At 37.3% G+C, this 72,089-nt stretch overlaps 1 non-coding gene across 1 annotated transcript; it reads right to left on the reverse strand.

The window, feature by feature from the left end:
• Positions 1-44,275: 44,275 nt before the first annotated feature.
• Positions 44,276-44,382, reverse strand: LOC141624452 (small nucleolar RNA R71). The gene has a single exon (XR_012534258.1). It is a non-coding gene; the product is annotated as a small nucleolar RNA R71 (small nucleolar RNA).
• Positions 44,383-72,089: the final 27,707 nt, after the last annotated feature.

A 72,089-nucleotide genomic window follows, 5' to 3' on the forward strand; every position in this document is an offset into this window, starting at 1 on the left:
GTCGTGGGTATTTGTAGTGGGTAATTGAACCCCTAATTGGCCGACTCTTGACCTGGGCATGGTAGGGTTGTGATGGGGGGGAGGTAGTCGACCATGTTTTGGGTGGTTGCGTTGCGGAAGGTGGTGGTTTTTGCGGGTGGTGGCCGGAAAACGCGAAAACAGGGGATTTGACGCGGCTGTTTTTAAACGCGCACTATAGCCGTGTTTCTGACCGTGAGTGGGCATGGAGGGTACGATTAGAACCATCATAGACCGAGGGTGACAATAGTGGTGGCCGTTGGGTGTGGGAGTGGCTGTAGTGGTCGTGGTGATGGTGTAAGATGGTGAGTGAGGGAATGGTGTTGGTTGTGACGGTTTGAAGAGGGTTGTTAAGGCAGGGTGTTTGTGGGCTGTTGGTGGTGGGTTGGCTGGTGGTTTTGGTCGTGGGTGCTCGTCGTGGTGTGGGCTAGGAGGTGGCAGAACTAGGTGGTGGTCGTGGTGGCTTGTGGTGGCGTTTTTGGGCATGTTTATGGGGGGGTGTTGAACACGGTTTCGACGGGTTGTATGTGGTTTCTGTCGTGGGTTTTTCACGGGGATACTTGGGTGTTTGTGGAGTTTTGTTTATGGGTATTAGTTATGGGTTGACTTATTTGTTTGTGACGGGTTTTGACTTGGGTGACTCGGGTTTATTTTGTAAGCGGGTTTTTAATATCGTAACCTTTAATAATTAATAATAATAATAAGTAATCAATTTGAATAATGAATATAATTTATAATTAAAAATGAAAAGTAATAATAAATAATTGAATTGAATTATAATATTTTGATTAGGTGACGGTTGTGAAGAATTATAGTCGGATCGGATTGCTTTAACTATTTGGATTGCTTAAGCTGCTTAATTGGAGTGCTTGCTTGCCAGGTAGGGATAATCCTACTCAACTCGACTTTTAATTATCTATACTTGGTATGGTTAATTACTTACGTTAAAGTGGAATTGTTCATATGTTGAAATGGGAGAATTATATTGTCTTGTGTTGGTTGTATTTAATAATATTGACAAGGTGGATGGAATTGGAATTGTTTATATTGATAATGTTGACAGGGATGAATTATGTTGGTTGTGATTGTGACTAATGTGTAAAGCTGTGCGACAGTCAGTGTACGTTGTTGAGGGAGTTTGTACACTGGGAGATAGTAATATGTACATTGTGAGGGAGGGGTACTATTACATATTGTGGTACGTTGTTAAGGGAGGGGTACCAAAGTAATGTGAGCACGTTGTTAAGGGAGTTGTGCTAAGTAAAGGAAAGGAGCACGTTGTCAGGGGGTTGTGCAATGAAAGTGAATTGAATTGGATTGATAATTGTATGTTCTTGTTGTTTAGTTTTATTCCTACTCAACCTTGCGGTTGACTGTGTATTCGTGAACACCTGCGGTGAACCGTTTTATGGAGAGCAGATTTGAAAGGTACCAAAGATTAGCTGACTTGGGAGCATTCAGATGAGAGCCAAACTTGGAACCTTAGAAGAAGTCTAGATCACATATATAGTTATATCACTTTATTTATTTCCGCTGCGAGTTGTAAATATTTATACTAAGTTTTAGTTGGATAATTTGTAATAAACTATAATCATTAAAGTTTTAATTTAAAGTACTTTGGTATTGTTGTACTTTGTTATTCACTACCTCGGGAAACCGAGATGGTAACAGTCCTATTTATTTGGGGAATGTCTAGCTAAAGGCTCCTGAATAAATGGGGGTGTTACACTAATTCTCAATTATTATATGTGGGAGGTCTTGTCAATTTATTATCTATCACGTTTTAAGTGAACTAAAGCGGTGAACTACGGTAATTATAATTGACACGGTCGATGACTCGATATGATATGCATGTGTTGTTATGGCGATTTGGCAATGCATGCAACATATTAAAGAAATGCAAAGCAATAAATAAAATTCCTAGTATGGCCTTCCTAAAATAGAAAATCAAATAATCTATTACATATTCGAAAACCAATTCCTTTGGTCCCTTGAATCTTCAAGTGGCACGCCTCCCAAGACACCGTCTTTGTCAGATCACCTTTCCGAATGGCACCGTCTTTGAAGATGCTCCATAATTACAAATAATAATAAAAATACAAAGCAATTCCTGTTATAAATTTTAAAATGGAAAATCTAATGAAATAAAAATAAAAGTGATACGAGATCACATTAAATTACAACCGAATCAATATTCCCTTTCATTACGGGTAATATCGATTAAAACTAAGGCCATACTAAGATAAAATTACATAATTCAAAATTATATAAATAAAAGACATTCAACAATTGAAATATGCAGCATTATAATATGTACCTATCATGCCAAATGATGTGCCAAATCGCCCTATTTAACTTATGTTGTACATATAATTCGGTTTTATGGAAATGCGTGATAATAACCTTTTAAAATCACTAATTAACACTTAAATCACATCTAAGCTCAAGTTAATTATCCTAACACTTTTTAGGGCTCACAAATTAGTCATCACTCAATTTTTGACAATAATTCAACTTGATTTAATTTTATGCTCATTTTTTACCTTAAAATCATTATTTATATGAAATAAATCCAAATTAAATTATAAAAATTTCAATAAATGAATTTTAAATTTTTGACCATTCTGGAATAATTCCACGATACCCATAATGTCAAAAAACCGTGGTTAAAATTTTCGAATTATTTTTGAGAAAATATAGTTGCATTTTATCAGTTTTATCTCATAAAATACTTAAAGTTTCCAAAAATTACTCCAATAATTTTTACAACCTTAAATATGATTAGTGGGATATTAATGCAACTTAAAATAATTTTCACAAGCCATGCAATACGATTTAGCTAATTTTGCTAAAATAATCACTATTTATGTCATTTTTATTCTAAAAATCCATAAATCATGCTAAAAGAGATCTTTTAATCTAAAAATTTATATACTCTCTGTAAATTATGCATGTGACATCATATTAAAAGATCGTTGCTTAATTCGAGATTTAACTAATTTTAACCATTTTACCCCTTTTAATCCATTTGTATCTCATAAAAATCATAAATCATGCAATATTAATCAAATTAACTCGACTCTTTACACACATCTTTTAAAATATGCATGTGAGGTCATATAAAATTTCCAAGGTCAGAAACTTAGTTTAACTATTTTTAGCATTTTAATTCCCATTTTAGTCATAAAAATGTAATAAAATCACTAAAAATCATTAAAATGAGCAATAAATTTCCATAAATCATAAAAATGACCTAAAAATATTTTAGGACCAGCATATATAACATGCATGGTGATTTCGTGGCTTATACTTATAAATCACAAATTTTTAGTTTTATATGTTAACCTTTTAACTCGGAAAAACAATAACCGATTATGCATGCAACATCCTTATGCTCTGATACCATTTGTTAGGTTCATATACCTATTATTATACTCCTCTAATAGTGAACTAATTAACTTGTTAATTATTTGTTCTTTAGATCTAGTGCATGCATAACAAAATGTAAGATTTATAAGAAAAACAATGTTCCTTAAATTGCTAGTTGATATGAAATATGGGCACAAGTAAGGTCACCTTCCTTCACTTGTTCTTGAGCTAAATATGATGGATGATCCTCCTAAGACTCCAAGTATAGAAGCCACTCCAATAAATTGCACCCAAGATTAATCCCAAAAATTCCTACTAATATTAACTAGATATATAGTAGAAATGTGACCCTAATAATACTAATGTTTCTTGTATTACTACCTCTAGTAATAGATGATGAGTATTAGTATTTTTAGAGAGTTTTTATGATTTTTCATGTGAGGAAAGTTAAGGCAAAATAAGCAAAAACTAGTACTGCAAAATTAGCAACAAGTGCTCATATAAAGAGCACCAAAAACCGGTGGCTCCATGCCAAAAGGGGGAATCTTTCCCATTTGTTTTTACTTGTTTGTTTATCATGGGTAGAGTGTAGGAAGCATGTTTGTAAGATGTGCCATAGAAGTGTCTCAATCATACTATATTCTAACAAATGAACAAGACAAAAAAGCATCTATTGTTCCCTTCATATGACCGAAATATTGGACCCATTTTGGTCCATTTTTGCCTTTTGTCATTTGTCCCACAAATGCTTATAAGTTATAAGTTTAACTATCTTACATATTTAATTATTAATGTAATCATTTAACACTTAAATATTACAATTAATAATATAATATACACTCCACTTTTTGAGTAGTATACTACCATTATATCAACATATAATGGGTCCCATAATTATTAGTTAGTTAAAATTACAACTTCTTGTAAATTTAAATAACTAATTACCTCTACCTCAAAACTTATATTAATACCTCAACTAATTTAGTAAATTAACACTTAATTACTAAATTTAAATCTTATTTAATCACATTACAATAAGACGCAAAATTGCACTCCCATAATTAAGGAATTAATTAATTCGTATCGCATACAATTAATTAAATATCTATTTGGGCCTCATCCTATAGGTGTGACCTAAAGGGATCAACTGACCATCACCGTCACACAACAGTAATGTCAAACTCTAGTTAGGCAATCATTACCGATTAATGACGGTCAGTCGACTATATAAAGAATCATCCCTCACGTATTCTTAGTATGAGATTTAATAATGATATTTAAATCATGTGATCGCACTATTGTTGAGGACACATTTCATAACAATAACTCGTTGTGCGAACCATTTGTCGTTGTTCATTAGTCCTTGTGACTCGTTGTGTGAACCATTTGTCCTTGTTCTTTAGTCGTTGTGACTCGTTGAGTGATCCATTTGTCCGTGTCATTGTGACTTGTTGTGCTAAACAGTTGTCCTGGCAGATTGATCTTGGTCAAATCTGTTTTAGCTACCTTACATAACTATTGGGCACAAATCTTTGTGCTTCCTGCAGGAGTGATGGATAGGATTCAAGCCTTGTGTAGGAACTTCTTGTGGGAAGGCTCTGACAGTTATTCTAAGGCTCCTCTAGTCTCTTGGAAGATTGTCTGTTCTTCCACTCTTGCTGGTGGGCTGGGCATCATTGATAGCAGAATCTGGAACGTAGCAGCTGTGGGTAAGCTAGTGTGGTGGATAGCTTCTAAGAAGGACCTCCTTTGGATTAAGTGGATTGACAAAGTCTATTTGAAAGGCCGGGACTGGTTTGAATACCAACCTAATCCTAATAGTTCCTGGGCCTGGAGGCAAATTTGTATGGTAAAGGAGAAAATGGCAGCTGGTTATAGTAATGGCAAATGGCAGGTTAATGATGGTCATTACAATATTGCGGATGGTTACAATTGGCTCAGGCAGGATCATACTCCCAATGTGGCCTGGTATAATATTGTTTGGAGTAGGCTCAATACTCCAAACCATATGTTTAATGCTTGGCTCATTAGACATGGGAGATTACTTACCTTGGATAGGCTATATAAGATGGGAATCACTTCTCAAAGAACTTGTTTTTTATGTGGCTATCAGGATGAGACCCATGATCACTTATTCAGCAGCTGCACTTTCACCTGTCACTGTTATGCAAGATTCCAAAACTGGCTTGGCTTACCAAGTAATGGAGTTGTCTTGGCTGAGAGGATGTTGAAGATTAGGAGCTGTTCTGGTTTTCTGAGGAAATTGTTATGCTCCCTGGTGGTTGCTTTACACTACCATGTTTGGCATGCTCGGAATTTATGTCGTGTGGAGCAGAAAGTTTTACATCCCAAAGCTATCATACAAGCAGTTAGGGAGGACGGGAGAATGGCTATAATTAAATATAATTACTGTCAGATGTCGTTGAGTGATAGAGAATGGTGTCGAGAGAAAGGCTTAATGTAATATCTTAGTTTTGCTTGTCTTTTCCTGCCTATGTAACTTCAAATGGTGTGTTGTATTTGGTGATTTTTCCCTTTGGGAAATGATTAATATTACTTACATTTCCACCAAAAAAAACTAGTCCTTGTGACTCGTTGTGTTAAACTTTTGTCCTTGTCATTGTGACTCGTTGTTTGAATCGTTTGTCCTTATGACTTATTGTGTAATCCATTTATCCTTGTTCATTAGTCCTTCTGACTCGTTGTGTGATCCATTTGTCCTTGTTCATTAGTCCTTATGACTCACTGTGGGAACCATTTGTCTTTGTTCATTAGTCCTTATGACTCACTGTGGGAACCATTTGTCCTTGTTCATTAGTCCTTATGACTCACTGTGACACATTTATGGTCTTAAGTAAGCATCTAGAAGTTGGAATCATCGATTCGATCATGTGATAAAAGAGAATGGTTTCACTCGAAGTGTTGAGGAACCATATTTATACATGAAATTCAGCGGGAGCAATGTTGTGTTCCTAATCTTGTTTGTCGATGACATACTACTCATTGGAAATGACATTCCAATGTTGTCTTCTGTTAAGAAGTGGTTAGGTAACCATTTCCAAATGAAGGATTTAGGTGAGGCACAATGCATATTAGGTATCCGGATCTATAGAGATAGATCCAAGAGGATATTGGCACTAAGTCAAGAATCTTATGTTGATAAGATTGTTCGACGTTTCAGCATGGACAAATAAAAAAGAGGATTGGTACCTATGGTAACTGGGACAATATTGAGCAAGTCTCAATCGCCCTCCGAACCCCATGATGTTGAACGCGTGAAGTTGATCCCTTATGCTTCCGCTGTTGGATCAATCATTTACGCCATGATATGCACACGTCCTAATGTCTCGTATGCCTTGAGCATGACGAGTAGCTATCAAGGAAATCCAGGTGAGAGTCACTGGATAGCCGTCAAGAACATCCTTAAGTACTTGAGAAGAACTAAGGATTCTATCTTAGTGTTTGAAGGAGACACCGAGCTCCGTGTTAATGGTTACACAGACTCAATTTTGCAAACGGATAGAGATGACATGAAATCACAAGATGGTTTCGTTTTCATGCTCAATGGTGGTGTCGTTAGTGGAGAAGCTTCAAGGAAGGCGTGGATCGCGATTCAACAACGAAGGTGAGTACATTGCAAAGATCGGAAGCGCCAAGGAAGCTGTGTGGATCAGGCAATTCACGGAAGGTCTAGAGTAGTACCTACCGCCAATGATCCCATCACTCTCTATTGTGATAATAGTGGGACGATCTTCCAAGCTAAAGAGCCAAAGTCTAGTAATAAATCTAGACATGTACTTAGAAAATATCATGTAATTAGAGATTTCATTGAAAGAAAGGAAATTGCGATATGTAAGGTTGGGACGGATGATAACATAGCTGATCCGCTCACCAAGCCTTTATCGCAGGCTAAGCATGATGGACATGTTGCGTCCATGGGAGTCAAACGCATGCCAGTTTTATGTTAGATTTTGATATGAAATAAAAGGGTTGTTTTATTTGATCATATGCATAATCACATTTGTCTTTTGTTTATTCCATTACTTTGTCATATTCAAATGGGTTGTGGAGACAAGATTGAACCCCATTAAAGTGAACTAAATTGACATAGTAATCGCCCATAGTCACTTGTATGAGGTGACGTCTCGAAGTGACTAGATTGTGATGCGATTGATGGCAAGTTAAAGTGCCATAAAGTCATATGAGAATGACTAGTCGATCACATAGGCAGACTGTTAGGAACACTTTGTCGGGCTAATGACTGCTTATAGAGTTCTGGCAAATTTATATAGTCTGGACGTGGCGAGAGCTACTACAGTATTCTAATGAGTCAATTCTTTTGACTAAAGACTGTTCGCCTAAGGTGGCACAGTTTCAGATTAACTTTGATTTATGTTACTACGACCTTTGTAAATGGGGTCAAATGGGCATATTTTGGGCTATGATGGATGTGTCTAGTGGAAGGGAATAAGTGCGATAGGAATTGTCCACCCCTTGTCAGGGTTATAACAATATCTAAAGGCCACTCGAGGAGAAATGAACTGGAAATGCGTGGCCACGCTCGGAAGGTATCTATGGTAGATAATTCCAGTCAATCAGTTATTCTCCATATCGAGGAAACCACTCTCGATATGATCACTTGCAAGTACGACCTGAAAGACACCTTACATTGAGTGGGAGATAGTAATAGGATAAGAGAATTGGTGACGCACACTTGTCGAGGACAAGTGGGAGATTGTTGGAATATGTGTCCTCCGACAATAATGCGATCACAATTGTTGATCATGATGATCACATGTTTAAATCTCATTTTAAGAATACATGTGGGATGTAATATTTTACAGTCAACTGGTCCACACATATCGGTAATGATTGGCTGACTAGAGTTTGACATTACTGTCGTGCGATGGTGGTGATCAGTTTATCCCCTTAGGTTATACCTATAGGGAAATACTCTTAATTGATTATTTAATTAATCGTATGCCGATACGAGTTAATTAAATTGCTTAAAATTGACGGATGATCTTGTGAGTAAAATTAACGTGTCTTAGGTAATTCGATTATATTAGATACGGTCTAAGTAATTGAATTGTTTTATTGCTTGGATAAAAAATATTGTTTACGAAACAAATTGAAATTGAAATTGAAATTGAATGAATAATTTATTATAAATACAAGACGTTGTAATTTATAATTTGATAAACCGTTTTGGTACAATTAATTACGAATTACTAGTCAATATTGTATATGACATATTTTATGAATATGTTGATTTTTAATATGTTAAAAATACATTACAATTTCACATGTCAAGTAACATGTCACATATGTCACAATTGACAAATGACAAAATAAACTGGACTACCCATTTTATCTTATATGTACCGAAATAAGGGAAGGGTTAGGATTAATATTGTGTTTTTATTTTAAATAGGGACATGATTATTAACCCTAAGGACTAGCCTTGCATGCCTATCTTCATGGGTAGAAAAACAAGCCTATGAATAGGGCACCCTTCCCCCCACCCACCGGTTTTTCGCACTAAGAGGAACAAATGGGTTCCTCTATTATTCATTCATACAATTCTAATTTTCTAGTGTAAGAAAATACTCTCCTCACATGTGATACATTTTAGAGAAATAAAAACTCAACTATATCTCTCCTCTTGGACGAAATTTTCAAGTGGAAAATACACAAAATTTTGTGTCAATTTTAAGTATAACTTATATTTTACTACCTCATATTTATATAAGTTATTAAGAGATTTCTTTGGGTATTCACTTTCTGGAGAGGTTCTACTTTGGACCTTTTGTTCATCCATTTTAAGGAAAGCTCAAGAACAAGTAAGAAGGAGATCTTACTTGTGCCCTTTAATCCGAAATCCCAAAGTAAGAAAGACGATTTCTTCTCTTGTCTATTTTAGTTTGCATGCATAAGATCTAGTTTTAATTTTATGACTAAATTAAAATGTCACATATATGAATATGCATATTATGAGATTAATAATTCCTAACAAGCGGTATCAGAGCATTAGGTTGTTTGCATGCAAATCGGTTTATAGTTTTTCCGAGTTATATGATTAACATACAAAACTAATTAAATTGGTTTTATGAAGAAAAACCTTAAAATATATTTGCATGTTAAAAGTTTCTGGTCCTAAGTGATTTTTAGGATGTTTTGGTTTATTTATGGATTTTATTTTTCATTTTATATAATAATGGCATTAAAATGTGATTCTTATGATAAAAATGTCATTTTTGGACTAAAAATAGCTTAACTTCGATTTTTTCAGTGATTTTTGGATATGTTTTCACATATATTATCTACTGATGGCCTGTAAATTTTCATGATAAAATGAGTTGTTTTGCTCGAAATATGGATTTTTCAAGTTAAAATCTAATTTAAATGGGTAAATAGGTTAATATGAGTTATATTTCGAATATGGTCATGGAAATTTTGTATGTTGTCACATGTAATTTTACAAGATGTGTGTAAAATATTTGGCTATAATGAAGTCTTTATGCATGATTTATGAATTTTTGATGAAACATCACATAAATAGTGACTTTAATTAGTAAAAATGCTAAAACATACTTCATGACTAAGGAAAAACGTCACATGTTGCATTTTATCATATATTTCAGATATAAAAGTTAAAAGTTGATGAATATAATTTTTCTCATTATTTTAGGATCATAATTGTTAAATCCGATAAACCGCAACATTGTTTTTCTCGATAAATTTTCAAAATTTTTAACCTAAGTTTTGAACATTATGTCATGGTATTTTTCTAGAATGTTCATGAGTTTAAATTTCTAATTTTGAAATTATTTGAAATTTTTATGATTTAATTTGAAGTTTATGGCATAATTTTGTATTTTAGGTCCATTTATGAACAATATTATGAAATCTAGGTTAATTATTGTCAAAATGTTAGTGGAGACTAATTTTGGGTCCTAAGTTGGTTAGGGTAATTAACTTGTACATAAATATGAATTTATGTAATTATTGTGATTTTTAAAAGGTTAAATCACGCAAATCCGTAAAAACCGATTAATATACGATATTGGCTCTTTAAAGGCGATCTAGCATAAAATTTGGCATGTTCATACATATTATAATGCTACATTTTATTTATGATTGTCATATTTTAATTTTATGTAATTTTTGAATTATGTAATTTTACTTAGTATGACCTTAGTTTTAATTGATATTACCCGAAATGAAGGGAATATCGTTTCGTTTGTAATTATTGTGATCTCGTATCACCGTTTTGTAATTTAATAGATTTATTTTATTTTAATTACAAATGTATAATAGGAAATTATGTAATTCATTTTGTAATTTATTCATTCCGGAGTTCCTTGATGACGGTGCCACTCGAGAACGCGATCCATCAAAGAAAGTGTTGGCTTGATGATCCGGACGATGTCGTCACTCATCCAATCAAACACATTTATAATACTCAACATACAACTAGTTAGCGGTAAGTCGAGGTCGATCCATGGGACGGTGTGCTTTGGGTTCTAAGTCTATCTATCTCAATTTATGCTAGTGTCACAATTGATGGGGTTTGTAGTTGTGTCTAGACTAATGCAAACAATTAGGTAAAACAAGCAATAAAAGGAAGGATGTAAATAATTGATAAAAAATGCTAGGATATCATGGGGGCATAGGGGATTCATGGTGTTGATCATACAAACATGTTCACAATGTTGCAAGCAATTAATGTTGTGGAGGAACCGAGTTGGGTTATGTCTTACGGTTCATAGCAAGAGTTGGGTCCCGGAGCCGAATCGGTTAGATTGTACAACACCTACAAGTCGACTTACTTTCCTCCTATTCAACTTCTATGCATGGTCTAACAAGACTCGAGTTGGTTTATATCTTACAAGTCAAGTTAAGTAGATAAGAGATGGTAAAAATGCAAGGATTCATAGGCTTAGCATTTCATCAAACATAACATGTGCATAAAGTTGACATCACAACAAGCAAGCAATTTAATCATGTGAACATATTAGATTAAGCATGAATCAATCCCATGTTGGTTTCCCTTAATTACCCACTAATCCTAGCTAAGTAACTACTCACTCATCATCATGGGAAACATGTCATTAATGGTGTCAATCATCACAACAAGTATAAACATGATAATAGAATGAAGAAATGAACAATAAAGATTAAAGAGTAAAGTAATTATACCAAAGTTGAGATGATCCAAATAATAAAGCAAAGAATAATAGAAGAAACTTGATTGATTGATGGAAGGTTGTCAATCTCCCAATAATAACCCAATAATCTTCAATTACCCAAAAGTAACAAACTTGAATAATAAACTTGAACAATAATTAAGGAGATATTAATGTGAGATTTGTGGAAAGATTAAAGAGTAATCTATTGTAATCTACTCCTAATCTAACCTAAGAGAAGGATTTTCTAGCTAAGAGAGCTTGTTTATCTCTCAAAAACTCCCCCCTTTTGCTTATTACAAATGGGGTATTTATAGTGGAAATTAGGTGGATGCATTAGGGTTAACTAAGGGCTAAACTAGTAATTACACTTTTTAGATTGAGTAGGGAGGAGCCGGTATTTTTCGAAGGAAGGGCTTCTTTCTTTGTAGCTTGGAGAAGACGAAATTGTGCTGTGAAGAAATCCGTGCGTATTGTGGTCGGGACGGGCGGATTCTGGGAGAAGAAGACGAGCGGATTCGATGGAATCCGGGCGGATTCTGGTGGGGCAATCCGAGCGGATTCATAGCAAGACGCTCGGATTGTGTAGTGAGGAGATGGGCGGATTGGGGACAATCCGCTCGGATTGTTCTTCAGCAGTGATTCTCCTTCTTATATTCCCTTTTGCTCATTCCCATTTTATTCTTGCGGGATTGGTCTTTAGTCTTTGCTCCCTCTTCATACTAGTCCATCTAGTATCGTCAAGTAGCTTCCAAATATGCACGAAAGACGGGAATTTCCGCCTTATTATCTCCTTTTCTACAAAACATATGAAATGCGATAGAAAAGCAAATAGGAAGGTTTTGACGGATAAAATGGCTATAGAATGTTATAATAGTATGCAAAATAGGCTCAATTAGGGGACTAAATGTGCGCAAATAATGTTCACATCAAATATTCCCAAACCGAACCTTTACTCGTCCCGAGTAAAGAGGTGACTAAAACTAGACCTTTATTTAAACTATCCTACTAATATAACCGATATGAGGCAATTAGCGGGTCTCACTCCGCCCCTTCAACTCACAACAAGACAACCATGAGGTAGGATGCCTTCTTGCAAGGCAAGGTGGGTCTTGCCAAAATGGCGACACATCCAATCGTTAAGCACACAAAATCAAGTAATGGATGCATCTACAAAAGAATAGCAACTTTCCTCATCTAAGTGGCGGAAATTATCTACAAGGGAAGCAATTCAATGGTACACAATCCTTCATAGATGCAATTTGTTTAAACTACTAAGCCTAGAAGGATACCAATAAATCACCTCCAAAATGTGTCAAGCTAGGGTACCTTTGTCCTCAATCGTTAAATGCTTTTGTCAAGAGTAGACTCCCTATGGTGTTAGAAACACTGGAGGATCGCGGAATTCCCCCTCTTGCCTAGACAAGAAGAAGGGTCGTCCCCTCTCTACCAAGCACAAAAATGGATACGATGGATAAAGGGATCAATAGATATTTGAGTTTCACTTTGGGAGTTTGCTTTTGCTTTTGTTTTTCCCTCCAATTTCTTGTGGCATTTGACATTTGAGAACACTTTCTTTTTGCCATTTCTTTTTGATTTTTGGCATTTCAACACTTGACAACTTTCAACTTTTTGCATTTTCTTTTCAACATTTTCAAAGTCACCCCATATGTAGTGAGGGTGCCTTATATGTGAAGCTTTTAGGAGTCTATTTTTGCTCCTCTTTTCATTTGATGCAATTTTGCAAACTTTCTTTCACTTTTCATTTCATTGAACTCAAATTGATTTCTTTTTGTGCCCATTCCCTTTTGTTGACAAAATGTATGGTAGAACATGGATGAATGATGGTTGCATGGTTTCAAGGGTCACCTTGGAATAAACGGTAGCCAAGGAGTTATCACACCACAAGGTACTCTTGACTAGGCCTTAATCCATGGGTCAAAGGATACTAGCATGACACATCCTAGGGTGTTTTACAAGTATCCTAACAAGCAAAGTCTTAAGAACAAAAAGCATCTACTAGGGCCTATATACACTTGTCAAGCTTCCCAAGTAGACGGTTTCGCAAAATTTTTCTAACATGCAAACTACATGCCATGATGCAACTAACATATATACATCCAAATGCAAATGATTCTACCAACTAATATGCCATATAAACTAAATGCAAGTCCTAAGTTCACATTGTTATACCGCATCAATCAAAATAAAGCCACATAGTCATTAACATAAAGAGGAAAAAGGAGATTGGAAAGATCATACCATGCGGTCTTCAATATCCTCATGTCTCGGATGTGGCGTAGTCAATCAATGTGAACAAGGATAGACAAACATAATATATACAAGACTATACTACAAAGGAAATGAACTTGTTTTTGGATTTTTCAATTCTTCAGATTTTTATGGTTTTTGTTTTTATGAAATTAAAAGACATATTTTTGTGATTTTTCGAATTTTTTCAATTTTTATGCATTTTTGGAATATAAATTCCCATCCCCCACTTTATTTTGGACATTGTCCTCAATGTACATGTAGGAGTAGGAATGAAAAAGAAATACATGTTTTTGAATTTTTTTGATTTTTTTTTTTTTCTTTTGAAATAAAGTACAAATGCAATGATATGGTATGAATGAATGCATGCCCTAACTAAATGCAATTCTATATGACATATATAACAAATGAATGCAATCTAAACTATACTATATGATGCATGATTTCTAGTAAATTATGGTCACCTATGATCAAACCTCCCCAAACCGATTTAAACACTATTTCTAGTGTAGAAATGAATAGGTTTGGCCATTAGTGACAATGCATGAATTCTAATCTATATGCAACTATCTACATGAATCATGTGAGATATATTACAATGCAAACTATACTACATGAACTAACTAATGCAAATGCAATATGAAATATATAATACAAATGCATGCAAAAGCTACACTAAATGCAATGTATATACAAAAGAGAGAGAGGTAGAGATGGGCATCATACAAATGGAAGTGGTGAAGTAGGCCTCTTTCACTCGTCATCCTCATTTTGATCATAGCCATAACCATGAGAGCTTCCGGCTTGATCATATCCGGGTGCTTGGCCCCAATATCCTCCTTGGTCAAATCCTCCTCCTTGACCCGAGTACCCTCCACCTTTGCTAGAATGCCCTTCGTCTCCTCGACCCCAAGCTTGGTCCCCATAATTTGGGAACAAGAGCTCCGGTTGTGCCCAAGAGGGCAAAGGGCCATTAGGGTCAACATACCCTTGTTGAGCCATGTTATAGTATTGGGGGTAGAGGGCCAAGTAGTTGTCTTCCCTTCCTTTATGCACCCCAAGGTCCACTCTATTCATGAGTGCCATCAAATCATTAATACCCGGGGTGTTGGGGATTTCCGGTTGGAATTCGGTATAAGGAGTAGGGTATGGCGGGATGGGTACGTAGGAAGGTGGGCGAATAGGTATTCCCGGCCCTCCACGAGGTGGTTGACGGTGTGGCTCTTCCCTTTGAGGGGGATTATCAAGAATTTGGATTTCAAGGAGGTAGCTTGGTGGAGGAGAGTATGGACTCAATCTTGGGTCAATGCCCGGTATCTTCCATCCCTCAAGGATCATCGAAGTGCATCCCTTGGTGTGCCACTCCACACTCCCATCTCGAGTGTAGTTACACCATCGGTGACTGTGGAAGATGGTGTGCTCATCAATCAAAGTCCTCCCCTCAAGAGGAATATAGGTTCCTCGGGCATTGAACCCGGGACAAAGGTGTTGAGCCAAAATGGTAATTAGACCTCCCATCACGAAGGTTTTTAGTTGGGTGGTCCCTTGAGCAAAATCATGGAACCTAGTACGTATCTCAAGTGGCGTGTTGAAGTTATAACGCCTCACCGCTCGAACATTCAAATAAGACTCAAGAAAAGTTAAGTCGATGAGAGTACACCGATCTTGCTCGTACCTCCCATTGATGCAACCGGCTACAAAGCGTTCGGTTAATCGAATCACCGGATGTTGGATAGCAAATGTATAGCAACGCTTTATATGGGTAAAGTCCCTCCCGGAGATAGCCTTCCAAAGGAAGTCCACACTAAAATTATCGGGCTTTTCGGTATAGTCGGTGGGTACTTCAAGACCGAAAACATAGGCAAATTCCTCAAGAGAAAGAACATGGTCTAGGTTGCATAACATAAACTCCATGCCTACATTGTTGTGGGTATCCGCCACAATGCGAAGGCTACTCAAGAATTCAAGGGTGAGACTAAGGTAAGTCTCTTCATGGGCATGGAAAAAGTTCCCAATGCCAAGGCCATTAAATAACATCTCGGTAGGGTACCTTATCTTAAGGATTTCCAACACCCTAGTATCAACAAATTGAGTAGGTTCGTACTTCTTACCTAGAAGCTCGACGAATTTTTCGCGGTGGTCGTCGGATAGGAAGATCACTTCTTGGAAGTTGTTGAGTTGTTCAATGCCTCCCCTCATTAAGGGTCGGGTGTTCCTTGGTAGTACTACCTCTCGTGGTGTTGAAGAGGTTGATCCCTTGCGCTTCTTCCCGAATGATTCAACCAATTTCTTGGCCTTTCCCTTGGTGTTTGTCAATGGTGCCATTTGGGTGTTGGTGATGGGGGTGTTTTTGAGGCTTGGAGGATGATTTTGAGGGTTTAGATGAGTGTTTTAGGGTTTGGTAAGGTGAGGAAATGAGGGAGAAGGGGGGTGATTATATAGAAGAAGTAGGGAATCCGAACGGATAAGATTGGATCGAACCCGTTTTATCCGAGGGAACAGTACAATCCGAGCGGTTTCAGTCGAGACGGGCGGATTTTGGGGAAAGAAGACGGGCGTCTTTGGTAGAATCCGCACGGATTCTAGAACAGAGAAATTCTTTCGCCGAGAAGCAGGGAAAAGACGGGCGGATTTTGTTCGGGACGCACGGCTTGATCTGGACGGGCGGATTCTCGATAATCCGCACGGAATTTGACACAGTTCAAAATCTTGCTTCTGGACGACATACGGGACGGCGTCCCGTGGAGAAGACGAACGGATTGTCTGGGACGGGCGGATTTGTTCTAATCCGGGCGTCTTTCCGCTTCTTTCCTTCTTCTTCTTTCTTTTTCACGAAACAACATACCCCTTTTCACTGATTTTCTCTTTTTCCTTATCTTTTTCTGAAATTTGCTCATGAAACATGTAAGATGACTCTCTCTCTCTCTTCTCTCTCATGCAAGAAATTAAATGCAAATGTAAATGTACAATATTATACAAAGAAAAAGGGTTCAAGAAATATCTTACAAATGGTGGTTTTGAGGTAGGACTCCACCAAACTAGTTCAATTTGTAGAGACTCTTATCCATAGAGCTCAAAGCTCTTAATAAAAGATCAAAAGCTTGTGAACAAGCTCCAAACAAGCACAAGTTGTGGGGTAATATCCGTATAAAACCCTTAAATTATAGGACAATAACGCAAATTTAATACGTGATTTATGGTCATAAACGAAAAACAATGAAAAACGATAAAGCACAAGAATCCAGACTGAGATTTCGAGTCATCTCGATCCGTTTGGAAGCTAGCATCTGCGTAACCGGTTGCGCATAGCTTTTGAGGGCCTCCATAAGTCAATGCCCAATCTTTAGTCCTCCGTAGGTACTTAAGAATGTTCTTGACAGCCAGCCAATGTGATTCACCTGGATGCTGTTGGAATCGACTTGTCATACTCAATGCATATGCCACGTCCGAACGTGTGCATATCATGGCATACATGATTGATCCTATAGCCGAGGCATAAGGAATCCGTGTCATGCGCTCTTTCTCTTCCGATGTCTCTGGTGCCTGAGACTTGCTCAAGTGCACCCCTGGAGCTATAGGAAGAAACCCCTTTTTGGAGTTAGTCATGCTGAATCTCCGTAGGATTTTGTCTATGTAAGACTCCTGACTGAGAGATAACATCCGTCGTGATCTATCTCGATAGATACGGATGCCCACAATTCTTTGTGCCTCACCCAGATCTTTCATCTGGAAATGGTTTTTCAACCATACTTTCACCGAAGTTAAGAGAGGTATGTCATTCCCAATCAGAAGTATGTCATCGACATACAATATTAGGAAGACAATCTTGCTCCCACTCGACTTGATATAAAGACATGGTTCCTCAACCGATCGAGTAAATCCATTTTCTTTAATCACTTGGTCGAAGCGATGATTCCAACTCCGAGATGCTTGCTTAAGTCCATAAATGGAACGCTTAAGCTTGCATACTTTCTTAGGATGTTCAGGATCGATGAAACCTTCGGGCTGTACCATGTACAACTCTTCCTCCAAAAAACCGTTTAAGAAGGCGGTTTTCACATCCATCTGCCAAATTTCATAGTCATGAAAAGCGGCAATCGCTAAGATAATCCGAATGGAACGCAGCATGACTACGGGTGCAAAAATTTCATCGTAGTGAAAACCTGGCACTTGGGTGAAACCTTTAGCAACTAGTCGTGCTTTATAGATATCTTGTTGACCTTCCACAGAATGCTTTATCTTGTAAAGCCATTTGCATTGAAGGGGACGAACCTTAGCAGGTAAGTCAACAAGATCCCATACGTTGTTCTCATACATGGAGTCCATCTCGGATTGCATGGCCTCAAGCCATAGCTTTGAGTCAGAACTAGTCATGGCACCTTTATAGGTTGCGGGTTCACTACTCGTTAAGAGTAGAATGTCATCTATGTCATGTTCCTCGACCATACCAATGTATCTGTCCGGAGGAATAGAGACTCTTCCCGACATCCTAGGTTCCTCAGGAATATTCACCGCAGCCGGGAATGAAGGAATTGGTTCGTCCAATGGTTTCTCGGTATTTGGTTCTGGAACCTCCGACAGGTCGAAGGTTCTATCACTCTTTGCATTCTCGAGAAATTCCATCTCTAAGAATGTCGCACTAGCCGCAACAAAAACACGTTGTTCGGTTGGCGAATAGAAGTAATGACCAAGTGTTCCTTTAGGATAACCTATAAAGTATGTCTTGACCGATCGCGGGCCGAGCTTATCCTCGTGTCTTCACTTGACATAAGCCTCGCAGCCCCAAACCCGTATAAAGGACAAGTTAGGGACCGTTCCCTTCCATAGTTCATATGGAGTCTTGTCAACAGCTTTAGACGGACTTGGTTAAGTATTAGAGCAGCGACGTAAGAGCATAACCCCATAATGAGTCAGGCAATACGGTGTGACTCATCATGGATCGAACCATATCAAGTAGAGTTCGATTTCTCCGTTCGGACACACCATTCAATTGAGGTGTTCCAGGTGGAGTTAACTGTAAGGCAATCCCACAGTCTTTGAGGTGTTGATCAAACTCGTGAGAAAGATACTCGCCACCACGATCTGAACGTAGTGTTTTAATCTTTCTACCCAATAGGTTCTGTACCCTATTCTGGTATTCTTTGAATTTGTCAAAGGATTCACTTTTATGCTTCATTAAGTAGACATAGCCATATCTACTTAAATCATCCGTGAAAGTGATGAAATACCTATAGCCTTCTCGTGCGGTGATTGACATAGGTCCACATACATCCGTATGTATGAGTCCTAATAGGTCAGCAGCGCGCATTCCAACATCTTTGAAGGAAATCCGAGTCATCTTACCGATGAGACATGATTCACACGTGCCAAATGATTGAAATTCAAAGGCCGAGATAGCTCCATTTTTTATGAGCTGTTTTACGCGTTTCTCATTAATGTGTCCCATACGGCAGTGCCATAGGTATGTTTGATCTTTGTCACCAGCCTTTAACCTTTTATTCATTACGTGTAATATTTCGGTGATCTGATCTAAAACATAAATTCCGTTCATGGAGACTGCCTTGCCATAAATCATATCGTGTAATGAGAAAATGCAAGAATTATTCTCTATTACAAATGAAAAACCAAGTTTGTCAAGTGCGTAAACCGAAATAATGTTTTTAGAAAGACTGGTACATAATAGCGATTATATAAAAATAACTCAAATCCGCTAGGAAGCTGGATCACATATGTTCCCCTCGAGACGGCAGCCACTCGTGCTCCATTCCCGACACGCAGGTCCACCTCACCCTTTACGAGGGGTTCGATGTTTCGGAGCCCCTGCACATGATTACACAGATGAGAACCACAACCAGTATCAAGAACCCAAGTTCCGTAACTTGCGTGGTTAATCTCAATCATATGAATAAAAGTAGAAGAGGATGAAGACATACCAACAGGTTTAACACGACCTGCCTTTAAGTCCTCATGATAAAAAGGACATGTACGCCTCAATGCCCATCTTGTGGCAATGATGGCATTCCATGTTTTCATTCTTGCTCTTTGTCGCGCCTGATGAGTTGCTCGACTCACCAGGCCCACTCTTACCCGAACCCGACTTCTTAAACTTCGCCTTACCTACTCGCTAGGTCTCGCTTTAGCTTTGCCCTTACCCTTGCCCTTGTTTGACACAACGAGAACATCCCGTTTCATACTCCCACTGAACTTCATGTCCTTCTCGGTGCATGTACGAGAAGGGAGTGCAATTCATGGGGACTTTTCTTCAAATCATTCATATAGTAATTCGCTCTAAAGAGCGCAAAACCATCGTGGAGTGAATGAAGCATGCGATCAATCACAATGTTCTCGCTGATATTAAAATCAAGCGTCTCCGCTTCTTCGACATTCTCAATCATTCGAGAATGTGTGGGCTAACTAGTTGGCCCTTTTCTCGGAGTCTCGCATCAAAGAAGCGAGTGGTATGCTCATAGGTCACGATTCTCGGTGCTTTCGAGAATTCCTTAGTGAGCGTGGTGAAAATCTTGTTTGCACCATGGACTATGAAGCGTTTCTGCAAATTGGGTTCCATTGCAAAAATGAGTACGTTTTTAATCGCACCCGCTTCCATACAGAAATCGTTAAACTTGGCGATCTCATTAGCTCTAGCCGTGGGACCTGGGTTTGGCGGGATGGGCTCTATTAGATATTTGAGCGTTCCGTAATGCCGCCTCCCAGTCCGCGAAGTTTGATCTATCATTCTTCAGTCGAGTAGACTGATTCATCTGATTCATGAAGATCCGAAGCCAGGACTCACGGTCCAATGTGGCACTTGGCATTGGGTCGTTAGTAGGACCAGCCATTTCGTTATTAGCAGTTTAAAAGTTCGTGTTCTACACTGAAAAAGAAAGAAAAAACAAAAACGAAATAAGCAACTCATCGATGTGATTTAAGTCTATTTAAAAATTCATTTTAACGTGTAGACTTTCGCACTTGCATAATTGATCTCCCTCAAGAATGATACAAGTGATCCCAAGACTCAATATCTGTAAATTGATAAGCCAACTGTTTAGCTAATTCTTCCGTAAGAACTCTTGGTCGATAGATTTCCGTAAATCCTATCTATAGTCCACCATAATCACAGGATCGTACGAGTGACCATAGTGTTGAGATAAAATAGGTCAATCGGTTCCAACTTACCCGACGTAGAAGGGGTCATATTATGCCTACCGACGAAGAAGGGATTCATTGGAGTTTGACCTATAAAGACTATTCTCAATTTTTGGTTATACGAGGAAGATCCCATCAACTTAGTTTAAATTCATTTTAAGTGAACGAATAACTAGCATTACGTGAATGAATTAACTTAGGTGATGGCTTAAAATGATCGTGTGACATTAGAATGTCATAGAAAACTAACGCGTGACCTCTATATGAGTCAGTTTTCATGCAATTATTAGATGGTTTGGTTTTTAGGCGAATATGATGCAATCTATCGTTACGATAAAATAAATGAAAGAATGCAAAACGTAAATAAAAAATCCTAGTGTGGCCTATCCTAGTAAAAAGAACAAAAATACAACTTTGGAATCCACCGTTGGACCCAAGAAGCTTGTCTTGATGTTCCATCTTTGTCCATGTAGCGGGAGTGAGCATCCGATCTCCATCTTTGGTCTTCTCAAAATTACAATTAAAATTTACAAAATATAAACCTATTTACATTCTAAATAAAACTGTAATTACAAGTGAAAAATCCAAAACGGAGATACGAGATCTCAAAATACAACCAAGACCGTGGTCCATCATTACGGTAACACGTTCTACTAAGGCCACACTAAGTTACAACTGTTTGTAAAAATAAATAAATACGTAATAAAAGCATTCAAAATATTCAAAATAACGATAAATAAAATGCATCAACTAAAACAAATTTATTCGTGACATAATTCCGTAATTATGTTAAATTTATCCAAACCACCAAAGATAATTAAAATTATGTGATAAAACCGCTTCATCAACTTAATTTTAATTCATGATAATCCGTTATTTTAAATCGTTTTAAAATAACTAAATGGTACGTGAGTGAACCGTTTCACTATCAAGCGAATGCACAAAATACGTATTGTGCACATGAATTGGCCGAAAAAAAAAAAAAAAAACTGTTTTTTTTTTTTCTTTTCTTCACGGTCTGACCGTGAACAGTACACAAAATTTTTTTTTTTTTTCCTTCAGCTATTGCCGAGAGCAAGAAAAAGCCAAAAAAAAATTTCAAGCGGCTCAATCCGAGAGCCTCAACAAAACAAACAAAATCGATTTGTTAAAAACCAATTGTAAATTGAACATAATCCGTATTAAAGCAAAATTACAATTGACATGATCTTCACATATTGTTATAATTATCGTTTAAAACAACAATATGCAAAGAACAAATCGAAAACAAAACAGAAGATCGTCACAAGGCACGCTTTCCAATGCACAAAAAAAAAATTCAGCCATGTAAAAAAAATTAAACCAGCCGAGACAAAAAAAATTGATGCCTCACGTTTTTTTTTATGCAAAAATTATCGATTCAATTTCGTTTGATGAAAAACACATAGAAAAATTTACGTGGCCTCGCTCTGATACCACTTGTGGGGTAATATCCGTATAAAACCCTTAAATTATAGGACTATAACGCAAATTTAATACGTGATTTATGGTCATAAACGAAAAACAATGAAAAACGATAAAGCACAAGAATTAACCTTCGGTCCTAGTGCAATTCGGCAATGAGAGATCAAAGTAGATCTCCTCCTAATTGTTGCACCCAAGATCGTCTGAGAATATGCCCTTGTGCTAGAAATGTGTTCTCTAATTGCCTTGCAATATTGAGAGAACTTGATGTGAGTTTTCTTTAGATGTGAGATCTGAATTTTGAGAGAGAATTTTTCTCAAAACCCTAATTTTGTTTTGCAAATGAATTAGGTTACAAAAGGAGAGAAGGCTCTCCTTTTGTTCTCTAGCATTCGGCCAAACCGAGCTCATCATGGGGAAGTGGGCTTCCACTTCCTCTTAATTTTAACTCGTGGTCCGGTTCGTAAAATGCTAAATGTATATGAGACGGTTTTATTAAAAATCGTCATCGGTTATCGGCTATTAATATATCGTCTAGTAACAAGGATTAGCCGACATATTAATACATGTCCGACAAAGACAATATTGTATAATTAATTCAATATACATTAATTAAATATAACCGTTTATATTTAATTTACGAATAAACTGTTTAATTCGCCTTAGCCCATTTTATTTAATCCGTATTAGATAAAATATCTCAACATCGCATTTTGACTAATTACTAGTCAAATAACTCGGACTAACTGCTTAGTCAATTATTGGCATCAACATGACTGTATTTTCATACCGTCACATCTCTCAAACGTATCCTATAGGTGTGACTTTTAGGGACTAGTTAATCGCCGCCATCTGTATGACAATAACGTCAAACTTATCTAGCAAGCCAACCGTTATTGATAAACGTGGACCAACTGATTATAATACAAAAGTATACCCTTTGATCCTTTTAGAGATTTATAAGTCCTTGCACTAACTGTAAAGGACACCAGCCCCAACACAAGTATGGGTTGCTCAATTTGAATATGAAATTTGGCCAAGGAAGCTTGTAGAATGTTCTTTTTCTTGGCTTCTCCTTAGTGTTAGAGCTTTCCCGATGCTTCAAATATATACACCCATGATTCTTGTTAAGACTAAGCATGAAGTGTGGTTCATTTTCATCCGTGGACTTCCACTTACCAACTTCTTCTTCAATTTTGACTTACTCAACCTCATGTCTTCCTCATCGAATACAACACTCTCATAGTCACAAGAGCTCAAGGGACTTGGCTCCTCCCACTTTTCATCTTCCATGTCAAATGTCACTACTTCAAACTCGCATTTATGCTCAATATCCAAAGAACGGTGGTGAGTGTTTGCTTGGAATTCTTTTAATTGGGCAATTTGAATCCTCAACTCCTCTCTTTGGATAACAATGTCTTTAAGAACATTATCTTCTTTTCGGCTCTCTTATAGCATTTGGTTGAAGAAGTTTTGTTGGTCTCCCATCATTTGGAGAATCATGTTTTGAATGGGTTCATCTTTTTGTTGTGTGTGGGTGTGAAAGTGGTTGTATTGTGGCAATTGAAGTTCATTGTGAAATGGGTATCGGGTGGGTGGTTGTTGTTGATATTGGGAGTGGTGATTTTGGTGGGAAAAATTGGGGTAGTGGTTAGGATTTTCGTTGTACAAATAATAAGGTAGGTTTGTGTTGACTTGCTCCTCAAACTCCCCATACCCATAGTCATACTCAAAAGATCCACCACATACTCTATATGTCAAGTCTTGCATCATCATGGTCAAGATAAAGATACAACTACAAACATGGGAACTAAACAAAAAAGGTAAGAACAATCCTCGAGGAACAAGTTCCTCAAGGTGAAAGCAAAATCAAAATAGACACACAAGTAAGAACTTAATCACATAGCACCATCCCCGAAGAACGGCGCGCCATTTTGATCCGGACGATGTCGTCACTCATCCAATCAAACACATTTATAATACTCAACATACAACTAGTTAGCGGTAAGTCGAGGTCGATCCATGGGACGGTGTGCTTTGGGTTCTAAGTCTATCTATCTCAATTTATGCTAGTGTCACAATTGATGGGGTTTGTAGTTGTGTCTAGACTAATGCAAACAATAAGGTAAAACAAGCAATAAAAGGAAAGATGTAAATAATTGATAAAAAATGCTAGGATATCATGGGGGCATAGGGGATTCATGGTGTTGATCATACAAACATGTTCACAATGTTGCAAGCAATTAATGTTGTGGAGGAACCGAGTTGGGTTATGTCTTACGGTTCATAGGAAGAGTTGGGTCCCGGAGCCGAATCGGTTAGATTGTACAACACCTACAAGTCGACTTACTTTCCTCCTATTCAACTTCTATGCATGGTCTAACAAGACTCGAGTTGGTTTATGTCTTACAAGTCAAGTTAAGTAGATAAGAGATGGTAAAAATGCAAGGATTCATAGGCTTAGCATTTCATCAAACATAACATGTGCATAAAGTTGACATCACAACAAGCAAGCAATTTAATCATGTGAACATATTAGATTAAGCATGAATCAATCCCATGTTGGTTTCCCTTAGTTACCCACTAATCCTAGCTAAGTAACTACTCACTCATCATCATGGGAAACATGTCATTAATGGTGTCAATCATCACAACAAGTATAAACATGATAATAGAATGAAGAAATGAACAATAAAGATTAAAGAGTAAAGTAATTATACCAAAGTTGAGATGATCCAAATAATAAAGCAAAGAATAATAGAAGAAACTTGATTGATTGATGGAAGGTTGTCAATCTCCCAATAATAACCCAATAATCTTCAATTACCCAAAAGTAACAAACTTGAATAATAAACTTGAACAATAATTAAGGAGATATTAATGTGAGATTTGTGGAAAGATTAAAGAGTAATCTATTGTAATCTACTCCTAATCTAATCTAAGAGAAGGATTTTCTAGCTAAGAGAGCTTGTTTATCTCTCAAAAACTCCCCCCTTTTGCTTATTACAAATGGGGTATTTATAGTGGAAATTAGGTGGATGCATTAGGGTTAACTAAGGACTAAACTAGTAATTACACTTTTTAGATTGAGTAGGGAGGAGCCGGTATTTTTCGAAGGAAGGGCTTCTTTCTTTGTAGCTTGGAGAAGACGAAATTGTGCTGTGAAGAAATCCGTGCGTATTGTGGTCGGGACGGGCGGATTCTGGGAGAAGAAGACGAGCGGATTCGATGGAATCCGGGCGGATTCTGGTGGGGCAATCCGAGCGGATTCATAGCAAGACGCTCGGATTGTGGAGTGAGGAGACGGGCGGATTGGGGACAATCCGCTCGGATTGTTCTTCACAGATGATTCTCCTTCTTATATTCCCTTTTGCTCATTCCCATTTTATTCTTGCGGGATTGGTCTTTAGTCTTTGCTCCCTCTTCATACTAGTCCATCTAGTATCGTCAAGTAGCTTCCAAATATGCACGAAAGACGGGAATTTCCGCCTTATTATCTCCTTTTCTACAAAACATATGAAATGCGATAGAAAAGCAAATAGGAAGGTTTTGACGGATAAAATGGCCATAGAATGTTATAATAGTATGCAAAATAGGCTCAATTAGGGGACTAAATGTGCGCAAATAATGTTCACATCACTTGAAATGCGTGCCAAGACCGAAGTTCAAGGGACCAAAGGAGTTGGTTTCCGAATTTGTAATAGTTTATTAGATTTACTATTTTAGGAAGGCCATACTAGGATTTTATTTATGCTTTGCATTTTATTTATATGTTGCATCCATCGCTAAATCGCCATAACTAAAACATGCATTATCATTTTATCGAGTTTATCGACTGTGTCAATTACAATTATCGTAGTTCACCGCTTTAGTTCACTTAAAACGTGATAGATAATAAATTGACATGACCTCTCGCTTAAATAAACAATTGAGACTTAGCCTTACCAAAAAGTAGAAACCATGAAAACCTATTTCGTGAGGGAGTGCGCTCGGCCCTACCGGGGTACAAACGTTGTTACATAGGGGAAGTGGGTGATAAATGTCTATCCACCGAATTCATGTTGATAAGGGATGAATCGGCCCTACCGTGCCCAAGTTGATGTGGATTTGGATCATGGACACATTTATTCGAAATTTGGATTGACCTCAACGGAAGTATTCGTGACCGTAGTCGCATGTGTTTCGGGCTAAAGATAAATATTAATGTAATTTTATCGACCAAGAGTTCTAAAAGTATAACCGATTAAAGAGTTAATCCACCGAGTTATATTGATAAGGGATGAATCGGCCCTACCGTGCCCAAGTTAATCTGAATTTGGATCTTGGAATCATTTATAATAATTGGGTAGAGGTCACTATATAAATGATCATATCTTGTTTAAATTTCATTTACAAGTATGACTAAAAAGACAAATGTTAATATTTCCTTTTCCTCCATACTTGTAGTTCATTACAATGAATCCATCAAACGCTACTACACCAATAACTATTGAGTCTTGCCACAATGTTTTTGACGACGTTTGCTTTAACAATGATTTCGACACTACTAGAGAACTTTCTTTTGGGATAGGTTCGGATGGAAACATAAACTTCATCACTTCTTCTAGACCACCTACTACTACAAGATCTCTTATGAGCCGGTCTCAGGAAGACCGCCTCATAAAATCTATAGGATCTTTATCTTTGGAAGAGAAAGATGCCAAAACTAGTGGGAGCTCAAGCAATCAAGTTCTTGCTTCCAAGGGCAAAAGGTTCAAGAAGAAGGGAAAGAAAGGGAAAAACTTCAAGCAAGTTGAAGATGAGTGCCATTATTGCTATGGCATGGGACATTGGCTTAGGAATTGTCCCATATCTTTGCGAAATATAAGGGAAGGAATCATCGTTCCAAAAGGTAAAATTCCTAAGGAAATTTATGTTATTGATGTAAATTATACTTCCACTACGACATGGGTACTGGATACCGGTTGTGGTTCTCACCTTTGTAATCATTTACAGGGGTTAAGAGACGTGAAGAGGCTTAGCAAAGGAGATGTGGATCTACGCCTTGGAAATTGAGCTCGAGTAGCGGCCGAATCCAAGGAAACTTATGTATTAGCTTTGCCTAATGGATTTGAGTTGTATTTACATAATTGTTTTTATGTGCCTACACTTTCTAAAAACATTATTTCAATCGCTATGTTGGACATGGACGGTTTTTGTTTTGTCATTTAAAATAATCGTTGTACTATTTCAAGAAATGACTTGGCCATAGGCCAAACTCCTTCCATTAATGGAATTTACATTTTAGAAACCTCGAATCCGACTAATGACATCTACAACATTCAATCAAAGAAACTCAAATCAAGTGATCCAAATGAATCGTTCATTTGGCATTGTCGATTAGGTCACATAAACGAGAATCGCATCAAAAGATTAATTTCGATTAATGTGATTACACCATTTGATTATCAATCATATGGAACATGCGAATATTGCCTTCTTGGCAAGATGACTCGTAATCCTTTTAGCGGTAAAGGAACACGAGCTAGTGAACTATTGGGACTCATACATACCGATGTGTGTGGACCAATGAGTATCATAGCTCGAGGAAATTATAAGTACTTCATAACCTTCACCGATGACTTGAGTAGACATGGGTATGTCTATTTAATGAAACATAAGAGTGAAGCTTTTTAGAAATTCAAGGAATTTCAAAATGAAGTAGAGAACCAATTGAACAAAAAGATAAAAGCACTACGATCCGATCGTGGTGGAGAATATCTTAGCCTTGAATTCGATTCACACTTGAAAGGTTGTGGTATCATATCACAACTTTCTCCACCCGGAACACCACAACTCAATGGTGTTGCCGAAAGGATAAATCGAACCCTACTTGATATGGTTCGATCAATGATGAGTCAAACCGAGCTACCAAACTCATTTTGGGGATTTTCGATTCAAACCGCAATTAGATCTTTGAATAATAGTCCCACAAAGACAATCGAACAGACTCCATATGAGATGTGGACGGGAAGGGTTCCCAATATATCCTATATGAAGATTTGGGGATGTGATTCTTACGTCAAGGCAAAGACCGACAACAAGCTTGCCCCAAGATCCGAAAAATGCATCTTTGTAGGTTACCCCTCGACCTCTCGAGGATACTACTTCAACAAACCTCAAGAAAACAAAGTGTTTGTGTCTTGCGAGGCTGTCTTCTTAGAAAGAGAATTTATTTCTAATAGACATAGTGGGAGAAATTTTGAACTTGATGAAGTTCAAGAGCCACAAACCGAGTTAGAGACGCCAGAAGATGTTCCTTCGTCGTCTAGGACGGTTGTCCCACCTCCACTTAGAAGAACGGGCCGAGTTATTCGCCATCTCGATCGATATGTAACACCCCGTATTTTATTAAGTTGGATAAAATTCTTTTAATTGCTATTTTGAATTTAATTACATCATTTAACGATTTATATATATATGCTTAGCTAATTAATTAATTTCATCATAATTCGATACGTTAATTTTAATAATCATTAATGAGTTTATTGAAGTTAGTTCGAGTTTATTTATTTAATAATTTCCGTTTCTTTACGAGTCCTTATGAAAGTTGTTTTAAGTGAACCCGAGATGGATTTTGGGAACAAAACCGTCCAATTAGCTATTTTGAGCTTATTTCACTAAATTAGCAATTTTTATTAATATCCGTTAGTTTTGTAAAAATCGCTAATAATTCCGATTCAAGCTGATATTGTATTATTTACGTTAACTAGCTGAGTTTATTTTATTTTCACTCATTAAATTTATTTATTATTGATTCCGTTTTATTACTGAAACTTTTACTAAAACCGATTTTATTAACTCGAGACGGTTTTAAAAACGAGCGAAATTACTTAACGATGAAGAAACGTACGTATAATTAGTAGCTAGCAAGCTAGTCATGTCTCATTATTATCATTCCTCACATCTTCTTCCTTTATTCTATTTCCTTCTTCTTTGTTCTTCTTTTTCATTCGTTTAAATTTTTGTCTATAAGTCGTCCTGATGCTCCGTTTCTCATCCGTTTTCAATGATTTTTGTTCCATAGCGCTCCTCTCGTCGTTCTCGTCATTCCGATGTAAGTAACATTCATTTTCGTTATGTATTTCTTCAAACCCAATTTATACTTTCAGCTTTATTTATTATAAGACGGTTGTAGATGCTAAGATAGACGGTCTTGTATAAGATTTGTTAGTCATGAAGGACTAGTTCGATCGGAAAAAGGTAACGATGACGGGTTACTCGATATTACTTGTAAAATATGTTTATTTCGAATCTTTGGTTAGTCTGTTTTATAATTGAGACGGTGTATTATTATATATAGGGATCCTTATGGATGTTAATTAGTCGATGGTATAGTTGAGACGGTGTATACCGATATGTGGAGATGATTGAAACGGTGTATACTTGACCTGTAGGGATCATTTGGGATGCTAGCTAGTAAGTGGTATATTTAAGACGGTGTATCTTTGAAATGACGATGGAGTTTCGATTTGGAACCGCGATGACAGGGGTTTTGTGAGCCCTGTTTTGGGGCGTTTTAGTATAGGGTTTGGGACTGTTTTGACGCGACTGAGCAGGCGGTTATATACTGATGGAGGACTGTTTTATGGGTTGCTTATGGGTTGATAAAAGTGGGTGCAGTAAAGTATATTTCGTTATTTAATTATATTTCCGTCTCATATTTTATATAAAGATAATTCGTTAATATCGTCCTTTCACATAATTATTTTAGGTGCCTCATATGTGGTTGAAGATGAAGAGTAATTTTGGGTTTTAGAAGCTTTCTCAAGTTATTACTTGTCTCTTTGCTAGCGTAAGGTAACTATTCCGAGTTACTCGACGAATTAATGTCACATTAGTAGTTGATGTTGTGTTTGTTGTTTGATAAGTGTTTACGTGATTGATAATGTTTTACTTTCGTTTTTCACATGATAGAAATTGGAAATAGCATGAGAATAATATTGCGATAAAATTTGTGATTTGGGCCAAAGTAGGCCAAGACTCTGAGCTGGGCCAGATTGACCGAACGAGTTTGGTCAAACTAGGTTTAAACCGGTCAGCCTCGATTTGACCGATGACCCGTCGCGGGACTCGGGTCGAGGGTTTGTCTTTGAGGTGAGATTGGTTGTTATTGGAAGTTTTATGTTATGCCTTGATATTTGTAATTATCATTTCATATGTTGGTTGTTGGATGCTTTGGATGCCTTATGCTTGAGTGTTCTTGCCTTGTTGCCATTTTAGCTTGTTCTCATGAATTATGAGATTAACGGTTAGCTGGAATTTGGATTATTATTGATATTGGAGATATTGTTGGATTGTCAGCTGAATATGCTCTTGCGTAGTCTTTCATATACTAGGGTGTGTATGATCATATGAGTGTGCAAGTTTGGACTCTTTGCCTCTCTTATGGTTAATTGAGTGTCCTACTTGTCTTGTGTGGTGTGGGCTAAAGTATTCAAGCTGGGACCTAGATTGGTTTTGTTTAGGTCCTAGGTGAGTATTTCGGCCTTCATCATAGATAGGCCATTATAGTCTTTGACGAGTATATGTTTGCGGCTTAATAGCCTTTGTGTTCCTGGCTTGGTGGGTTTATATCCAAGCTGGGGCATGACCTTTCTGCCTATTTTGTGAGGAGATGGTCAGCTTAAGTACTAGCCAACCCTTTGGTGGACTCCTTAAGGTACTCATGTGGTTTTATCATGAGTCTTGGGTGCGGTGGTTTTACCCGCATTTCTCTAGGTCTGCGCAGTCTAGGATTAGGGTTGAGTCGTATTTTGGCCATGTTTTAAATGTAACCTCTGAGCCAAAATACTAGCTTCCCTACCTCGTGGTATAGACTCGAGTTACAAAGTGACAATTGACTGTACTAGTAACTTATGCCTGTCTCTAGATATATTGTCCTTTCTTGTTTGATGATTCTATGAATCATAGAAGGTGAGATGCAAGCCGGCTATGGTTGATAGAGTTTGGATTCCTGGATGTTATGTGATTCACATGATAGTGTAGTATGAGTCGGTCTAGTATTCGCATGCTAAGACTATGTGTTGTTATATTGTTGTTCACATGATAAGCACGATTGTCTAGCATCTATATGCTAAGGCTATGTGTTATTCATATTCATATTCTTATGTTTACATGTTATATTAATTATGACATTTCGTGGCTGGGAGAACTCGGAGTTACTCCCCACTGACTGTGGCTTTCGTATTTGTATAAAATGCGAATGACAGGTAGGTGATGCATATATGGGGTACATGGACGAGCTAGCGAGCAAAGTAACCTTGGGACCTAGATTGGTTTTATTTTATTGTGACCCTTATACACTTTTTATGTCACATACATTTTAGGGACATATGTCTCCCTTCTCATCCTAAGCCTAAAGGGGCACATAACAGTTTCTACCCGGGTTCATTTTATTAGACACATCCTATATTCATTATTAGGTTCATTGGTTAGGCCTGAGGATCGTTTTGCTCTGATACCACTTTGTAACACCCCCATTTATTCAGGAGCCTTTAGCTAGGCATCCCAAGCAAATGAGAGCGTTACCATCTCGGTTTCCCGAGGCAGTAGATAAGAAAGTCCAACTCACCAAAGTACTTTAAATAAAAACTTTAATGATTACATACGTTTTACAATTTTAATCAACTAAACTTAATATAAAATAAATACAACTCGCAGCGGAAATGAATAAAGTGATATAACTATATATGTGATCTATACTTCATCTAAGGTTCCAAGTTTGGCTCTCATCTCAATGCTCCCAAGTCAGCTAATCTTTGGTACCTGTCAAATCTGCTCCCCATAAAACGGTTCACCGCAGGTGTTCACGAATACACAGTCAACCGCGAGGTTGAGTAGGAATAAAACTAAACGACAAGAACATACAATTATCAATCCATTTCAATTTCATTGCACAACCCCCTGACAACGTGCTCCTTTCCTTTACTTAGCACAACTCCCTTAACAACGTGCTCACATTACTTTGGTACCCCTCCCTTAACAACGTACCGCAATATGTAATAGTACCCCTCCCTCACAACGTACATATTACTATCTCCCAGTGTACAAACTCCCTCAACAACGTACACTGACTGTCGCACAGCTTTACACATGAGTCACAATCACAACCAACATAATTCATCTTATCAACATTATCAATATAAACAATTCCAATTCAATCCACCTTGTCAATATTATTAAATACAACCAACATAAGACAATATAATTCTCCCATTTCAACATATGAATAATTCCACTTTAACGTAAGTAACTCACCATACCAAACATAGATAATTAAAAGTCGAGTTGAGTAGGATTATCCGTACCGGGCAAGAAAGTACTCCAATTACGCAATCCAATAATTAAAGCGAACAAATCCGATTATAAACACTTCACAATTTCCGTGACCTATATAATAATAAGAATTACCACAATTATAATTTCTAACTTTATTTATTTATTTATTCTTCTTATTATATTAATTATTCAAACCAACTCATTTATTTAATTATTACGATATTAAAGACCCGTTTATAAACTAACCCGAGTCACCCGACAAATTATTTAATTAAAACCTGTCGCAACAACATCCAACACCCAAAACCCGCGTCCAAAATAAAAGTATAACTTTACTAACACCTAATCAAGCACAGTATAACTCGTGTCTCACACACCACCTAAAACCCGTATCAAACGCCTTCCCACGGCCACCACAATCACCACCCGTCCTGCCTACCTCCTACCCACACCACCGTCCTCCCAAACACACACTCACCACCCATCAAACCACCACCACCACCAACAACAACAACCTATAAACCCACGCCCTAAACCACCCGACACCAACAACACCCTTCTGACACACCTACAAAACCCGTCCTAAAACACCACCTAACGCCACCTATGCTGCCGCCTACAACCACCACCCAACTCACCCATCCACCCTCGACAAAAGTCACCAAACACCATCCCAACCCAGACCTCCTACAACCACCAAAACCCCCCTCAAAAACCACCTGCCCAAACACGGGTTAATCCCCTGTTTTCGCCACCACCGCCACAAACCGCCACCTGCCACCATTCCGACACCACCAGCTTGGCCGACCACCTTCCCCCATCACAACACCTCTATACCCTGGTCAAGGCAAGGTCAATTAGGGGTTCATTACTCATTCTAATCCCCCAAAACCAACCCGCATAACCCTCCTGACCAGCCACCTTTAGCCGCCCCAAACACCACCCTATCACGGTCAATTACGGTCAACAATGGTCAGGTCAGAAACTTTGCAGTCCAATGTCGCTATAGGTCCAATTCCCGAGTCCTATGTCGGTCTATAGAAGTCATACTATCGATCTAAAGATGCTTGCGTGAAAAGAATATAAACCGATTTAAGATGGATAATTACCTCGAGTTGATTAATTAGTTTATGTTAATTCCTTCTTCTTCTGTCTCCTAAAGCTTCTTCTTTTAATTTATGATTTATTTCTCAGATTTAAGGTGGTATTTATAGTGTAAGATTAAGAGAATACGAGGTCGATTAGGAAACTATCTTAATTTACCTATTCTAATTAGTATAGAAATTACTATAATTATAATTATAATTATCATTATATTATTATTATTATTATTATTATTATTATTATTATTATTATTATTATTATTATTATTATTATTATTATTATTATTATTATTATTATTATTATTATTATTATTATTATTATTATTATTATTATTATTATTATTATTATTATTATTATTATTATTATTATTATTATTATTATTATTATTATTATTATTATTATTATTATTATTATTATTATTATTATTATTATTATTATTATTATTATTATTATTATTATTATTATTATTATTATTATTATTATTATTACATATATTACTATTACCATAAGTAGGATTCCCTTATTTTATAATTACTAATTTAGTATTGCCTTAACTTATTATTAGTACCAATATAATTATTATTATGTTTATATATTTATTATTTCCATATTATATTATAAATTCCCGATATAAATCCCGATCACACTCCTACCATATTTATTAAATTTCAGTCCACTACTTAATGGCACGTGGTCCAATACTCGATTACTAGCTAAGCCCAATTCCCGACTTGCTTTACTTAATTTATTATTCAACCAACGTTTTATTTGTAATTATTATTAGAAATGCTTTTAACTAATTATTAAATTACGTAAATTATTAATAACAAAATACGGGGTATTACAGGGATAATATGTGGTTGGATAAAGAAATCAAACGCTATTCGATATGGTTTGGACTTCAATCAAGTTACTTTGAGTTACTTGATCCTTTTGGGGATTTTATCATTTTGTCTAAACTATTTTTCCACTAAATCTAAAACGAATCATATGAGATATGAAATGGTAGGGAACCATGTTTGTAAGTTTTCAAAAGAAACAAATGCTCAGTTTTCCTAACTATAATCACGAGTACAACGGGTTTGTGGCTCGTGAAGCTGTCTTTCTAGAATACAAGTTTATTTCTAGAAGACAGAGTGGGAGAAATTAATCAAGAGCCACAAAGAATGTTATGTCGCGAGAAACTGGTCTTTCTTGGCTACATTAGACATTTTGTGTAAGATGTTGTTTCTTCAAAACCTAGGAGGTTAAAGTCATCACTTGTTGAAGATGATGAATTCGTGTTACTTTTAGAAATTAAAGAGCTTACAACTTACAAAGAAATTGTTTGATTCAAGTTGATTACTTCTGGAAAGTAATGAACATATGACTTACATGAGAGTGTTTAAGTCACAACTCAATACAAGGCTTAGAACCATGAAAATCCGAAATAAAAGGCTTGATTAGTGACAAAGGGTTTTTATGAGATTTCAAAGCTTGATTGGTAGCAAAGGGTTTTGCACTAGTTGATGAGAGATTTCAAAGCTTGATTGGTAGCAAAGGGTTTTGCACTAGTTGAGAAGCTTAAGTCTAAGGGTTGTATTTCATTATGATGAGATATATAGAAAGTGAATCCAAAAAACCACTTCTTCAAAGAAGAAATGTATTCGATACATGTTATGAGTTTTTGTAATCCTAAGATAATGTGCAACTTAAGAGATGGTCTTGAGTAGGACATCAATGAGTTGGAATCAATGATTTGATCAGGGTATAAAAATTTTCCCGATAAGTCGAGAAGTTGTGTTTATACATGAAGTTTAGCGGGAGTTACGGAAATTTTAGTAGTGTTATATGTGGATGACATATTGATCATTGCGAATGATTTAAAACTTTGGAGAAATATAGTACATCTTTAATATCCGGATTTATGGAGATAAATCTACATGATATTAATGTCAGATAAGGAGTCTTATGTTGATAAGATTCATGACTAGTTCAATCGAAATGAACATATTTGATTTATCCCATTTGCTTCCGCTGCCGAATCAATTAAATAGGAAATGATGTATAACACTTCATATACTTTGAGTATGATGAATTGTTTCAAATCGAATTTAAGTAATAGTTACCAAGTAAGCTATGAATATTACCCTTAAGTGCTTTCAAAAGCATTAAGGATGTAAAGCAAAGTGTTTTTGATGCAATTTTGTGTAAGGGTGTTACACAAATGACAATTGACAATTGAGATTGCGCATGTTTCCGACAAAACCATAATCAAAACACATTAGGATGGTTAAGATACCATTGTGGCTATGTTATTTAAGAAATAAATTTTCTAGAATCGTTGTAACACCCCCTCATACCAAGGTACCTTACCAGGACTACCCAAGCATGAAAAACTGTTACCATCTCGGTTGCCAGAGGTTAGTATATATCAAAAGCGTCCGTCCTAAACACATTTATTAGAAGTACTGTAAAGTATTAATGTTTACAACAATCCAAATCCAAACCAAAACCAATAAAGTGAATACAACTGAGGACAACTACAAAATCATAGCTAAGACTCGTGACTGTGATACTACAACTGGGGATGACGACTTCCCCATGACCGCCCAAACTCACCAAATGCAATACCTGTCAAGTCTGCTCACCATCCCCGAATGGATCACCGCAGGTTTTACAAAACAACAACAACGGGGTCAGTACCATTCAATCAATGTAAGACAAAGAAACAATGTAACCGACTGATCATCTTCCATAGTAACCGACTACACACCGAAGTGTGTAGCCCTGCAAGATTACCCATCGCAACAGGTAATCCACTCCGCCAGTGGGTGACCACAACCCATCCCCACCAAGTCCAGCTCATCAACGAGCGACTAACAATCCATGTCCCTTAATGTGCACATCCCCTCCCGTGACGGGTTCCACGGAGGGCGAACTAGGGTGTGAAGCCACTCCCGTAAGTGACTCCACCACAATCACACAACACCACAAAGATCACAAATTTGTCACAACACCACAACCGTCACAACACAACCACATCACCACCGTCATCACAACACCCATACTCCGATGATCAGCAGATAACAACAATTACAACACAAGCATAGTCTTAAATCAATTAACAGTAACTGAGTAGGGAAACCCTACCTTTTCGCAATCCGCTTACGCTGAAATCAACCATACAAATGCATAACAATTACCACATCGTCACCTACAACAACAATCATATAGTTCCAATCACTAACTGCAAAACCCCATTTCCCCCAATTCATGAATAAAGACAAACCCTATAATTAATCATCAACAACATAGGGATAAAGACTTATCGGCGAAAGAAACAAAGGATGAATGCACTTGTTATGATCACACACACACACAAGGAGAGATTTGGAGAGGATTAGAGCGTCGTTTGAGTGATTAGGTTTTATGAAATGTAATAGGAAACTGTTTTGCGTTTATAAATAACTCTAATCCTTTCTAAATCAATCGCGGAAAATATAACCCGTCAGACCGGATACTCGGTCGAGTAAAATGTATACTCGGCCGAGTATCCTCTACTCGGTCAAGTATTCACCATACTCGGCCGAGTATTCCTCGGTAGAACCCAAACAAACTACACTCTTGGAACTACTCGGCCGAGTAGGCTCTACTCGGCCGAGTACTTAGCTTATAAAATCCGTAGTATTACAATCGTTCTAGGCAATAAAGAACAATGAGAAATATTTTCAACGGAAATTGAGTACACTTGCAATCATGGGATGTGCAAGAGGGATGAGTCCCGCACACTGTGAAAACAATGGGAGCTATTTTAAGTCAAGAAAGCCTATGTCTAGATTGGATCTAGACACGTACTCAGAAAGTTTTGTAACGCAAATGTATACATTACGAAAGGAAAACAAGTATGTAGCAAGGTTGAGCAGGGAGTTGCTAAAACCTACTTACAATGCCTACTCATAGGCTTAACATGATGAGTCATGTCATTTCAATTGGATTGAGATGAACAACTACATACAAGATCAAATTAGATTATAGAATATGAAATAATAATCAGGAATTGACTATTCATATGTGATAATCGCATTTGTCGTTCGAGTTTTACTTTAAAACTCTTTTATTATACTTTGTTACATCCAAACGGGTTGTATGACGATATTGAACCCCGTTAAAGTGAACCCGGATTAACATAGTATTCGCCCATAGTCACTTGTATGAGGTGACGTCTCGAAGTGACTAGAGTGTGATGCGATTGATGGCAAGTTCAGTGCCATACAGTCATGTCAGATGACTAGTCGATCGCATAGGCAGACTGTTAGGAACACTTTGTCGGGCAGTGACTGCTTATAGAGTTCTGGCAAATTAGCCTGGTCGTGGCGAGAGCTACTATAGTATTCTAATGAGTCGATTCTTTTGACTAAAGACTGTTCGCCTATGGTGGCACAGTTTCAGATTAACTTTGATTTATGTTACTACGACCTTCGTAAATGGGGTCAAATGGGCATATTTTGGGTTATGATGGCTGTGGCTAATCGAAGGGAATAAGTGCGATAAGAATTGTCCACCCCTTGCCAGGGTTATAACAATATCGCAGGGCCACTCGAGGAGTAATGAACTGGAAATTCGTGGCCACGCTTGGAAGGTATCTATGGTAGATAATTCCGATCAAATCAGTTATTCTCCAGAATGAGGAAACCACCCTCGATATGACCACTTGCAAGTACGACCTGAAAGACACCTTGCATTGAGTGGGAGATAGTAATAGGACAAGAGAATTGGTGATGCACACTTGTCGAGGACAAGTGAGAGATTGTTGGAGTGTCCCCGATAATAATGCGATCACAATTGTCGATCATGATGATCACATGTTTAAATCTCATTTTTAAGAATACGTAAGGGATGATTCATTTTATAGTCAACTGATCAACATAAATCGGTAACGATTGGCTTGCTAGAGTTTGACGTTACAGTCGTGGGACGGTGGTGGTCAGTTGATCCCTTAAGGTCACACTTAAAGGATGATGCCCTAATCTGTAAAGTTGATTAATTGTATGACGATACAAGTTAATAAATTCCTTAAAATTGAACAATTCAATTTGTGAGAGAGAATATTGATATCTTATTATAATGGGATTAAATAAGATTTATTTTAGTAATTGAAATATTTTATTACTAAAATTGTTTATTGTTTGTGAAACGATAGAGATGAGAATGAATGGTTAATTATAATTACAAGATGTTGTGAATTATAATTAAATGACCCATTTTATTTATGTGATCAAGTATTACTAGTCAATTTGTTGTATGTAATTTAATTAATTCATAAAATGATATTTATGTGATAAATATGCATTAAATTAATTAATAGCATGTATCATACTACATGTGACATATTGTGTGACAAGTGACAAATTGACAAAAATAAAATGGTAGTCCATTTTAAGTAAATGGACCGAAATGAAGAGGGTTAGTGGATGGTGGTGTTTTATTTTAATAAGCTAAAACAAACATCATCATAACACTACTTACCTAGCCTTACATGCCTAAGGTTTTGATAAGAACAAAAGGGAAAAGGGAAGGACCATATATTGGTCTTCCAAACCTCCCAAAACCGTGACCCCTTTAATATACTAGAGATTTTGTTCTCTACCTATTCAACTCATGCATGTTCATTTATACACATGCATAACTTTCCTCTCTCTCACATTATTGTTCATCTTTCTCTAAAAACTTGAGAAATGATGATCCAAATTGTTCAATCACATTACTAATATTATTAATGTAATATATGAGTATTAGTAATCAATTTTAAGGTAAACGACTAAACAAATATCTAGCACATATTATTTAGTAGAGATAAGGGATAATCTTGGGTGCAATCAAGAGGAGTGACTTCTATACTTGAAGTCTTTGGAGGATCATCCTATTACTCATCATAGCTCAAGAACAAGTGAAGGTAGGAGACCTTACTTGTGCCCATGAACCGAAATATTCAATGTAAGGAACTGGTTTTCCTCTATACTTATTTATATGTTTTGCATGCATAAGATCCTTAAGTTTTTATGATTAAAACTTTAAACTAAAATATGTGATATTTAAAATATAATTTCTAACACATTTATGGTCTTAAGCAAGAATCTAGAAGTTGGAATCATCGATTCGATCATGTGATAAAAGAGAATGGTTTCACTCGAAGTGTTGAGGAACCATGTTTATACATGAAATTCAGTGGGAGCAATGTTGTGTTCCTAATCTTGTATGTCGATAACATACTACTCATTGGAATTGACATTCCAATGTTGTCTTATGTTAAGAAGTGGTTAGGTAACCATTTCCAAATGAAGGATTTAGGAGAGGCACAATGCATATTAGGTATCCGGATCCATAGAGATAGATCCAAGAGGATATTGGCACTAAGTCAAGAATCTTATGTTAATAAGATTCTTCGACATTTCAGCATGGACAAATCAAAAAGGGGATTGGTACCTATGGTAACTGGGACAATATTGAGCAAGTCTCAATCGCCCTCCGAACCCCATGATGTTGAACGCATGAAGTTGATCCCTTATGCTTCCGCTGTTGGATCAATCATGTACGCCATGATATGCACACGTCCTGATGTCTTGTATACCTTGAGCAGGACGAGTAGATATCAAGGAAATCCAGGTGAAAGTCACTGGTTAGCCATCAATAACATCCTTAAGTACTTGAGAAAAACTAAGGATTCTATCTTAGTGTTTGGAGGAGACACCGAGCTCCGTGTTAATGGTTACACGGACTCAAGTTTCCAAACAGATAGAGATGACATGAAATCACAAGCTGATTTTGTTTTCATGCTCAATGGTGGTGCCGTTAGCTGGAGAAGCTTCAAGGAAGCTAAGACTGCGGATTCACCAACGGAGGCTGAGTACATTGCAGCATCAGAAGCTGCCAAGGAAGCTGTGTGGATCAGGCAATTCACGGAAGGTTTAAGAGTAGTACCTACCGCCAATGATCCCATCACTCTCTATTGTGATAATAGTGGGACGATCTTCCAAGCTAAAGAGCCAAAGTCTAGTAATAGATCTAGACATGTACTTAGAAAATATCATGTAATTAGAGATTTCATTGAAAGAAAAGAAATTGCGATATGTAAGGTTGGGACGGATGATAACATAGCTGATCCGCTCACCAAGCCTTTATCGCAGGCTAAGCATGATGGGCATGTTGCGTCCATGGGACTCAAACGCATGCCAGTTTTATGTTAGATTTTGATATAAAATAAAAGAGTTGTTTTATTTGATCATATGCATAATCACATTTGTCTTTTGTTTTTTCCATTACTTTGTCATATTCAAATGGGTTGTGGAGACAAGATTGAACCCCATTAAAGTGAACTAAATTAACATAGTAATCGCCCATAGTGATTTGTATGGGGTGACGTCTCAAAGTGACTAGATTGTGATGTGATTGATGGCAAGTTCAAGTCCCATAAAGTCATATGAGAATGACTGGTTGATCACATAGGCAGACTGTTAGGAACAATTTGTCGGGCTAATGATCGCTTATAGAGTTCTGGCAAATTTATATAGCCTGGTCGTGGCGAGAGCTACTATAGTATTCTAATGAGTCGATTCTTTTGACTAAAGACTGTTCGCCTAAGGTGGCACAGTTTCAAATTAACTTTGATTTATGTTACTACGACCTTCGCAAATGGGGTCAAATGGGCATATTTTGGTTTATGATGGTTGTGGCTAGTCGAAGGGAATAAGTGCGATAGGAATTGTCCACCCCTTGTCAAGGTTATAACAATATCTCAAGGCCACTCGAGGAGAAATGAACTAGAAATGCGTGGCCACGCTCGGAAGGTATCTAACGTAGATAATTCCGGTCAATCAGTTATTCTCCAGATCGAGGAAACCACTCTAGATATGATCACTTGCAAGTACGACCTGAAAGACACCTTGCATTGAGTGGGAGATAGTAATAGGACAAGAGAATTGGTGATGTGACCATAATTGGCGCATATTTAGCCCCCGAATTAGCATTGTTTCCATGCTTTTTAGTGCTTATTTGGGTCATTTCTTATCTTTAGTTCTTTGTTTTGCATATTCTTTGAGATTTTGATCCCTTGGTAGGAAAGGAGTAAGAATCTTGAATTTTCATGGCAAAACGAGACTAAATTGATCGAATTCAATGACCAAGCATCAAGGAGAGACAAGATTAGAAGGCCTTTGTACATATCATAATAGAAGAGCAATGTTGAGAAAGGATCCTTGAGTCCCCATGGAAATCCCCAAGGAATTTATGAAGAAAAGGGAAGAAAAGAAGAAGTTACTATGCTGACTGACAATCCGAGCGGATTATCAACAATCCGTCCGTCCAGCCCCTGCGCAATCCGAGCGTCCCATGCCTGAATCCGCTCGGATTCCCCCTCAACAATCCGTCCGGATTCCTCAGAATCCGCTCAGATTCCACCGCCCAAATCCGTCCGTCCCGACCTTATTCCGCCCGGATTTCTTCACAGCACGGATTGTCTTCTTCAAGCTACGAAAAGAGAAGCCCTTCTCTCAGAAAATACCGGGTCCTCCTTGCTCAACTTAAAAAGTGTAATTACTAGTTTAGCCCTTAGTTAACCCTAATGCATCCTCCCTAATTTTCACTATAAATACCCCATTAGGCTAATTAGAGGAGCATGTTCTTCTTATCAATAATTAGTGTAGTTAATATCAATCAAACCTCTCTTCAATATTGTAATCAAGTTTTAATCCAAGTTTTAGTTCTTTAATCTCTCTCTTGTTCATCCTTTATTTTGGGTAATTGAAGATTATTTGGGTTATTATTGGGAGATTGACAACCTCTCAATCAAACATCAAGTACTTCTATTATTCTTGCTTTATTATTGGAATCATTAGTAGGTATAATCTCTTAATCCCTTTTTAATTATTGCTAATTACTTTCATTTATTCATCATGTTTCATATTGTTGGTATGATTGACAACCTTGCTAGCATGATCAACATGATAATAAGTGAGTAGTCTCTTAGCTAGGGTTAATGGGTGATTAGGGGAAACCAACATGGGGAATGATTCATGCTTAAATTAATATGCTTTCATGTTTTATTTGCTTGCTTGTTTTGATCTCAACTCATGCACATGTTATATTTGATGAAATGCTAAGCCTATGAATCCTTGCATTTACTATCATCTCCTATCTTTTCAATGAGACTTGTAAGACATAACCCAACTCGAGTCTCATTAGACCATGCATGTTGTTGAGTAGGGAAGATTAAGTCGACTTGTAGGTGTTGTACAATCTAATCGATTCGGCTCCGGGACCCAAACTTTCCTAGGATTGTAAGACATAACCCAACTCAATCCATCACAACAATAATTGCTTGCTTATAATTTGAGAACATGTTTGTATGATCATATCCCATGATTCCCCTATGATCCCATGACACCCTAGTGCCTTTAATCAATTGTTTACACCCCTTTTTATTCATCTTGCTTGTTTATTTTCATTGTTATTCTAGTTTAGTAACCTTCTACATCAACCAAATTTGTGACACCCCTTAGACACCACTAGTTACAATAGAAATCTCATTTCAACTCCCATCCCTTGGGATCCGACCTTTACTTGCCTCTTTACTAATTGTAGAGTTGTTTGTAGAGCTATAAATTGTGTTTTGATTCGACCGTGACCAACGACCACATCTTAATTTGTGAACACTTAGCGGAGTCGCATCAAAAATGGCGCTGTTGCCGGGGACGGTGTTTGTTTGACTTATATTTCCTTTTTGTTATTAGTTGTGTCTTTCTTCGCCTTGAGGAAGTAAAACTCCTCAAGGTTTGTTCTAATTGTTTTTGAGTTGTTTGATATTTTGCATGTCTAGAAGGTTACAAGGTGATTTGTTACCTTTTGACCGTGAAATCGAAAGAACCTTGACGAACAATAGGAGACTTGTTAGGAGGAATTTGAGGGGTGTTGGTGAAGTTGTTCAACCCACTAGTGAGTTTGTCAATCCTTTCGCAATAGAAAGGGAAGAAAACCCATTACACAATACCCCACAAAATCCACCTACAATGCCAAAATTCTCGTCACACTCCGTACCCACCGAGGAGAATCTACCAAATGGTACTCCTACACCGCAACATCTCACCGGAAATTTCATTGCCAAGTCCGCCTTCATCCAACTAGTTGAGAGGAGCCAATTTAGGGGGATGCCTAGTGAGGATCCTCATTCTCATATGGAAACCTTTTGCGATTATTGTGATGCTATCTCTCAAACGGGTGTGACTCAAGACCAAATTAGATGGGTCTTATTTCCTTTTTCCTTAATCGGCACCGCAAAGTAATGGTTGAAGGGCCTTGATAAGGCCACCCTTGGAATAGATTCTTGGAAGAAGTTGGCTCTAGCTTTCTACAAAAAATTCTACCCACCGGAAAAGACCAACATGCTAAGAGCTCAAATTACGGGTTTTAAGCAAAGGGATGAAGAGTCTTTGTATGAAGCTTAGGAGCGGTTCAAAGGTATTTGTCGCTCATGTCCTCACCATGGACTTAGCGAATGGTTTTTGGTGCAACAATTTTGGAATGGTTTATATGAAGATTCTAGGAACATTCTCAATATGGGATCAAATGGAATGTTCACCGAAGTTGATGACAATCAAACATGGAACAAGATTGAGGAAATGGCGGTCCATAACTCACAATATAGTAGACCTCGCAAGGCTACTAGAGGAGGAAAGCATGAAGTGGACTCCGTTACTCAATTGGGTGCTCAACTTAGTGCTCACATTGACACAATCAACTTGAAGTTTGAACAAGCTATGGCTAGACTTGAGGAAAACTCAAAATCATCAAAGCATCATGTTAATGCCATGACGGCATCCTCATCAATCCCAAGTGGGATATGTGAGAATTGTGGAACTTTGGGACATGACCAAGGTGAATGTAGGGGAACAAATGAACAAGTGAATGCTTTCCAAGCATACAAGAGTGGTACCCCTTATTCCAACTTTTACAATGAAAACACCAAATTCCATCCAAATCTCTCATACAAAAGCCAAAATGTTCAAAACCCTCAAACAACATACACTCCACCACCCATGAGAAACCAAAATCAAAGACCCTTTTACAATCAAAACCAAGGTTACCAAAATCAAAATCCATACAATCACCAAAATGACCAAGGTTTTGATGTCCAAAAAGCGGTCCTCCAAATGCAAAAGAATCAACAATAATTTTTCACCCAAATGCAAAAAGATAGCCAAGCAAAAGAAACCACCATCAACAACATTCTAGCTCACACCAAGATGTTGGAAACCCAATTGACTCAACTAGCATCTTCAAGCTCACAAAGACAAAAGGGGCAATTGCCACCTCAAAGTAATCCCCATAGACATGAAACGGTTAGTGCCATTCACTTGAGAAGTGGTACAAGGTATGAAGCACCGAAGAAGCAAGTTGAGGATGAAGTTGTGGAAGCTAGTGAAAAGGAAGAAATTGTGCAAAACTCCAAAGAAGGAGAATCATCAAAAGAAGAAAGTTCAAAGAAAAATGAAGACAAGGCTAAGGAGAAGGAGCCCATTGTGATTAGACTTCCTTTTCCAAGTCGTCAAGCCAAGCCCAAATTTGATGATCAACTTGGAAAGTTCATGGAAATTGTGAAGAATTTAGAAGTCTCAATTCCTTTCACGGAATTAATCAATCACGTTCCGGCCTATGCGAAGTACATGAAAGATATCCTCACAAAGAAGAAGTCGATCCGGAAACTTGAGACTATCGCCTTCACTAAGGTGAGTAGTGCAATACTTCAAGGGAGTTCACCTCCAAAGTTAAAGGATCCGGGAAGCTTCTCAATACCGTGTACCATTGGCGACACGACGATCAACAAAGCCTTATGTGATCTAGGGGCTAGTGTGAGTGTCATGCCATACTCGGTGAGTAAAAGGTTGGGGATGAGAGAGCTTAAATGCACCAACATCACACTCCAAATGGCCGATAGATCGACGAAGACACCGTTAGGGATATGGGAAGATGTCCCCGTGCGAATTGGGAAGTTTTTCATCCCGGTGGACTTTGTCATTGTTGATATGGAGGAAGATTTCAACATTCCAATCATCCTAGGAAGACATTTCCTACACACCGCCGGTGCGGTAATTGATGTGAAACATGGAGAGCTCACTCTAGAAGTGGGAGACGAAAGCATAACTTTTAATCTTGAGAAGACTATGAGAGCTCCTCGTTTGCATGAGCCATGTTTCATGATTCATCATTATAGCCGAAAGGATGAAAGGAAGAAATCGGAACTCCAATGGAAGAAGAAAGTTGAAGATGCTCCATTCAAAGAGCAAGTGAATTATGACAAGGAGAGCTTGCAAAGCTCATCAAAATCAACCAAGGAAGAAGAGGATGGCCTCATTGGCCAAGAGAAGAAATTGGGAGAGTTGTCTCCATCTAAGCAAGAGATTTTCAATGATCAACTCAATGAAGTTTGTGGTCTTTGGGACGACGAATTTGAAGGGATTTTTAATCCCTACATTGGACATGCCATCGATCATGATCAACAACAAGGGCCATGGTCTATTGAGGACCTCTACCATGATAATGAACATGCTTTTGATTACTTCTTCAAGGTGTTGAGCAACATCAACAACACCTTGAACATGCCCCCTTGACATCTCATCGAGAATGAGAGTTTGGTGGAGTCCTCCCTAAACCACCACTTGTAAATATTTCTAACTCCCTAACTTACATTTCAATTCTTGTATTGCATTTTTGTCATCTTTGGATTTTTATTTACTTTGATCAAAATAATTGTCATGTAAGAGAGAAGTGAGGGAGGGACTAACAATTTCAATTGATGTGTAGTGCTTTACCTTAGTGTGGGGATGGCAATTGCCTAGGCTATCCATGCCTTAGTAGTGCCCCCACAATGAAGAACACAAGACTTGAAGAAAGAATGGAAGAATGATAAAGGGAATGCGTTTTGTGCACGGGTGGAATCAAATCCGTGTACATAGGGGAAGAATCCGAGCGGATTCCCAAGAATCCGCCCGTCTTATGCAATCCGAGCGTCCTGAAAAAGACGCCCGTCTGAATCTGCGCTGAGTTTTGAAAATTTCTTGATCATTAAAGAATCCGAGCGGATTTACGAAAATCCGCCCGTCTTGAAGAAGCCGTCCGTCCGGGAGAAAGACGTCCGTCTTTGCAATCGAGGAAAACAAGCAAATTTCTGCGACCAAAATCCGTCCGTCTTTGAAGAAATCCGCCCGTCCCTTAACAAAAGAATCCGAGCGGATTCTACAGAATCCGCCCGTCTTTAGGCGAGTTTTTGCAAAGGTAGAAGAAGCAGAATCCGCACGGATTGAGCCTAATCCGCACGGATTGCCCCTGCAGTTTTGAAAAATCTCGGTTTCTTTAAAACCCCTCCCACCTTCATTCATTCATTCATTCATAAACACTACCCACAACATCAAAACCCTCATCCTCTCCATCACAAAAACAAAAACCCTCAACAACATTCACCAAAATCAAATCAAACCATCCTTCCAACAACAAATTAATCACTCCTTTTTCAACAAAAATCAAAACCAAGAACAAAATCTTCAACCTTTGAGTCGATTTTTGTTTTCATAAAGGCAAAGCCTTTCACCTTCAAATCGATTTGGGCATACTACAAATTGAAGATTTTTCATTCTTTTCTTGGTTAGTTCATCAATGGCAAGGACTAAGGGAGCAACAAAGGCAACAAAGGCACCAAAGGCTAAGGCACTCTCACAAAGGCAAAAGGCTCTTCAAACAAAGAAATCTTTGGCTATGGTGGTAGCAACACCAAACTTGGAAGTGCAACAACAACAACAACCTTCTATGGGAGAAACAACACCTTCTACTCCGGTAATTAATCAACTTTTGCATTATCCGGAGGTAACTTTTATTTCCGATACCCATAGAAATACCTTTGTCAAGTTTGCTATGAAGTCATTACAATCCACCAAATTCATATGTGAAGATACCTTACAAAAATTGGGTGTTCTTGAACAAACAAAAGCCTTTTTCAAAGCCATGGGGTTGAAGAAATTGTTTGAAACAAAGGAATTGACATACCCCTCCCTTGTCTTGGAATTTTTAAGTTCTTTGAAAGTCACCAAAGTTGAGAATAGAGAAAATCTCGAGTTTCGTCAAGCTAATGTTAGTAGACGCATTACCTTTAAGGAATTAGGTGAAATTTTGGGTCTTAGTGATGAATCGCGTTATCTTAAGCATTATGGAAAGTATGACCCCGAGCCTCTTTGGGAGGCAATCTCCGGGAAGAAATTTGAGGATTTTCATGCATGTCGTGCTCTTTTGGTCCATCATCCGGGCATAAGAGTATGGCACAAGGTTGTGGGAAATACCATAATTGCTAGGAAAGACACCAATCATTTCACAAGACTTGATTTTATTCTCCTTGAATCGGCTTTGAATATCGGAAGAATTCATACCAAGCCTTACAATTCTTTGAGGCTCTTGGTAGATAGATGGCTCAACATCGATAGTGGGAAGAAGGGCACGACCGTTATTGTCAATGGCGGCCTAGTCACGGTCCTAGCTAAGCACTTTGATCCTAACTTCAATAAGGATAACAAGTACAAAGCAAAGGAAGGTGGCCATCTTATTGATTTGCATATTATGATTCACAAGTTCAAGTGGGTTGCTCAAAACCCCCTTGACACTAATTATGGATGGCTAACTAGTGAAGCTAGATCGTTCACCTTGCCCTCGAAGATTTGTCGCCTAAGCATCCACCGGACCAATTATCTACTTCCCCTTTCCGAAGAAGCCGAGTATATCATTCAACAACAAAAGGGTGATCTTGAAGCTCCCTCCTCTTCCATTGTCATACCACCTTACCCCTTTGAGTATGATGAGTTCAAACCGGAAGGAATTGAAATTGGGAAAGACTATGTGACTCTTCTCATGCAAGCAATGCACAAGCAAGCCTATGAAGATCGGAAAAATGCTTATTTGGCTCAATATCCACCCCTCCTACATTTAGCTAGGCAAGGACTCCTTGATCCATCTTGTCCTTTGCCTAGTTGGGCGGATAGAGAAGTCTTATTTCCGGGTGCATCTAGGGACGTTGTGGGAGACAATGAGGTTGTTGGAAATGATGAAGAAGTTGATGATAATATTGAGGAAGATGCAAGTGAAGATGGAGAAAGAAATGGTGAAGATGATGAGGAGCAAGATGAGGAAGAAAGTGAAGAAGCAAATGACAAGGAAAGCGGCAATGTGACCACTTCTCATGAGGGAAGTGATGATGGTGATAGCATGATGGAAGATTAGCAAGCCTTGGAGACTCCTACACTCCCATGGTTTGTCTATATCTCTTTGTATTTTATTTCATTTTGATCATTGTTGGTTTAGTCCTAGCCCCATCAAAGGACTCACACCTCGGTACCATTGAGGTGTTCTTATTTTATTGTTCCCATTTGTAAAATCCAAAATGACAAATTAGTTTCATGCATAGCATAGTGTGTGCATGAACTATACCCATCCTTGGACATTAGCAATAGTGTCTCACTCGGTTTGGGAAGTTAATGCATACGCAACGGGAGGTAATCTAAATTATCCTCTCCGTCATAACAAAAACCATGCATCATGTAGTGTAGCTTAGTATAGATTGCATTTAGTATAGAAATCATGCATCATCTTTGCATAATTTCCATCATTTTGGCCATTGAGGACAATGCCCATATTAGTGTGGGGATGGGAATTCTAACATTTAACTCTTATTCAAAAATCCAAAAAAATTGAAAAATTTCAAAAATCATAAAAATTGAAAAAATTGAAAACCCAAAACCAAGTCCATTTCCTTTGTATATATTGTCTTGTATATATTGTATTTGTTTTATCCTTGTTCACATTGATTGACTACGCCACATCCGAGACATGAGGATATTGAAGACCGCATGGTATGATCTTTCCAATCTCCTTTTTCCTCTTTATGTTAATGACTATGTGGCTTTATTTTGATTGATGCAGTATAACAATGTGAATCTAGGACTTGCATTTAGATTATATGTCATATTAGTTGGTAGAATCATATGCATTAGGATGTTTATATGCTAGTTGCATCATGGCATGTAGTTGCATGTTAGAAAAATTTTGCGAAACCGTCTACTTGGGAAGCTTGACAAGTGTATATAGGCCCTAGTAGATGCCTTTTGTTCTTAAGACTTTGCTTGTTAGAATGCTTGTAAAACACCCTAGGATGTGTCATGCTAGTATCCGTTGACCCATGGTTTAAGGCCTAGTCAAGAGTACCTTGTGGTGTGATAACTCCTTGGCTACCGTTTATTCCAAGGTGACCCTTGAAACCATGCAACCATCATTCATCCATGTCCTACCACATTTTGTCATCAAAAGGAATGGGCACAAAAAGAAATCAATTTGAGTTCAAAGAAATGAAAAGTGAAAGAAAGTTTGCAAAAATGCACCAAATGAAAAGAGGAGCAAAAATAGAACTCCTAAGCTTCAAATACAAGGCACCCTCGTTACTAATTGGGGTGACTTTGAAAATGTTCAAAAAGAAATGCAAAAAAAAAAAAAAGTTGTCAAGTATTGAAATGCCAAAAATCAAAAAGAAATGGCAAAGAAAGTGTTCTCAAATGTCAAATGCCACAAGAAATTTGGGGGGAAAAACAAAAACAAAAGCAAACTCCCAAAGTGAAACTCAAATATTTATTGATCCCTTTTATATATCGTATCCATTTTTGTGCATGGTAGAGAGGGGACGACCCTTTCTTCTGTCTAGGCAAGAGGGGGAATTCCGCGATCCTCCAGTGTTTCTAACACCATAGGGAGTCTACTCTTGACAAAAGCATTTAACGATTGAGGACAAAGGTACCCTAGCTTGACACAACTTGGAGGTGATTTATTGGTATCCTTCTAGGCTTAGTAGTTTGAACAAATTGCATCTATGAAGGATTGTGTACCCTTGAATTGCTTCCCTTGTAGATAATTTCCGCCACTTGATGAGGGAGTGGCAATTCTTTTGTAGATGCATCCATTATGTGTTTTTGTGTGCTTAATGTTTGGATGTGTCGCCATTTTGGCAAGACCCACCTTGCCTTGCAAGAAGGCATCCTACCTCATGGTTGTCTTGTTGTGAGTTGAAGGGGTGGAGTGAGACCCGCTAATTGTCTCATATCGGCTATATTATTAGGATAGGTTAGTATTGGTCCTAGTCTTTGTCACCTCTTTACTCGGGACGAGCAAAGGTTCGGTTTGGGGATATTTGATGTGACCATAATTGGCGCATATTTAGCCCCCGAATTAGCCTTGTTTCCATTCTTTTTAGTGCTTATTTAGGTCATTTCTTATCTTTAGTTCTTTGTTTTGCATATTCTTTGAGATTTTGATCCCTTGGTAGGAAAGGAGTAAGAATCTTGCATTTTCATGGCAAAACGAGACTAAATTGATCGAATTCAATGACCAAGCATCAAGGAGAGACAAGATTAGAAGGCCTTTGTACATATCATAATAGAAGAGCAATGTTGAGAAAGGATCCTTGAGTCCCCAAGGAAATCCCCAAGGAATTTATGAAGAAAAGGGAAGAAAAGAAGAAGTTACTATGCTGACTGACAATCCGAGCGGATTGTCAACAATCCGTCCGTCCAGCCCCTGCACAATCCGAGCGTCCCATGCCTGAATCCGCTCGGATTCCCCCTCAACAATCCGTCCGGATTCCTCAGAATCCGCTCGGATTCCACCGCCCAAATCCGTCCGTCCCGACCTTATTCCGCCCGGATTTCTTCACAAAGACGGATTGTCTTCTTCAAGCTACGAAAAGAGAAGCCCTTCTCTCAGAAAATACCGGGTCCTCCTTGCTCAACTTAAAAAGTGTAATTACTAGTTTAGCCCTTAGTTAACCCTAATGCATCCTCCCTAATTTTCACTATAAATACCCCATTAGGCTAATTAGAGGAGCATGTTCTTCTTATAAATAATTAGTGTAGTTAATATCAATCAAACCTCTCTTCAATATTGTAATCAAATATTAATCAAGTTTTAATCCAAGTTTTAGTTCTTTAATCTCTCTCTTGTTCATCCTTTATTTTGGGTAATTGAAGATTATTTGGGTTATTATTGGGAGATTGACAACCTCTCAATCAAACATCAAGTACTTCTATTATTCTTGCTTTATTATTGGAATCATTAGTAGGTATAATCTCTTAATCCCTTTTTAATTATTGCTAATTACTTTCATTTATTCATCATGTTTCATATTGTTGGTATGATTGACAACCTTGCTAGCATGATCAACATGATAATAAGTGAGTAGTCTCTTAGCTAGGGTTAATGGGTGATTAGGGGAAACCAACATGGGGAATGATTCATGCTTAAATTAATATGCTTTCATCTTTTATTTGCTTGCTTGTTTTGATCTCAACTCATGCACATGTTATATTTGATGAAATGCTAAGCCTATGAATCCTTGCATTTACTATCATCTCCTATCTTTTCAATGAGACTTGTAAGACATAACCCAACTCGAGTCTCATTAGACCATGCATGTTGTTGAGTAGGGAAGATTAAGTCGACTTGTAGGTGTTGTACAATCTAATCGATTCGGCTCCGGGACCCAAACTTTCCTAGGATTGTAAGACATAACCCAACTCAATCCATCACAACAATAATTGCTTGCTTATAATTTGAGAACATGTTTTTATGATCATATCCCATGATTCCCCTATGATCCCATGACACCCTGGTGCCTTTAATCAATTGTTTACACCCCTTTTTATTCATCTTGCTTGTTTATTTTCATTGTTATTCTAGTTTAGTAACCTTCTACATCAACCCAATTTGTGACACCCCTTAGACACCACTAGTTACAATAGAAATCTCATTCCAACTCCCGTCCCTTGGGATCCGACCTTTACTTGCCTCTTTACTAATTGTAGAGTTATTTGTAGAGCTATAAATTGTGTTTTGATTCGACCGTGACCAACGACCACATCTTAATTTGTGAACACTTAGCGGAGTCGCATCAATTGGTGACGCACACTTGTCGAGGACAAGTGGGAGATTGTTGGAATATGTGTCCTCCGACAATAATGCGATCACAACTGTTGATCATGATGATCACATGTTTAAATCTCATTTTAAGAATACATGTGGGATGTAATATTTTACAGTCAACTGGTCCACACATATCGGTAATGATTGGATGACTAGAGTTTGACATTACTGTCGTGCAACGGTGGTGATCAGTTGATCCCCTTAGGTCATACCTATAGGGAAATACTCTTAATTGATTATTTAATTAATCGTATGCCGATACGAGTTAATTAAATTGCTTAAAATTGACGGATGATCATGTGAGTAAAATTAACGTGTCTTATTGTAATTCGATTATATTAGATACGGTCTAAGTAATTGAATTTTTTTATTGCTTGGATAAAAATTATTGTTTACGAAACAATTGAAATTGAAATTGAAATTGAAATTGAATGAATAATTTATTATAAATACAAGACGTTGTAATTTATAATTTAATAAACCGTTCTGGTACAAGTAATTATGAATATGTTGATTTATAATATGTTAAAAATACATTAAAATTCACATGTCAAGTAACATGTCACATATGTCACAATTGACAAATGACAAAATAAAATGGACTAACCATTTTATCTTATATGTACCGAATTAAGGGAAGGGTTAGGATTAATATTGTGTTTTTATTTTAAATTGGAACATGATTATTAACCCTAAGGACTAGCCTTGCATGCCTATCTTCTTGGGTAGAAGAACAAGCCCATGCATAGGGCACCCTTCCCCCCACCCACCGGTTTTTCCCACTAAGAGGAACAAATGGGTTCCTCTATTATTCGTTCATACAATTCTAATTTTCTAGTGTAAGAAAATACTCTCTTCACATGTGATACATTTTAGAGAAATAAAAACTCACATATATCTCTCCTCTTGGCCGAAATTTTCAAGTGGAAAATACACAATATTTTGTGTCAATTTTAAGTATAACTTATATTTTACTAGCTCATATTTATATAAGTTATTAAGAGATTTCTTTGGGTATTCACTTTCGGGAGAGGTTCTACTTTGGATCTTTTGTTCATCCATTTTAAGGAAAGATCAAGAACAAGTAAGAAGGAGATCTTACTTGTGCCCTTTAATCCGAAATCCCAAAGTAAGAAAGACGATTTCTTCTCTTGTCTATTTTAGTTTGCATGCATAAGATCTAGTTTTAATTTTATGACTAAATTAAAATGTCACATATATGAATATGTATATTATGAGATTAATAATTCCTAACACTTGTGACTCGTTGTGTGATCCATTTGTCCTTGTCATTGTAACTCGTTGTGCGAACCATTTGTCCTTGTTCATTAATCCTTGTGACTCATTGTGTGAACCATTTGTCTTGGTTAATTAGTCCTTGTTACTCGTTGTGTGAACCATTTATCCTTGTCCTTATAACTCGTTGTGCAAACCATTTATCGTTGTTCGTTAGTCCTTGTGACTCGTTGTGTGAACCATTTGTCTTTTTTCATTAGTCCTTGTGACTTGTTGTGTGAACCATTTGTCCTTGTCATTGTGAGTTATCGTGTAAACCATTTTTCCTTGTTCACTTTTCCTTGTGACTAATTGTGTGATCCATTTGTCCTTGTCATTGTAACTTGTTTTGCTAACCATTTGTCCTTGTTCATTAATCATTGTGACTCGTTGTGTAAACCACTTGTCTTGGTTCATTAGTCATTGTGACTCGTTGTATGAACCATTTATCCTTATCCTTATAACTCGTTGTGCAAACCATTTGTCGTTATTCATTAGTCCTTGTGATTTGTTGTGTGAACCATTTGTCCTTGTTATTTAGTTATTGTGACTCGTTGTGCGATCCATTTGTCCTTGTCATTGTGATTTGTCGTGCTAACCATTTGTCCTTGTTCATTAGTCATTATAACTCGTTGTGTGAACCATTTGTCCTTGTTCATTTGTCCTTATGATTCATTGTGTTAACCATTTGTCCTTGTCATTGTGACACATTGTGTGAACCATTTGTCTTTGTTCATTAGTCCTTGTAACTCGCTGTGTGAACCATTTATCCTTGTCCTTATAACTCGTTGTGCGAACCATATGTCGTTGTTCATTAGTCCTTGTGACTCGTTGTGTGAACCATTTGTCCTTGTTCTTTAGTCGTTGTGACTCGTTGTGTGATCCATTTGTCCTTGTCATTGTGACTTGTTGTGCTAAACATTTGTCCTTGTTCATTAGTCATTATAACTCGTTGTGTGAACCATTTCTCCTTGTTCATTTGTCCTTGTGAATCGTTGTGTTAACAATTTGTCCTTGTCATTGTGACTCGTTGTGTGAACCATTTGCCCTCTTTTATTAGTCTTTGTGCCTCGTTGTGTGAACCATTTGTCTTTGTTCTTTAGTACTTGTGGCTCGTCGTGTGAACCATTTGTCCTTGTTCATTATTTATTATAGCTCGTTGTGTGAACCATTTTTCCTTGTTCACTAGTCCTTGTGACTCACTGTGTTAACCATTTGTCCTTGTCATTGTGATTCGCTGTGTGATCCTTTTCTCTTTTTTCATTAGTCCTTGTGGCTCGTTGTTTGAAACATTTGTCCTTGTTAATTAGTCCTTGTGACTCGTTGTGTTAAAGTTTTGTCCTTGTCATTGTGACTCATTGTTTGAATCGTTTGTCCTTATTTCTCATTGTGTAATCCATTTATCCTTGTTCATTAGTCCTTCTGACTCGTTGTGTGATCCATTTGTCCTTGTTTATTAGTCCTTGTGACTCACTGTGGGAACCATTTGTCCTTGTTCATTAGTCCTTGTGACTCATTGTGAGAACCATTTGTCTTTTTTCATTAGTTATTGTGACTCGTTGTATGAATCATTTGTCCTTGTCATTGTGACTTATCGTGTAAACTATTTGTCCTTGTACATTAGTCCTTGTGACTCGTTGTGTGATCCATTTGTCCTTGTCATTGTAACTCGTTGTGCGAACCATTTGTCCTTGTTCATTAATCCTTGTGACTCGTTGTGTGAACCATTTGTCTTGGTTAATTAGTCCTTGTTACTCGTTTTGTGAACCATTTATCCTTGTCCTTAAACTCGTTGTGCAAACCATTTGTCGTTGTTCGTTAGTCCTTGTGACACGTTGTGTGAACCATTTGTCCTTGTTATTTAGTTTTTATGACTCGTTATGTGATCCATTTGTCCTTGTCATTGTGACTTTTTGTGCTAACCATTTGTCCTTGTTCATTAGTCATTATAACTCGTTGTGTGAACCATTTATCCTTTTTCATTTGTACTTATGACTCGTTGTGTTAACCCTTTATCCTTGTCATTGTGACTCATTGTGTGAACAATTTGTCCTAGCTCATTAGTCCTTGTGACTCGTTGTGTGATCCATTTGTCCTTGTCATTATAACTCGTTATACGAACCATTTGTCCTTATTCATTAATCCTTGTGACTCGTTATATGAACCATTTGTCTTTTTTCATTAGTCCTTGTAACACTCTGCGTGAACCATTTATCCTTGTCCTTATAACTCGTTGTGCGAACCATTTGTCGTTGTTCATTAGTCTTTGTAACACGCTGCGTGAATCATTTATCCTTGTCCTTATAACTCGTTTTGTGAACCATTTGTCGTTGTTCATTAGTCTTTGTGACTCGTTGTGTGGATCATTTGTCCTTCTTCTTTAGTCGTTGTAACTCGTTGTGTGATCCATTTGTCCATGTCATTGTGACTTGTTGTGCTAACCATTTGTCCTTGTTCATTAGTCATTATAACGCGTTGTGTGAATCATTTTTCCTTGTTCATTAGTCCTTGTTCATGAGTCCTTGTGACTCATTGTGTAATCCATTTGTCCTTGTTCATTAGTCCTTGTGACTCGTTGTGTGATCCATTTGTCCTTGTTCATTAGTCCTTGTGACTCACACTGGGAACCATTTGTCCTTGTTCATTAGTCCTTGTGACTCGTTGTGTGAACCATTTATCTTTTTTCATTAGTCCTTGTGACTTGTTATGTGAATCATTTATCCTTGTCCTTATAACTCGTAGTGAAAACTATTTGTCGTTTTTCGTTAGTCCTTGTGACTCGTTGTGTGAACCATTTGTCCTTGTTATTTAGTTGTTGTGACTCGTTATGTGATCCATTTGTCCTTGTCATTGTGACTTTTTCTGCTAACCATTTGTCCTTGTTCATTAGTCACTATAACTCGTTGTGTGAACCATTTATCCTTTTTCATTTATCCTTGTCATTGTGACTCATTGTGTGAACAATTTGTCCTTGCTCATTAGTCCTTGTGACTCGTTGTGTGATCCATTTGTCCTTGTCATTATAACTCGTTATACGAACCATTTGTCCTTATTCATTAATCCTTGTGACTCGTTGTGTGAATCATTTGTCTTTGTTCATTGGTCCTTGTAACACGCTGTGTGAACCATTTATCCTTGTCCTTATAACTCGTTGTGCGAACCATTTGTCGTTGTCAGTTTTTGTGACTCATTGTGTGGATCATTTGTCCTTGTTCTTTAGTCGTTGTGACTCGTTGTGTGATCAATTTGTCCTTGTCATTGTGACTTGTTGTGCTAACCATTTGTCCTTGTTCATTTGTCATTATAACTCGTTGTGTGAATCATTTTTCCTTGTTCATTAGTCCTTGTGGCTCACTGTGTTAACCATTTATCCTTGTCATTGTGATTCATTGTGTGAACCATTTGTCTTTTTTCATTAATCCTTGTGACTCGTTGTGTGAACCATTTGTCCTTGTTAATTAGTCCTTGTGACTCGTTGTGTTAAACATTTGTCCTTGTCATTGTGACTCGTTGTGTGAATCATTTGTCCTTGTTCATTTGTCCTTGTGACTCATTGTGTAATCCATTTGTCCTTGTTCATTAGTCCTTGTGACTCGTTGTGTGATCCATTTGTCCTTGTTCATTAGTCCTTGTGACTCACTGTGGGAACCATTTGTCCTTGTTCATTAGTCCTTAAGACTTGTTGTGTGAACCATTTGTCTTTTTTTCATTAGTCCTTATGACTTGTTATGTGAATCATTTATCCTTGTCATTGTGACTTGTCGTGTAAACCATTTGCCCTTGTTCACTAGTCCTTGTGACTCGTTGTGTAATCCATTTGTCCTTATTCATTAGTCATTATAACTCGTTGTGTGAACCATTTATCCTTTTTCATTTGTCCTTATGACTCGTTGTGTTAACCCTTTATCCTTGTCATTGTGACTCATTGTGTGAACAATTTGTCCTTGCTCATTAGTCCTTGTGACTCGTTGTGTGATCCATTTGTCCTTGTCATTATAACTCGTTATACGAACCAGTTGTCCTTATTCATTAATCCTTGTGATTGGTTGTGTGAACCATTTGTCTTTGTTCTTTAGTCCTTGTAACATGCTCCGTGAACCATTTATCCTTGTACTTATAACTCGTTGTGCGAACCATTTGTCGTGGTTCATTAGTTTTTGTGACTCATTGTGTGGATCATTTGTCCTTGTTCTTTAGTCGTTGTGACTCGTTGTGTGATCCATTTGTCCTTGTCATTGTGACTTGTGGTACTAACAATTTGTCCTTGTTCATTAGTCATTATAACTCGTTGTGTGAATCATTTTTCCTTGTTCATTAGTCCTTGTGGCTCACCGTGTTAACCATTTATCCTTGTCATTGTGATTCGTTGTGTGAACCATTTGTCTTTTTTCATTAATCCTTGTGACTCGTTGTGTGAACCATTTGTCCTTGTTAATTAGTCCTTGTGACTCGTTGTGTTAAACATTTGTCCTCGTCATTGTGACTCGTTGTGTGAAGCATTTGTCCTTGTTCATTAGTCCTTGTGACTCATTGTGTAATCCATTTGTTCCTGTTCATTAGTCCTTGTGACTTGTTGTGTGATCCATTTGTCCTTGTTCATTAGTCCTTGTGACTCACTGTGGGAATCATTTGTCCTTGTTCATTAGTCCTTGTGACTCGTTGTGTGAACCATTTGTCTTTTTTCATTAGTCCTTATGACTTGTTATGTGAATCATTTATCCTTGTCATTGTGACTTGTCGTGTAAACCATTTGCCCTTGTTCACTAGTCCTTGTGACTCGTTGTGTAATCCATTTGTCCTTGTCATCGTAACTTGTTGTGTGAACCATTTGTCCTTGTTCATTAATCCTTGTGACTCGTTGTGTGAACCATTTGTCTTTGTTCATTAGTCCTTGTACCTCGCTGTGTGAACCATTTATCCTTGTCCTTATAACTCGTTGTGGGAACCATTTGTCGTTGTTCATTAGTCCTTGTGACTCGTTGTGTGAACCATTTGTCCTTGTTCTTTAGTCGTTATGACTCGTTGTGTGATCCATTTGTCCTTGTCATTGTGACTTGTTATGCTAACCATTTGTTCTTGTTCATTAGTCATTCTAACTCGTTGTGCGAACCATTTTTCCTTGTTCATTAGTCCTTGTGACTCACTGTGTTAACCATTTATGCTTGTCATTGTGATTCGTTGTGTGAACCATTTGTCTTTTTTCATTAGTACTTGTGACTCGTTGTGTGAACCATTTGTCCTTGTTAATTAGTCCTTGTGACTCGTTGTGTTAAACATTTGTCCTTGTCATTGTGACTCGTTGTGTGAATCGTTTGTCCTTGTTCATTAGTCCTTGTGACTCATTGTGTAATCTATTTGTTCTTGTTCATTAGTCCTTGTGACTCGTCGTGTGATCTATTTGTCCTTTTTCATTAGTCCTTGTGACTCACTGTGGGAACCATTTGTCCTTGTTCATTAGTCCTTGTGACTCGTTGTGTGAACCATTTGTCTTTTTTCATTAGTCCTTGTGACTTGTTATGTGAATCATTTATCCTTGTCCTTATAACTCGTTGTGAAAACCATTTGTCGTTGTTCGTTAGTCCTTGTGACTCGTTTTGTGAATCATTTGTCCTTGTTATTTAGTTGTTGTGACTCGTTATGTGATCCATTTGTCCTTGTCATTGTGACTTTTTCTGCTAACCATTTGTCCTTATTCATTAGTCATTATAACTCGTTGTGTGATCCATTTATCCTTTTTCATTTGTCCTTATGACTCGCTGTGTTAACCCTTTATCCTTGTCATTGTGACTCATTGTGTGAACAATTTGTCCTTGCTCATTAGTCCTTGTGACTCGTTGTGTGATCCATTTGTCCTTGTCATTATAACTCGTTATACGAACCATTTGTCCTTATTCATTAATCCTTGTGATTCGTTGTGTGAACCATTTGTCTTTGTTCTTTAGTCCTTGTAACACGCTCCGTGAACCATTTATCCTTGTACTTATAACTCGTTGTGCGAACCATTTGTCGTTGTTCATTAGTTTTTGTGACTCATTGTGTGGATCATTTGTCCTTGTTCTTTAGTCGTTGTGACTCGTTGTGTGATCCATTTGTCCTTGTCATTGTGACTTGCGGTGCTAACCATTTGTCCTTGTTCATTAGTCATTATAACTCGTTGTGTGAATCATTTTTCCTTGTTCATTAGTCCTTGTGGCTGATGTGACCATTATTTGTGCACATTTAGTCCCCTAATTGAGCCTATTTTGCATACTATTATAACATTTTATGACCATTTTATCCGTCAAAACCTTCCTATTTGCCTTTCTATCGAATTTCATATGTTTTGTAGAAAAAGAGATAATAAGGCGGAAATTCCCGTCTTTCATGCATATTTGGAGGCTACTTGACGATACTAGATGGACTAGTATGAAGAGGAAGCAAAGACTAAAGACCAATCCCGCAAGAATAAAATAGGAATGAGCAAAAGGGAAGAAAAGAAGGAGAATCATTGCTGAAGAACAATCCGAGCGGATTGTCTCCAATCCGCCCGTCTCCACACTACACAATCCGAGCGTCTTGCTTTGAATCCGCTCGGATCTCCTCACCAGAATCCGCCCGGATTCTAGCGAATCCGCCCGGATTCCCCTACCTGAATCCGCCCGTCCCGACACCAATCCGCCCGGATTCCAGTCCAATATGCAAATTCGTTCTTCAAGCTTTCAAGAAAGACTCCCTTCCTCCGAAAAATACCGGCTCCTCCCTGCTCTAAACTCAAAAGTGTGATTACTAAATTAGCCTTAGTTAACCCTAAATGCATCCACCTAATTTCCACTATAAATACCCCATTTGTAATAATCCTTGGCATGAAGTTTTTAGAGTAGAAAATCCTTCTTTAGATTAGATTAGGAGTAGATTAGAATAAATTATCATTTAATCTTTCCATAAATTACACATTAATCTCTCCTTAATTATTGTTCAAGTTTATTATTCAAGTTTATTATTGGGTAATTGAAGATTATTAGGTTATTGGGAGATTGACAACCTTCCATCAATCATCAAGTTCTTCTATTATTCTTTGCATTATTATTTGGATCACCTAAAGTTGGTATAATTCCTTTACTCTTTAATCTCTATTGTTCATTTCTTCATTCTATTATCATGTTTATACTTGTTGTGATGATTGACACCATTAATGACATGTTTCCCATGATAATGAGTGAGTAGTCTCTTGCTAGGATTAGTGGGTAATTAAGGGAAACCAACATGGGATTGATTCATGCTTAATCTAATATGTTCACATGATCAAATTGCTTGCTTGTTGTGATGTCAACTTTATGCACATGTTATGTTTGATGAAATGCCAAGCCTATGAATCCTTGCATTTACAACCATCTCTTATCCACTCAACTTGACTTGTAAGATATAAACCAACTCGAGTCTTGTTAGACCATGCATAGAAGTTGAATAGGAGGAAAGTAAGTCGACTTGTAGGTGTTGTACAATCTAATCGATTCGGCTCCGGGACCCAACTCTTCCTATGAACCGTAAGACATAAACCAACTCGGTTCCTTTACAACATTAATTGCTTGCAACTTTGTAAACATGTTTGTGTGATCAACACCATGAATCCCCTATGACCCCATGATATCCTAGCACTTTTAATCAATTGTTTACATCTTTCCTTTTATTATTTGTTTTACTCTATCACTTTTATTAGTCTAGAACACAACTACAAACCCAAACAAATCGTGACACTAGCATAAATTGAGATAGATAGACTTAGAACCCAAAGCACACCGTCCCATGGATCGACCTCGACTTACCGCTAACTAGTTGTTTGTTGAGTATTATAAATGGTTATGGCTATGATCAAAATGAGGATGACGAGTGAAAGAGGCCTAATTCACCACTTCCATTTGTATGATACCCATCTCTCCCTCTCTCTTTTGTATTTACATTGCATTTAGTGTAGCTTTTGCATGCATTTGTATTATATTGCATTTACATTAGTTAGATCATTAGTATAGTTGCATTGTAATTTAATTCATGTAGATAGTTGCATATATATTAGAATTCATGCTTTGTTACTAATGACCAAACCTATTTCTTTTCTACACTAGAAATAGTGTTTAAATCGGTTTGGGGAAGTTTGATCATAAGTGACCATAATTTACTAGAAATCATGCATCATATAATATAGTTTAGATTGCATTCATTTGTTATATATGTCATATAGAATTGCATTTAGTTAGAGCATGCATTCATTCATATCATATCATTGCATTTGTACTTCAATTTCCATAAAATCAAAAATCCAAAAACATGTTTTCCTTTTTATTCCTACTCCTACATGTACATTGAGGACAATGTCCAAAATAAAGTGGGGGATGGGAATTTATATTCCAAAAATGCATAAAAATTGAAAAATTTCGAAAAATCACAAAAATATGTCTTTTAATTTCATAAAAACAAAAACCATAAAAATTTGAAAAATTGAAAAATCCTAAAACAAGTTCATTTCCTTTGTAGTGTAGACTTGTATATATTGTGTTTGTTCATCCTTTTTCACATTGATTGACTACGCCACATCCGAGACATGAGGATATTGAAGACCGCATGGTATGATCTTTCCAATCTCCTTTTTCCTCTTTATGTTAATGACTATGTGGCTTTATTTTGATTGATGCGGTACAACAATGTGAACTTAGGACTTGCATTTAGTTTATATGTCATATTAGTTGGTAGAATCATATGCATTAGGATGTTTATATGCTAGTTGCAACATGGCATGTAGTTGCATGTTAGAAAAATTCTGCGAAACCCTCTACTTGGGAAGCTTGACAAGTGTATATAGGCCCTAGTAGATGCTTTTTCTTCTTAAGACTTTGCTTGTTAGAATACTTGTAAAACACCCTAGGATGTGTCATGCTAGTATCCTTTGACCCATGGTTTAAGGCCTAGTCAAGAGTACCTTGTGGTGTGATAACTCCTTGGCTACCGTTTATTCCAAGGTGACCCTTGAAACCATGCATACATCCATCATCCATGTTCTACCATATATTTTTGTCATCAAAGGGAATGGGCACAAAAAGAAATTAATTTGAGTTCAATGAAATAAAAAGTGAAAGAAAGTTTGCAAAAATGCATAAAAAGAAAAGAGGAGCAAAAATAGACTCCTAAGCTTCAAATACAAGGCACCCTCGTTACTAATTGGGGTGACTTTGAAAATATTCAAAAAGAAATGCAAAAAGTTGTCAAGTATTGAAATGCCAAAAATCAAAAAAAAAAAAAAATGGCAAAAGAAAGTGTTCTCAAATGTCAAATGCCACAAGAAATTGGGGGGAAAACAAAAACAAAAGTAAACTCCCAAAATGAAACTCAAATACTATCGATCCCTTTTTCCATCTTATCCATTTTTGTGCATGGTAGAGAGGGGACGACCCTTCTTCTTGTCTAAGCAAGAGGGGGAATTCCGCGATCCTCCAGTGTTTCTAACACCATAGGAAGTCTATTCTTGACAAGAGCATTTAACGATTGAGGACAAAGGTACCCTAGCTTGACACAACTTGGAGGTGATTTATTGGCATCCTTCTAGGCTTAGTAGTTTGAAGAAATTGTATCTATGAAGTAGTGTGTACCCTTGAATTGCTTCCCTTGTAGATAATTTCCGCCACTTAGATGAGGAAAGTGGCTATTCTTTTGTAGATGCATCCATTACTTGATTTTGTGTGCTTTAATGCTTGGATGTGTCGCCATTTTGGCAAGCCCCACCTTGCCTTGCAAGAAGGCATCCTACCTCATGGTTGTCTTGTTGTGAGTTGAAGGGGCGGAGTGAGACCCGCTAATTGTCTTATATCGGCTATAATATTAGGTTAGTTTAAATAAAGGTCTAGTTTTTGTCACCTCTTTACTCGGGACGAGTAAAGGTTCGGTTTGGGGATATTTGATGTGACCATTATTTGCGCACATTTAGTCCCCTAATTGAGCCTATTTTGCATACTATTATAACATTTTATGACCATTTTATCCGTCAAAACCTTCCTATTTGCCTTTCTATCGAATTTCATATGTTTTGGAGAAAAAGAGATAATAAGGCGGAAATTCCCGTCTTTCGTGCATATTTGGAGGCTACTTGACGATACTAGATGGGCTAGTATGAAGAGGAAGCAAAGACTAAAGACCAATCCCGCAAGAATAAAATAGGAATGAGCAAAAGGGAAGAAAAGAAGGAGAATCATTGCTGAAGAACAATCCGAGCGGATTGTCTCCAATCCGCCCGTCTCCACACTACACAATCCGAGCGTCTTGCTTTGAATCCGCTCGGATCTCCCCACCAGAATCCGCCCGGATTCTAGCGAATCCGCCCGGATTCCCCTACCTGAATCCGCCCGTCCCGACACCAATCCGCCCGGATTCCAGTCCAGCGCAAATTCGTTCTTCAAGCTTTCAAGAAAGACTCCCTTCCTCCGAAAAATACCGGCTCCTCCCTGCTCTAAACTCAAAAGTGTAATTACTAAATTAGCCTTAGTTAACCCTAAATGCATCCACCTAATTTCCACTATAAATACCCCATTTGTAATAATCCTTGGCATGAAGTTTTTAGAGTAGAAAATCCTTCTTTAGATTAGATTAGGAGTAGATTAGAATAAATTATCATTTAATCTTTCCATAAATTACACATTAATCTCTCCTTAATTATTGTTCAAGTTTATTATTCAAGTTTATTATTGGGTAATTGAAGATTATTGGGTTATTGGGAGATTGACAACCTTCCATCAATCATCAAGTTCTTCTATTATTCTTTGCATTATTATTTGGATCACCTTAAGTTGGTATAATTCCTTTACTCTTTAATCTCTATTGTTCATTTCTTCATTCTATTATCATGTTTATACTTGTTGTGATGATTGACACCATTAATGACATGTTTCCCATGATAATGAGTGAGTAGTCTCTTGCTAGGATTAGTGGGTAATTAAGGGAAACCAACATGGGATTGATTCATGCTTAATCTAATATGTTCACATGATCAAATTGCTTGCTTGTTGTGATGTCAACTTTATGCACATGTTATGTTTGATGAAATGCCAAGCCTATGAATCCTTGCATTTACAACCATCTCTTATCCACTCAACTTGACTTGTAAGATATAAACCAACTCGAGTCTTGTTAGACCATGCATAGAAGTTGAATAGGAGGAAAGTAAGTCGACTTGTAGGTGTTGTACAATCTAATCGATTCGGCTCCAGGACCCAACTCTTCCTATGAGCCGTAAGACATAAACCAACTCGGTTCCTTTACAACATTAATTGCTTGCAACTTTGTAAACATGTTTGTGTGATCAACACCATGAATCCCCTATGACCCCATGATATCCTAGCACTTTTAATCAATTGTTTACATCTTTCCTTTTATTATTTGTTTTACTCTATCACTTTTATTAGTCTAGAACACAACTACAAACCCAAACAAATCGTGACACTAGCATAAATTGAGATAGATAGACTTAGAACCCAAAGCACACCGTCCCATGGATCGACCTCGACTTACCGCTAACTAGTTGTTTGTTGAGTATTATAAATGTGTTTGATTGGATGAGTGACGACATCACTCCACATCAGTGGCTCACCGTGTTAACCATTTATCCTTGTTATTGTGATCCGTTGTGTGAACCATTTGTCTTTTTTCATTAATCCTTGTGACTCGTTGTGTGAACCATTTGTCCTTGTTAATTAGTCCTTGTGACTCGTTGTGTTAAACATTTGTCCTTGTGACTCGTTGTGTGAATCATTTGTCCTTGTTCATTAGTCCTTGTGACTCATTGTGTAATCCATTTGTTCTTGTTCATTAGTCCTTGTGACTTGTTGTGTGATCCATATGTCCTTGTTCATTAGTCCTTGTGACTCACTGTGGGAATCATTTGTCCTTGTTCATTAGTCCTTGTGACTCGTTGTTTGAACCATTTGTCTTTTTTCATTAGTCCTTATGACTTGTTATGTGAATCATTTATCCTAGTCATTGTGACTTGTCGTGTAAACCATTTGCCCTTGTTCACTAGTCCTTGTGACTCGTTGCGTAATCCATTTGTCCTTTTCATTGTAACTTGTTGTGCGAACCATTTGTCCTTGTTCATTAATCCTTGTGACTCGTTGTGTGAACCATTTGTCTTGGTTCATTAGTCTTTGTGACTCGTTGTGTGAACCATTTATCCTTGTCCTTATTATAACTCGTTGTGCAAACCATTTGTCGTTGTTCATTAGTCCTTATGATTCGTTGTGTGAACCATTTGTCCTTGTTATTTAGTTGTTGTGACTCGTTGTGTGATCCATTTGTATTTGTCATTGTGATTTGTCGTGCTAACCATTTGTCCTTGTTCATTAGTCATTATAACTCGTTGTGTGAACCATTTGTCCTTGTTCATTTGTCGTTATGACTAATTGTGTTATCCATTTGTCCTTGTCATTGTGACTCATTGTGTGAACCATTTGTCTTTGTTCATTAGTCCTTGTACCTCGCTGTGTGAACCATTTATACTTGTCCTTATAACTCGTTGTGGGAACCATTTGTCGTTGTTCATTAGTCCTTGTGACTCGTTGTGTGAACCATTTGTCCTTGTTCTTTAGTCGTTGTGACTCGTTGTGTGATCCATTTGTCCTTGTCATTGTGACTTGTTATGCTAACCATTTGTTCTTGTTCATTAGTCATTATAACTCATTGTGTGAACCATTTTTCCTTGTTCATTAGTCCTTGTGACTCACTGTGTTAACCATTTATCCTTGTCATTGTGATTCGTTGTGTGAACCATTTGTCTTTTTTCATTAGTACTTGTGACTCGTTGTGTGAGCCATTTGTCCTTGTTAATTAGTCCTTGTGACTCATTAAGTTAAACATTTAACCTTGTTATGGTGACTCGTTGTGTGAATCGTTTGTCCTTGTTCATTAGTCCTTGTGACTCATTGTGTAATCCATTTGTCCTTGTTCATTAGTCCTTGTGACTCGTTGTGTGATTCATTTGTCCTTGTTCATTAGTCCTTGTGACTCAATTTTTGGTTATACGAGGAAGATCCCATCAACTTAGTTTAAATTCATTTTAAGTGAACGAATAACTAGCATTACGTGAATGAATTAACTTAGGTGATGGCTTAAAATGATCGTGTGACATAAGAATGTCATAGAAAACTAACGCGCGACCTCTATATGAGTCAGTTTTCATGCAATTATTAGATGGTTTGGTTTTTAGGCGGAATATGATGCAATCTATCGTTACGATAAAATAAATGAAAGAATGCAAAACGTAAATAAAAATTCCTAGTGTGGCCTATCCTAGTAAAAAGAACAAAAATACAACTTTGGAATCCACCGTTGGACCCAAGAAGCTTGTCTTGATGTTCCATCTTTGTCCATGTAGCGGGAGTGAGCATCTGATCTCCATCTTTGGTCTTCTCAAAATTACAATTAAAATTTACAAAATATAAACCTATTTACATTCTAAATAAAACTGTAATTACAAGTGAAAAATCCAAAACGGAGATACGAGATCTCAAAATACAACCAAGACCGTGTTCCATCATTACGGTAACACGTTCTACTAAGGCCACACTAAGTTACAACTGTTTGTAAAAATAAATAAATACGTAATAAAAGCATTCAAAATATTCAAAATAACGATAAATAAAATGCATCAACTAAAACAAATTTATTCGTGACATAATTCCGTAATCATGTTAAATTTATCCAAACCACCAAAGATAATTAAAATTATGTGATAAAACCGCTTCATCAACTTAATTTTAATTCATGATAATCCGTTATTTTAAATCGTTTTAAAATAACTAAATGGTACGTGAGTGAACCGTTTCACTATCAAGCGAATGCACAAAATACGTATTGTGCACATGAATTGGCCGAAAAAAAAAAAAAAAACTGTTTTTTTTTCTTTTCTTCACGGTCTGACCGTGAACAGTACACAAAATATTTTTTTTTTTTCTTCAGCTATTGCCGAGAGCAAGAAAAAGCCAAAAAAAAATTTCAAGCGGCTCAATCCGAGAGCCTCAACAAAACAAACAAAATCGATTTGTTAAAAACCAATTGTAAATTGAACATAATCCGTATTAAAGCAAAATTACAATTGACATGATCTTCACATATTGTTATAATTATCGTTTAAAACAACAATACGCAAAGAACAAATCGAAAACAAAACAGAAGATCGTCACAAGGCACGCTTTCCAATGCACAAAAAAAATTCAGCCGTGTAAAAAAAATTAAACCAGCCGAGACAAAAAAAATTGATGCCTCACGTTTTTTTTTATGCAAAAATTATCGATTCAATTTTGTTTGATGAAAAACACATAGAAAAATTTACGTGGCCTCGCTCTGATACTACTTGTGGGGTAATATCCGTATAAAACCCTTAAATTATAGGACTATAACGCAAATTTAATACGTGATTTATGGTCATAAACGAAAAACAATGAAAAACGATAAAGCACAAGAATTAACCTTCGGTCCTAGTGCAATTCGGCAATGAGAGATCAAAGTAGATCTCCTCCTAATTGTTGCACCCAAGATCGTCTGAGAATATGCCCTTCTGCTAGAAATGTGTTCTCTAATTGCCTTGCAATATTGAGAGAACTTGATGTGAGTTTTCTTTAGATGTGAGATCTGAATTTTGAGAGAGAATTTTTCTCAAAACCCTAATTTTGTTTTGCAAATGAATTAGGTTACAAAAGGAGAGAAGGCTCTCCTTTTGTTCTCTAGCATTCGGCCAAACCGAGCTCATCATGGGGAAGTGGGCTTCCACTTCCTCTTAATTTTAACTCGTGGTCCGGTTCGTAAAATGCTAAATGTATATGAGACGGTTTTATTAAAAATCGTCATCGGTTATCGGCTATTAATATATCGTCTAGTAACAAGGATTAGCCGACATATTAATACATGTCCGACAAAGACAATATTGTATAATTAATTCAATATACATTAATTAAATATAACCGTTTATATTTAATTTACGAATAAACTGTTTAATTCGCCTTAGCCCATTTTATTTAATCGGTATTAGATAAAATATCTCAACATCGCATTTTGACTAATTACTAGTCAAATAACTCGGACTAACTGCTTAGTCAATTATTGGCATCAACATGACTGTATTTTCATACCGTCACATCTCTCAAACGTATCCTATAGGTGTGACTTTTAGGGACCAGTTAATCGCCGCCATCTGTATGACAATAACGTCAAACTTATCTAGCAAGCCAACCGTTATTGATAAACGTGGACCAACTGATTATAATACAAAAGTATACCCTTTGATCCTTTTAGATATTTATAAGTCCTTGCACTAACTGTAAAGGACACCAGCCCAACACAAGTATGGGTTGCTCAATTTGAATATGAAATTTGGCCAAGGAAGCTTGTAGAATGTTCTTTTTCTTGGCTTCTCCTTAGCGTTAGAGCTTTCCGGATGCTTCAAATATATACACCCATGATTCTTGTTAAGACTAAGCATGAAGTGTGGTTCATTTTCATCCGTGGACTTCCACTTACCAACTTCTTCTTCAATTTTGACTTACTCAACCTTATGTCTTCCTCATCGAATACAACACTCTCATAGTCACAAGAGCTCAAGGGACTTGGCTCCTCCCACTTTTCATCTTCCATGTCAAATGTCACTACTTCAAACTCGCATTTATGCTCAATATCCAAAGAACGGTGGTGAGTGTTTGCTTGGAATTCTTTTAATTGGGCAATTTGAATCCTCAACTCCTCTCTTTGGATAACAATGTCTTTAAGAACATTATCTTCTTTTCGGCTCTCTTCTAGCATTTGGTTGAAGAAGTTTTGTTGGTCTCCCATCATTTGGAGAATCATGTTTTGAATGGGTTCATCTTTTTGTTGTGTGTGGGTGTGAAAGTGGTTGTATTGTGGCAATTGAAGTTCATTGTGAAATGGGTATCGGGTGGGTGGTTGTTGTTGATATTGGGAGTGGTGATTTTGGTGGGAAAAATTGGGGTAGTGGTTAGGATTTTCGTTGTACAAATAATAAGGTAGGTTTGTGTTGACTTGCTCCTCAAACTCCCCATACCCATAGTCATACTCAAAAGATCCACCACATACTCCATATGTCAAGTCTTGCATCATCATGGTCAAGATAAAGATACAACTACAAACATGGGAACTAAACAAAAAAGGTAAGAACAATCCTCGAGGAACAAGTTCCTCAAGGTGAAAGCAAAATCAAAATAGAAACACAAGTAAGAACTTAATCACATAGCACCATCCCCGGCAACGGCGCCATTTTGATCCGGACGATGTCGTCACTCATCCAATCAAACACATTTATAATACTCAACATACAACTAGTTAGCGGTAAGTCGAGGTCGATCCATGGGACGGTGTGCTTTGGGTTCTAAGTCTATCTATCTCAATTTATGCTAGTGTCACAATTGATGGGGTTTGTAGTTGTGTCTAGACTAATGCAAACAATAAGGTAAAACAAGCAATAAAAAGAAATATGTAAATAATTGATAAAAAATGCTAGGATATCATGGGGGCATAGGGGATTCATGGTGTTGATCATACAAACATGTTCACAATGTTGCAAGCAATTAATGTTGTGGAGGAACCGAGTTGGGTTATGTCTTACGGTTCATAGGAAGAGTTGGGTCCCGGAGCCGAATCGGTTAGATTGTACAACACCTACAAGTCGACTTACTTTCCTCCTATTCAACTTCTATGCATGGTCTAACAAGACTCGAGTTGGTTTATGTCTTACAAGTCAAGTTAAGTAGATAAGAGATGGTAAAAATGCAAGGATTCATAGGCTTAGCATTTCATCAAACATAACATGTGCATAAAGTTGACATCACAACAAGCAAGCAATTTAATCATGTGAACATATTAGATTAAGCATGAATCAATCCCATGTTGGTTTCCCTTAATTACCCACTAATCCTAGCTAAGTAACTACTCACTCATCATCATGGGAAACATGTCATTAATGGTGTCAATCATCACAACAAGTATAAACATGATAATAGAATGAAGAAATGAACAATAAAGATTAAAGAGTAAAGTAATTATACCAAAGTTGAGATGATCCAAATAATAAAGCAAAGAATAATAGAAGAAACTTGATTGATTGATGGAAGGTTGTCAATCTCCCAATAATAACCCAATAATCTTCAATTACCCAAAAGTAACAAACTTGAATAATAAACTTGAACAATAATTAAGGAGATATTAATGTGAGATTTGTGGAAAGATTAAAGAGTAATCTATTGTAATCTACTCCTAATCTAATCTAAGAGAAGGATTTTCTAGCTAAGAGAGCTTGTTTATCTCTCAAAAACTCCCCCCTTTTGCTTATTACAAATGGGGTATTTATAGTGGAAATTAGGTGGATGCATTAGGGTTAACTAAGGACTAAACTAGTAATTACACTTTTTAGATTGAGTAGGGAGGAGCAGGTATTTTTCGAAGGAAGGGCTTCTTTCTTTGTAGCTTGGAGAAGACGAAATTGTGCTGTGAAGAAATCCGTGCGTATTGTGGTCGGGACTGGCGGATTCTGGGAGAAGAAGACGAGCGGATTCGATGGAATCCGGGCGGATTCTGGTGGGGCAATCCGAGCGGATTCATAGCAAGACGCTCGGATTGTGTAGTGAGGAGACGGGCGGATTGGGGACAATCCGCTCGGATTGTTCTTCAGCAGTGATTCTCCTTCTTATATTCCCTTTTGCTCATTCCCATTTTATTCTTGCGGGATTGGTCTTTAGTCTTTGCTCCCTCTTCATACTAGTCCATCTAGTATCGTCAAGTAGCTTCCAAATATGCACGAAAGACGGGAATTTCCGCCTTATTATCTCCTTTTCTACAAAACATATGAAATGCGATAGAAAAGCAAATAGGAAGGTTTTGACGGATAAAATGGCCATAGAATGT

Source organism: Silene latifolia, chromosome X (assembly GCF_048544455.1).
Source record: "Silene latifolia isolate original U9 population chromosome X, ASM4854445v1, whole genome shotgun sequence".
In the NCBI taxonomy this organism is placed as follows: domain Eukaryota; kingdom Viridiplantae; phylum Streptophyta; class Magnoliopsida; order Caryophyllales; family Caryophyllaceae; genus Silene; species Silene latifolia.